Source organism: Prenolepis imparis, unplaced genomic scaffold, assembly GCF_030444845.1.
Source record: "Prenolepis imparis isolate NDT839.2.m4 unplaced genomic scaffold, iyPreImpa1.0 SCAF_15, whole genome shotgun sequence".
NCBI lineage: Eukaryota > Metazoa > Arthropoda > Insecta > Hymenoptera > Formicidae > Prenolepis > Prenolepis imparis.
In genome coordinates this window covers 7059341-7131429 of record NW_028141173.1, presented here as the reverse complement: position 1 = coordinate 7131429, position 72089 = coordinate 7059341, and the positions used below count along the sequence as shown (strand labels likewise).

Below are 72089 nucleotides of genomic sequence, written 5' to 3'. Positions count from 1 at the left end.
CTTGACTACCGTCATTCAACCAGTAATATTTCACTTATCGTTTAGCATCTAGTATCATCGTACATAGTGATTGTCTATCGTTAAAGGCGATTCGGAGTATTCGCCATTTTCTTGTTGCCGAAGAGACGAAGAGATCTCGTTGTTGGATGATAACTTCTCTCGTAATTATATTCGTCGACTGGAAAAGGTCTTAGTTTTTTTTTATCGCGAAGATTAAATTCGTAAAGGGAAGATGAGTTACGGCAGACCACCGCCCCGCATCGACGGGATGGTCTCTCTGAAAGTCGACAATCTTACATACAGGACAACGCCGGAAGATCTCAGACGCGTGTTCGAACGTTGTGGCGAAGTCGGCGATATTTACATCCCCCGGGATCGCTTTACCCGCGAAAGTCGCGGTTTCGCCTTCGTCAGGTAAGCACGGATAGCGATTAACGCTGATTAAACATGTGTCTGTCACGTATCGATTTAGCCGAATATATTTTACGCGACCGTTAAGATCTCAAGTACACACCGACGCCAATAATGCTGCTGACGTCACAAGCGCACCATACTTCATCAAACTGTGTGATTTCGGAAATACCGTTGCGATTTATTCTTTACGTAGACTGTAATAACGGCTAAAAATCAAAGTTCTCTATTATTGTATTATGTAAAATTTTATATAATCTATATATAATATAATTATTTAATATACATATATTATAATTTATTAAAATTTATTTGTTAATATTTTAGGCTTTGCGCACAATAGAAAAAATATTAGGAATAGGAATAAATATTAAGCATTATAATATATTTATAATATATTATATATATATATAATATATATATATATTATATATATATATCATATATTATATTATGTATTATTATATTATATTATGTATTATTATATTAAATAAAAGTTCTCTAAAAGAAAATTGTCATAAACAACTGTCAACAAAATGTTAAAACAAAAATTAAATGCTTTAAATATATCCTTTGATAGATTTTATGATAAGCGTGATGCGGAGGATGCATTAGATGCCATGGATGGTAGACTGCTGGATGGCAGGGAACTACGGGTTCAAATGGCGCGATATGGACGCCCAACATCTCCTCATCGAAGCCGCGGAAGTCGTCGTCGTGGAAGGTAAATTTATTGTTATTTTTATTTTGTAACGTTGAGGCACATTAATGGTGATATATGATATAATAAGAATGGGGACGGAAGAAAAAATTATAAAATTTCCAATATACATGTTCTTTTTAATATAAGATAGCCTATTTTAAAGTCCCCACATGTTTGTATAATATTAATATTTCAAAAAATTATCAGTTTTTAAAAATAAGACTGGCATTACCAATATAATCAATAATACAACAATAATATAAGCTATTAAGTTTGTTGAATCTTGTTATTCTATCACATTAATCAAATACATCGATTTAAACTAAATAAACATCTAAAATTATTTAGAATTTTTTCACTTGTGTCTTTACGAACCTTCTTAATAGCCTATTTTATTGTTTATATAAAAAAATTGTTGAAATCACGTGAAATCATAAAAAAATTTTTTTAATCCTAATTAATACATATGGTTAGACATTTGGTGAGACCCACTTTTATTTAAAAAAAAAAAAAAAAAGTTTTTTATTTAAGAAAAATGATTAATGAATTTCTCTTAAATGACGTCATCTGTAAACAAATTGACCCTCACTCGTGTCGCTCTTAAAATCGAACAACTTTTGTGCGAAACATTTTTTTATAAAAGGGGTAAGAAAGAAGATATTTAGATGGAATATTAAATTTGCCCATCCTATATGTATATGGACAAGGTCTAATATTTGAACGTATTTGCAGATCACGCAGTAGAAGCAGAGATCGTAGACGTTCTCGATCTCGATCTCGCAGCAGATCGCGCAGTCGTGACAGAGATCGCAGGCGCTCTTACAGCCGCAGTCGCAGTCGCTCTCGCTCTGATAGTAAAAGCTCGCGCGGAAAATCACGCTCGCGCAGCAAGTCCCAGGACAGGCAAAAGGACAGTCGTTCCAAATCAAGGTAGGCACTACCATGATATAAATACAAGGGTATGCTCTTGCGCATGGTAACGCCAGCTAACCAATGAGAATTGCAGCCTGACTACGTCATCATTAGGCGTCAAATTCGAAGCGCTTATGCTTAGCTTGCCAAGTACACGTAGAGAAAGATGAAAAATAATTTTATTTCAATTTTATTAACAAAATTTTGCACAGTTTTAATAATGAGTAATCTTCTCTCTCTTCTTATCGATATTTAATAATTGGCAGCTCATTACCTGCATACATACGAGGGGTAAGATCCATCGCCACTTGGGACAATCAGTAAAATAAAATATATAATAAATAATTAAATGAACAATAAACAATGTAATTACGCGTTTGTATGCCTGCAACAGCCATATTTTATCGGGCCGAAGTGATCCGAACGTAGCCGAGGCTGTACGAATGTGACGTAGGCAGGCTGCTGCGCAAGAATGTCCTAAATTCGTCCATCGGAAGAGCATACCCTTGTATTTATATCATGGGCACTACTATACTCGATTGATAAAATAAAAAAGAAATAATCAAAGTTTCGAACAGCGATGAATTATTATTGGATTACACTAGTTTACAAAAGAAAAAATTTTTTTTTTTTTCATTATTTTAAACCAGACAAAGTGTTTCTTATAGATTTTTGGATGCTGAAAACGATGCCGCAAGCCAATTTTTACCAGCACGTCAAGTTTCCGAAATAATTGAGGTTTAATATGCAAAAATGGCTTTTTTAAAACGATATTTGGGATTCTTTTTTTGTGAAAAAGATTAACGTTATCTGGAAATTCTGATCAGATGTCATGAATGTGCAGTTCATTCCCTATAAAATGAATTTTTTTCATTTTGATGTCTTCTTAGTTATGCTAGGAAAAATTTAAATACAGAGTTTTGCTGAGATAGCAAATATTCCGCCTATGATGATGAAGTCGTATAATTATACTCATAATTTGTAGTTCAAGGCTATCGATACACATACACAGTGTAACTTATCGTGATAGATTCTACTAAATGTATATTTATATATAGAGTGTCTCATTTTAGTTGCCCATCTGGAATTTTTCGAAACAAATGCATTTTCGAAAAAAACGTTCCAGACAAAAGTTGTATGCTCTAAAGGGGGACAAATAATGATAAAATCAATTTAGTAAAAAATATTTTTTTCCAAAAAACCTTTTTTCCTTAGGAGCATCTCCATATGAGAAATAGTTCTCAACTTTAAGACTCTTGGGTCCTCGCCGTGGCCATGTTAGATTGTGACGTCAGAGACCAGAAAGCACACACTGAAAATTCTTAGACGCCATTTTTAAATGAAAGATATTTCGATGAAACACTATTTCAGATGGCTTTAACACACTTTTAAAATATCTCGAAAACTATTCTTTTCCCTTGACAGTCAATCAACAAAACGTAAAATGATTATGAGATCAGACTTTGTCATGCGGAATGATTGCGCATGTGCAAAGACCAGACGGACTGGGCCTCATATAACATTATACAGCTGTTGATTGATATAAAGAGAAAAGGGATAGTTTTCGAGGTTTTTTAAGAGTGTGCTAAAGCTATTTGAAGTGCTTTTTTCATCGAAATATCTTTTTATTTCGAAATAACATCTAAGAATTTTTAGCGTGTGTTTTCTCGCCTCTTACAATTCTAACATGGTCGGCGAGGAGTCAGGAGCCTTAATCTTTTATAACATGGCTAAAAAGTAAGGTATTGGAATAAAAAACAATGCATTTTATAGGGGATGTACAATACATTTATGATATTTGATTAAACTTTCCAGATAATGTTAAAATCACACACAACTTTTTTACAAAAAATTCCAAATATCGCAAAAAAGCCATTTTTTATATATTAAACCTCTATTATTTTGGAAATCTGACGTGCTAGTGAAATTTGGTTTGTGGCATCGTTTTCAGCACTCAAAAAATCTATAAGAAACACTTTGGTTTAAAATAATTTTTGACTGTATAGTACTTATTTATGAATTCGATTTTTATATTTTTCAGGGACTGAGCTGGTGGAATCAAGGATGTGCAAGAGGATAACAACAAATGAGCGCGCGCATCCAACGAGTGCCGATAAATCTATGAGTTGAGAATGCAAAAGGTATTCCATCACCTTCTATAGCAACACTCGCACGCTTCTTCATATTCTTCTATCATTTAAAAAACATATGTTATATACATATATATATCTATATTTCAATTAAATACTGCATATTTCCTTGATTTGTGGAGACGCGATTAGTTTGTACCCTATAACACGTATGTATTTTTTTTCTCACACGCTTTCCTTTTTTTCATTCGCGTTGTAACGTCTTTTCGTTATACAACATCTATCGCTCTCGTTTGTTTCATACGATTAATCAATTAATTGATTCTACTCACATGATGATTTAATTATTTCGTTCAAGAAATTTTAATTAATATAATATTAGATTTGTGTGCATTATACATTTGTCATTTGAAATCCACAAAGCTACAGATATAGCATTCATGATATTTTTCATCGACAAAGATTAATATGAAAACAGGAACACCTTACTATGATTTATTTCTTCTAAATATAAAATTCTAAATAATAACTTTCTAAATATAAAATATTCTTTATCGTGTAGTGTTATGCTGGTAAAGCTTAGTACACACTTTTAAACAATGTTGACAAACATTGCAAATAGAGTTTACAAAAACTCTTCAAATATACACTGTAAGTAACTATCTAGCATCTCGATCGTAAACAAATCTCTTTTTTTAGTGAGATTTTAAATTTAGAAAATGATGATTAGAGTTGTATTATATAAATATCAGTTTTTGATCAAATTGATGATTTTATTTTAGAGATATGTTAATTTATGTCGACTAAATTATCATCTTGTTCCGATCAATTAATTTCAACATATGATAACAATCAATGTTATAATTTATGAAACCTTTACTGCTTTTATTTCCTTAAATTGATAAAGAAAAATAATATTATAGATAAATAATAAGGGGAGATAAGAAGATATGTAAAATAGATAAATAAAACAAACAGCACGTAACACAATTTTTTGAAAGCTTGCAACAATTTATAAAGATTTTAAAAATATGCTTTATAATAGTATTCTTACTTGTAGTTCTTCTACTTGAGAATGTTTTTGTCAACAATGTCTTTAGGTGTGCACATTAAATTCAAGGGAAATCTTTTAATACTTGAGAATGATTTCAAAGTTTTAGGTTTATTCTCGCACGACAATATATTTCTAGAAGTAAGTTTTTGCGTCGATGTAAATCTGAATATCGTAGATTCATTTGTAATAAAGCAAAGTGAATTGCATAAAAACGGATATGTCTACGTATTCCTTGTTTTTCCTTTATGAATTTTAATATGCAATATTTGATGTATCTAGGAAATATCATTCATTAAAAAAACTCTTAATATATAATTGCTAAATCAATGTGTATTACAAAATATAATATTTTGCTAGTAAATCTTTTCCAAATATTTTCAAAGCATAGTTCTTATTTATTCAGTTGTATTAGTGAGGGAAAAAAGATAATCAAGAAAAGTTCTCATCAGGTTTGCATCAGATGTGTTTAGCTAAAATAAAAAATATTTTTTTGTATTTTTTTATTAAATCTATATCCCTTTATTTATATATAAGCAAAAAATATTCTTCCTTTTATTAATTTTATATTTTTTTGTACAAAAAATATGTAAGCAAAAAATAATTTAAATCTGCTTAAAGAGATTATCAATATCTTTGGCTCAATATATATACACATACACATATGTATATGTGTGTGAACATATGTGTGTGCATACATACATATATAGAGAGATTAAATATGTATGGATTGGTATATATTATAAATTATTATACATTATTATGTTAAAATTATCTATTTGCTAGTGATTGACTAGCTTTTGGAATTGTTGCATTTTTTGGGGGAAATCTAGGAAACAGGAAGCTTATAGATCCTTCGATTCAAGGATGGTTTGCTGTAAGGTACTGAATTAGTGTTTCGCGATGGACTTGTGTGTACGATTAATTATTTTATGATGTACAATTTCGTAAAAAAGCAATATATTAGACATCTAACAATTAAGTCAAAATGTTTTTAAATAAAAAAAAATGTATACAGGGGAATTTATATAATTTAAAAATACAACTCGTATAGATTTTTTGAGCGATAAGTATTGTGGATTAAAAATTTTATATAGAAGGAGATCATACATACACACAGGCGTTTAAAAATTAATATTTTGTATCATCGCCGATATATTCCGTGCTACGATCTCGATACATAGAATCTTGACAGGAAAAATCTAAAGGTTCAATTGTCTCCTTACACTACAATCTAAAATCTAAACATGTAACTTTGCTTATTGATTCGATATTTTATTGAAATATGTCCCTCCCTGATTCCCTATCTGTTTATTTTCAATTATTGTTTCCTTTATAAAAAAAAGAAAACCACTACTCTCATACACGGATGCGACACATGTATTTCAATGATAACTAAGTTGTTATTTTATGGTGCCACAGGCGGTGGAAAGGAGTGGCGTGGCGCGGGTGTAGCCGATGATGGGGTAGCTGAGAGTAAGCAGTAAGCCGAGTAGCAGGGGGCTGTAAGCAGATTGCAGTAGCGAGAAAGAGAGAGCGGTGTTGGTGCGGTGCGGTGCGGTGCGATGCGGTTGCGGTGCGATCCGGTCCGGTGCGGTGCGGTACGATACGATACGATGGTGGTTCGTCCAAGGGGGGTTTGCGAAACTCAGGGCAAAAGAGAGGGCAACATACATGCACGCACGCATTCACGCATACACGCATTCACGCATACACGCATACACACACACACATACATGCATACGTACACACACACACACACACACACACACGCACACACACACACACACACATACATACGTACATACATACATATACATACATAATATACGCATATGATACATACAGGGTGTTGATAAAGTCCCGGACCCTTGAAATATCTCGGAAGGATATAGACAGCTATTATCTAAATAAAATTATATAGATGATCATCTAGATGAAATTTTGGCGTCATCATATCTTTATATAGATAATAAAAATATGTATTATCTATATCTGTATCTTAGATGAAAAATAGTATTATCTTTACTAAATTATTTAGAATAATGTTCAGATAATTTGGTTTTGGATCATAGCACATAAAAATATTTAAGGCTCCTGGTTCCTTGCTGACTATGTCGAAATCGTGACGTCAGAGGCGAGAAAACACACGCTAAAGTTTCTTAGATGCCATTTCGAAATAAAAAAATATTTCGATGAAGCAGCACTTCAGATAGCTTTAGCACACTCTTAAAAAACCCCGAAAACTATCCTTTTCCCTTTATAATCAATGAACAGCTGTAAAATGTAATATTATGAAGCCCAGTCCGTCTGGTCTTTGCACATGCGCAGTCATTCCGCATGTCAAAGTCTGATATCTCGATCATTTTACAGATGTTGATTGATTATAAAGAGAAAAGGATAGTTTTCGGGGTTTTTTAAGAGTGTGCTAAAGCCATCTGAAGTGCTGTTTAATCGAAATATCTTTTCATTAAAAAATGGCATCTAAGAATTTTCAGCGTGTGCTTTCTCGCCTCTGACGTCACAATCCAATATGGCCGCGGTGAGCACCCAGGAGCCTTAAGTAGTAGAACTAAAGCAGTAAGCAGTAAGCGATAAAAACTTATAAATAAAAGTATGAATATATTTTTAAATACTTTTTATAATTTACATTTTTTTTATAACTGTGTTTACATAACCGGTCTTAAAAATAATATTAACTAGAAGTTATCTAAATGAATCGCCATATAATTTTATCTTTTATCTGGATATATTTAAAACAAAATTATTTTTATCTTATCTAAGATTTTATATATTTTCATCTTATCTTTATCTAGCTAATTTTAAAATCATCTAAACACAACACTAGATATAGAAGAAAATGTTAAATACAAAAGTAGTCAACTTGAAATGAGAAAGTAGTAGAGGAGTAGCAGTAGTAGGATTCAAAGTGGGGCTCTCGATGGTGACTTTGACCTTGACCTAGGAGTCAAATTTAGGAGTCGTTTCAAGGTCAACTTGAAATTTTTAAATGAGAACCTTTATTTTTTAAGATTTAACCCTATAACAGAACTACATACTTGAACCTATTTACCTAAAATTTTCCGTTCTTTTCATTTCTGGAGTCAAAAATAACGGTTCCCATTTAAAAATTTTAAGTTAATCTTGTAACTCTTTTGACCCCTAGATCAAGGTCACCATCAAGTGATTTGAACCCACTTTGAATCCTACTACTTTTGTATTTAATATTTTTGTTTTCTATATCCCACTCTTCGAGATATTTCAGGGGTCCGGGATTTTTCCCCACCCTGTATACATATGTATGTATGCATGTATGTATGTATGTACGTATGTATGTATGTTTGGATGTATGCATGTATGTATGTATGTATGCATATGCGAGAAAGGTAGATAGAGGGGATAGAAATGCTAATTCAGATGATAATTCATTTGTAATATTAAGAAATACCTGCTGCTAGCTTCTCTTTGAATATTTGGAACGCGATATCGGATTCTCGCGCGATAAATCATTACCAGGTTCGCGAAAAAAAAAAATCTGACTAATTTATAAAATATCGTCGATCGATCATCAGTAATTATCGAAATATGAGACCTGATTACATGTAAATTATAGTAGAGCACATACTATTTATGTTTGGCAATTCATGAAATAGTACTAGGGAAAGAATTCATTTGATCCATCCTAATATAATTTATATAGACAAGAAATCTTAATTTTTGCGATTTGTTATAAAAAATATCATTTTGCACAACACGTTACTATATTATATTATTGATTAAAATTAAATGCATTAGCATCACAAATAGTAATCATAGTTCAACAAAAAAAAAAAAAAAAAAAAAGAACAATCAATTTATCAACATTGCAATACGATTTTTTTTTCAATATTGCACATACGATTCCCATTTATGTGCAATCTTAAAAAATTTAATAGTTAAAACAAGAAAAAGCTATTTTTTAATGTTTAACTATATTGAATATCATACATACACAGATGTTATGAATAGTAAACATTTCAAGGATAAATTTGCATAGACAAAATAAACAAGCACACATCCTGCTAACACATAATTTACATTGATCAGTGCTCAAGGCTCCAGCAGGTCTATTCTGTAAAGCCCCTTGCACAATGCCAGGCAACAGGCAATAGAAATAGGAAATAAAAAATATCCACCAATAAGAGCAGGGAATAGATATTATTGGCATTGTGCAAGGGGTTTAACTCTTTAACGCTGCGTTATAATTATAACGCATGATTTACTAGAAATCTTATAATTTCATTGGTTCAAACCTAGTAAATCATTCGTTATAATTATAACGCAAGCGTTAAAAAGTTACAGAATAGGGGTGCTGGGTCCTCGCCGCGGCCATGTTAGATTATGACGTCAGAAGCGAGAAAGCACACGTTGAAAATTCTTAGATGCCATTCTGTATTTTTTTTCACTTTAACAAATCGTGAGAAAATGAATCTTTTTTATTTTAAATCATACTGTCGATCAGGAATCAAATTTAAAAAGAGTTTAAAATACATACAAAACAATTTTAAATTAGATTAATTGAAAGACATAGTTAATGGTTGAGATAGTTGATATTTAAGGGTTTAAAATACATACAAAAGCAATTTTAAACTAGATTAAATTGAAAGACAAAGAGTTAATAGTTGAGATAGTTGATATTTCTTCCTGAACAAATAACATACATTCGGTCGATTGTGAAAGATTTAATTTCTATAGCGCCACATCGACTGAAGAGACGAAATGGAGACCTAATTTCTTGGAAATTTTCCTTCCACTTTTTCTTTTGTGTCTTTCTTTTCAGGTATAAATGTTAACTTGTCTACTTACAAGTAAGTGATGAATTAATGTAAGTATTTTTATATGCAAGATATTTTAGAATAGAGTGACATAAAGATTTTAAAAGTAAATGTTAACATTAACTTACATCTCTTACAGATTATTTTTCTTTTAACATATGTTATAAAGAGTCTAATCTCAATAATACATTTTAAACATGTATTAATAAATGTATCCTCTATAATATATGTCAAAAAGATAATGTAAGCCAGAGAGATGTAAATTAATGTCGACATTTATTTTCATTTTATTACATAAGAATAACATATATAACAGTGGATTTTTTTTATAGAGATGCGAGGTATTCAATAAAATCTTCAAAAGGAGAGAAAATAAACTTTATTAATCTTAATTTATATTCTAATGCTAATAATATTAGGTAACCAAAAAAGTTCGTACGAATTTTTTATATTAAAAATTAATTTTTTTTAAACAAGTACAGAAATTTTCATGTTTTATTCATTAAAATAATCACCTTCACAATCAATAACCCTTTCCTAACGAGATACATTTATAAATTCCATTTTTATAAAACGTCTAGAATTAATCTCTGCTTCAATCTCTATTTTATTCCGAAATTGTCTATTTTAAATGTGATTGTCTAATACGTTTTTTTCTCCAAATACTATATATATCTTACGATAGACTTTTGCAGCTATTGAACCAAGTTGAAATTTATAAAGCAAACAAGCCCAAGAATTACGCCAGATTCAACTGGACATTTTAGAAAACTTCAAATTCACACCCCCCAAAAAAAGACACCAAAAGTCAAAGTACACTGATTAATTGATACATATATGTGCTTTATGACGCACATAAAATTGCGCTTTGCAAAACCACTACAACATAAAATAATTTCTTGCAGTGACCTATGCACAAACTTTTTTGGTTACCCAATATATGTATCACGTTTTCTTTGATCCCTCCGTCCTTCAATATAAAAAAATTCTATAATTGAATTCTGAAATATAGAAGATATCAATTAACATGTAGTACTCGAATTTGTACTTGTAATATTCTTTCAACATTCAATATATTTATATCCATCAAAATATATAATAATAATAAATCAATAATTGTTGATCATACTTTATAAAAACTATATGAAAAATAATTTTTTTTATCTTGAAAAAAAATTGTTTGAGAATTTAAAACATAGCTTTCTAAATATTTTATTTATAAATATCCTAATATTTTTTTATATACGAGTATATATATTTATACATATACACTATAATATAAATTTTATATATAATATTTTTTATATATAGTTTTTCTTTTCTTTATCCAACATCTTTATATAATATAGAATTATTTGTATTCTGGAAACTCTTAATACCTAAGAAATGTATATAAAATAAAAAATAAAATTATAGGAAGAATTCACTCCTATATGCTTATGCCTAATAAGACATCATTGAATCATTTGTTCATCATAATTGAAATCATTAATATCATTAAGTTTATAGATTGTACAATGTATTCTCAATTCTTTTCCTTCATCATAAACGTAACAAAAGTAATATATATATATATATATATATATATATATATATATATTTTGTTACGATTTTATATACATATATATATATATACGTGTATATAAAATCTATATATATATATATTACATAAATGAATTCAGAAAAAATACATGATTAATCGGTAATAAAAATTACAATATATAGAAGATTGTATAACAAAAAATAAAATATAGAGATAATAAGAAATAAAAACATAGAGATATTAGACGAAAATTTATCGTCTAATCTCTTATGACACAGCTTTATATTAAACTTATTATCATCGAGAAAATTACTGTTTGCTGCATATAATGTATTCATCATACATAATCCACAAATTATAATAATAATCTATCCATTTTCAATTAAGACTTCTGTTTGCTTATTGCAGCTATATTAAATTATGATATATTGGATCTAAAAAATTATGTAAATCTTTTTATTGCAAAACATGTCGAAATTAGTGCTCAATTATAGAAAAAATATATTTTTGGTATATTTTTTTGACTTACATTATCAAACGCATAAGTAATAGTATACAAAAATACTAATTTATATTTAAAGAGAAAATTTATATGACTTTTCGCGTTTGATATCATAATTCAATATGACAGTAATCAGAGAATGTCTTATATTAAAGTGTTATTTTATATACAAACAAAATGCATATTTAATCTTGCAAAAGATTATTGTTTATAGAGGAAGAATACTAGAAAATCATACAAAAAAGAAAAATAATGTATCTATTGAAAAATTAATAATTGAAAAATATGTCAAATTTAAAAGTTCCATTAAGCGTATCAGTGGTTAAAAATATAAAGTTAAAAATATAATATTTTATCGATAAAAGAAGATCGAGAGTATGGACCATAGTATATGGTAAAGTAAATCTCAAAATATTCTATATTTTATTTTATATTGGTGTATATAAACCTCCGTTTTGAAGTTGATGAACTTTTAAAATAATAAAGAATGAAAAAAATTATTTGTTCTTCTGCTCTTCTGTTTGACGTTGTTTAAGAAGATAAGTCTTCAGAATTCGTACGAACAGGTAAAACCCAAGTCCTAAGATATGTCCGGAGAAATACAGACTCTTGTAAAAGTGTATTATTTCTTGGAAGCGCAGCAGTTGGAAGGGCACGCCAAGATATGCCATGCACGTGAGTTTTGACCACCAAAGGAAGAATCCCCAAGCTTTCTTACCCTATATTTCATTGGGAGAATAGCATCAGTATATTAATTGTATTGTGATCGAAAATATATCGCTTTAGAAAAATTTTTTTTTATTTAGAAATATTTATAAATTTCTTTTCAATATAAAAGATTTATGAAAGTATGCTATTATAACATTGCAATATCTATAAATACTCCTGGCTCCTCACCGACCATGTTGGACTTGTGTGACGTCAGAGGTGAAAAAACACGCTAAAAATAATTCTTAGATGCCATTTCGAAATAAAAAAATATTTCGATGAAACAGCACTTTAGATGGCTTTAGCACACTCTTAAAATACCTCGAAAACTATTCTTTTCCCTTTATAATCAATCAACAGTTATAAAATGACTGTGATATATGAGGCCTGATCCGTATAATCTTGCACATGCGCAGTCATTCCGCATAACACAAAGTCTAATGTTTCAATTATTTTATGGTTGTTGATTGACTGTCAAGGGAAAAAAATAGTTTTCGAAGTATTTTAAAAGTGTGCTAAAGCCATCTGAAGTAGTGTTTTATCGAAATATATTTTCATTTAAAAATGACATCTAAGAATTTTCAGCGTGTACTTTCTCGCCTCTGACGTCACAATCTAACATGGCCGCGGTCAAGTCTTCTATAAAAAAATCTTTAAATCATCTTTAAAAAATTTCTTTTACTATTTTGAAAAATTTTGATAACACAAGTACTATTACAATACTATATAATTATGCAAGATAATAGTAAAAAACTATAATAAATTTAAGATTCTTTTAGATCCTCATTGATGTCATATTGAATTATATGACATTATATAGAAATAAGAAATCACTTGCATTTTTTGTAAAATAAATTGGTTTTTTGTGTTTAAAATACTCTTTTCTTTTAATTCATGAATTAATAATATAATCTATATGTAATCTCTTGATCTTGAAATTATTATGAGATCTATTTTTACTAGAATTATATAACATGCAAACGACTATATATGTATTTATACTAATGCAGAATAATAAAGAGTAAATATCATGAATTTTAATTTCCCAGATTAATAAAGAGACGGATGGCGTTAGTTTCAAAGAAATTTCTTTGTAGTTAATAAATAAGTTTTCGGAACTTCTATAACCATCTATATATTATCAAATATGAGTGACAATATATCGAGAAACTAATTCATTTTAATGTATTTTACAAAAATCATGATCTTATGCCTACACACATGCTTAATTTCTTATTTCTGATATCAAAATGGTTTCAATAAGGAAACAAGAACCTAAACCTAAACTTTTGTTTAAGTTTTTAATAAAATATAAGATGATTTATGTTAATTCAATATCCTAAGTAGCAAATTGACATCATTAAATGTTAAAATGACGTCATTTTGATATAATATAATTAATTCAATATATACAGGGTGTTTTTATTTAAATAAGTGCGAAAAATTTTAGATGATTCTTTGACGAAAATTAAGGAGGGTTTTTCATATAAACATGTATTCCTATATTTCTTCCTAAGGAGTTACACTTCTCCAAAGGAAAAGGTAAAAATTAAAAAGTTATTTTTTTCTTGAAAACTATTGATTTTACGAAAAAAATAAAACAAATAAAAAAGTTTCTAAAGGAATCAAGCTTTCTAACACATATTTTTAAATGTTTATATTCTGGTTCGTTAAAAAGTTCCAATAAAAAATTGAATAGGAATTGTTAGTTTCATTCCCTTATTAATGATACGGAAAGATTAAAAAAAATATTAATAAATATCCTTTTTACTAGTGGAAAATATCCACTAAATTTAATTTTTTTAACTTGTCCAAAATTTGAGGAAAAAATTATAAACCTAATTTTTACCTCCCTTTTTGAAGAAGTGTAACTTCTCAGGGAGGGATATAGATAAGGAGGAGTATATGTTTATATGAAAATCTTTAATTACTTTTCGACAAAAGTATCATTTCCTAAAATTTTTCGTATTTATTTAGCAACACCCTGTATATAGATCATTCCACATCAAATCGACTTTCGAATTTTCGAATTATCTATATCTATATACATATATGTATAATTATATCTAGAATTATATATAATATATACAGGGTGTCCGGTAATAGTCGCATCAACCGTCGTGTGCAGGTAGAGCTAGTTAAACCGAGTAGAAAAGTCCTCTACCATTTTGCGATATTCTCAATAATAAGAGAGAAATAAATTAAAGAAAATCAGCCAATTCGCGCGATGATAAGCGTGCGGCGAGAAGAGACAGCCCACTCTGGGGTCCAGAGTTAGCGCTACTCGTATGGAGTTACTGTCTTTTGTAAAGCGCTCCTCCCCGCTTCATCGCGCGTTTAGCAACCGTGTAACATTATACTGTTTCTTTTCGCCGCATGCTTAGTAACGACATAAAACTGGGCTGTCTCTTCTCGCCGTCGTCACGCGAACTGGCCGATCTTTATTAATTAATATCTCTCTTATTATTGAGAATATCGCAAAATGGTAGAGGACTTTTCTACTCGGTTTAACTAGCTCTACCTGCACACGACGGTTGATGCGACTATTACCGGACACCCTGTATATATATATATGTATATATAATTATATATATATATGTATATATAATTATATCTAGAATTATATATGTATATATACATACAGGATGTTAAAAAATTAGACTGACAAACTTTAAAGGGAGAAAGAAGACTTCAAAATAAACATTTTTTGGTAATACAATTTTTTTCTACGATGATTTTAGTTTTATACTACATAATATGAAATAGGAGTTTGTGACTTAAACAATAAACAAACATGTAAGTCGAAAAAATTTAATTGTATATTTTAACTCTTCTAGTTCCCTTAAAAATTTGTCCATCTAATTTTTTAACATCTTATATATATATGTGTATATATGAATAACTTACAAATTTGTTTTCTTCATATTGATTGTAAAATTTAACACCGATATCTTCAAAAGATAGATAGAGCGGTATTTGACAGATGCAAAAATAATAGCCTGCAGCGTAACCATGCCACAGAGCGGAGAGAATCATTGTAACCATGGTTCTTAAACTTTTATAGGGGAATCTTTTATAAATGCACACAGCCATCCAATATTGTATGCATGTATTCCATGCCTTCATTGTATGTCTAATAAATGGAGAAGTCTCCACTTCCCATACGTTCATGTTATGCACTGTTTCGAAATCCTGTACCTCCATTTTCGCTCTCTCATGATCAAATGACCTAAAATAAATTATTTTTAAATCATATTATTTTTCCTTATTAAATCAATTTTTGTATTTTATAAGATCTAAAAAAGAGACGCAATATTGTAGAGAATGATATAATTTAGATATAATATTATATATTATATAATATAATAATAATAATAAAATAATAAAATAATAATAATAATATAATAATAATAAAATGTTATTTCTATAATCAGATATAATTATTTGGTATATGTCATAGTAAACTCTCTTTTGTTTTCATTTAGATCTTGTATCATACATGATCACGGTAAAAATATAGGCCCATATTCTGAGCTCACATTTATCGGCACATTTAAAGAGCCACATTTAGAGGCGCAGATAAATGTGTTAGTAATATGACTAAAGTCGGTCGTATTCTCATCGCCCATTTATAAAGCGCCTCTAACTTAGAGGTACATTTATGATTAGTTCTGCTAAAAAATTTGTTATATGTAATGATATAGGTATAACAATATAAAGTTATATAAAAATGTATAAAATATAATTTAATAATTTGATAAAACAATTTATATAATAATAATAATTTTATATTATTATATACATTATATGATTATATAATAAAAAAATTTTTATAATTATTTTTTACCGGGACTCGCGGACCACGATCGAAATGCACCCTTCATTACACTTTATACACTTTAAAAAAAAATTTTAGAATTTATCAAATATTATTAATATTTTGTTACTTAAAAAATTTTTATTATTTACAAAAAATTGATCTATAATAATTTTATTCATGAAATCAAGTGTATGCCATGTAGTGATAAAATTAATCAAACTTGCAGAGCATCCGTATAAATGTACGTATAAATATATCCTCGAGCACATTTATTGGCACATTTATTCCTAGCGAGAAATGATTGGTCGAATCGACGTCAATTTGACCAAATCGACGTCGATTCGACCACCATTTCTCACTGGGTCGAGAAGGCATAAATATGCTATAAATGTGGTTCAGAATAGGATTTTTACTATAAAAGTTGCGCATTTAAACTAAAGTGGCGAGGCGCCTCTAAATGTGACATTAACCCCATGTTCCGATATTACTGCTAGTACTGAAAATATATAATATACGTAACGTAAACTATAGCTTTTCAGTACTGGCAGTGGGCATGTTCCGATATACACTGCCAGTACTGAAAAGCTATAGTTTACGTTACGTATATTATATATTTTCAGTACTGGCAGTAATATCGGAACATGGGGAGTGTATATCGGAACATGCCCTAAATGTGCGCTCAGAATACCGCCATATTTATCGTGTCATCTAAAGGCACATTTATTAGAGGCGCAGCGATAAATGTGAGCTCAGAATACGGGCCATAGTGTTTTTAATTTCAATTTTTAAAATAAAATATATATTTACGTATTTATACAAGATTTGATTATCTTTAAGGCTCCTGGCTTCTCGCTAACCATGTTGGAATTGTGACGTTAGAGGCGAGAAAACACACGCTAAAAATTCTTAGATTCAAAATAAAAAGATATTTTGATGAAACAGCACTTCAGATAGCTTTAACACACTCTTAAAATACCTCGAAAATTATCCTTTTCCCTTTATAATCAATCAACAGCTGTAAAATGACTATAATATATGAGGCCCAGTCCGTCTAGTCTTTGCACATGCGCAGTCATTCTGCATGACAAAGTTTGATATTACGATCATTTTACGGTTGTTGATTGACTGTCAAGGAAAAAAAATAATTTTCGAGATATTTTGAAAGTGTGCTAAAGCCATCTGATTGTGAAATGCTGTTTCATCAAAATATTTTTTTATTTTGAAATGGCATCTAAGAATTTTTAACGTGTGTTTTCTGGCCTCTGACGTCACAATCTAACATATGGCTGCGGCGAGAATCCAGAAGCCTCTGCATATAAATATAATAAAATTAAATTAATTAGTTAATAAAAGCATAACTTCCTTAATATTTTTTGTTAATAAAATAATATAAAAACAAAAAAAAGAAAAATAAGAAAGAAATAAAAGAGAGAAAAAAGGGGGGAGGCCCAGTGAGAAATGGTGGTCGAATCGATGTCGATTCGACGTCGAATCAACGTCGATTTGATCGAATTGACGTCGATTCGACCAATCATTTCTCGCTTGGGGGGGGGGGGGGGAGAGATAAAAAAAAGTTATCTTACAATTTCTCAACTGTTTTGTAATCGCGCGGACCCAGACCAGGAGCAGGTTGGCAGCACACCGGATAAGCTCCTAGTCCTGACATTTGACAGACGCATTCGGCCAGACCCATACCAATAAACATTCTCAATCGGAAACAAGCAAAAGTGGGATACATATAAAAAAATTTGTAGAAGAAATTAAGTTCTTCAAATTCTGCCATTTGCGTATACTGAAATGAAAAGAGAGATACATTTATTAATTATTATTATTATTATTGTATCATATATTATCATCATTCGCATTTTAGAAATAAAAAAAGGAGTGTCCATTTCGACGAGTTTCTGGACCCAATTTTGTAAAGATAAAACATAGCTAATATTAATATTATTAATTAATATTAATAATTAATAATTTTATTTGGACACTCTTTTTTAATTATTTTTGATTTATAGTAGGATACGCAAAGTTAAAAATTTGTATTATTAGTAAAACGTAATCACTAACCAGTTTCTATATAAAATTATGTATATAATTATAATATCATATATTTTTGGACTTTTTATATTGTAATGTGAATATATAATAAACGTAATGAATATTACATCACTAGGAAACAGATGATTCATTATTAGAAACAGCACAATAAACGCTGCAAGCTGTTTTAGTTTGTAATAAGTGAGTGGCCAAGGGTCAGCATAATTAGAGAATGGTCTATGTAAAGAGTCCCAGTATGTTCTATAACGGTAGTATGGACCTATAAAGAAAAATTAAAGTATAATTTATCTTGTTATTGGAAATACATTTTTCTAAACAAAATATACAGAGTGTCCAATTTTAATTTATCACCCCTCGTAACTACAGGGAGCAGTCGTAGAGAAAAATGTTTCATACAAAAGTTTTTCGACTTTGAGGGGGACATAAGATGATGTCATTGCTTTGATCTTGGATAGTATGAAGATCACATGAAGGTCACTTTCAATTTCTTAAATGGAAACCCCTAATTTTCAATGCATATTCTTGTAGCTTATTTTGAGAGCTTTTCAAAACACTAATAAAGTATATTTTTTCATTCAGTGCTTTTCAAATTATAATGCTTGAAGTTTATAGTATTTTTTTGACATAAAATACAAAATATTTTGTTAAATATTTAGTTTTCGTTAATCTTACCTTAATACTTTTATGCATACAATAATTAGACAAATCAATTAATATCAATTAGTAAAAAAACGCATAGTTATTTTTTGTAACATATTTTTTCTTAAAAACAATTATGCGTTTTCTTTACACCAATTGATTATATAGTCTCATTATTCTGTAATATATTCTGTACAGGACACCCTGTATAGTTCATCTACGTCTATTTCTCTCAGATTTTACCTGTTAAAACGCCCATATAACTAAAACTGTAATGTATCACGTCCATGAAATTAATTTTCTTGAACGCGTCTGAATTTGCTCCTTGAGTATCATCAGCTGGCGCTGTAGCCGCCGAATTGATTTCGAATGCTAATCCAGGTAGCTTTAATGTGAGAATCATTACAACGAGATTCGTGTGGGTTGATGGATTCGGTAATCCAAAATAATCACTGAATCGGAAGGTCACCAGCAAGTAAAAAAAGGAGAAATATAAGCTGACTAGATGGCATTTTCTGTAAAATCAAGATTTATCTCAATGGATATTTATTCAATGGACTCAAAATCTAAATAATTTTGTTTTTATATTCTGTTATTTTAAAAAATGATCAGTCTTTCCTTAACATATAATTTGATAATTAAAATGTAAATGTTTTTTTGTATTGTAAAAGTATATTGGAGCTTCTTTATATTCTAGATTACTGCTTAACTAAGTTACATGTATTAATTGTTCGATTTTGAGTATTGTACTCACCGATTTTTGAAATATTTTACTTAAATATGTATCTTAGAATTCTTCATCATACACTACGCAAAATAATTAGGGGAGTGCTTTAAAACTTACAAATATTTTACCGATTTTGAAGAAGTCATATCTCAGCTTAGGGAGATCGTAGGACAATGTTTCTAGGCGCATTTGAACGGGTGAAGCCTCGACTTTAAGATGGATAAGATTGCATTGTCCGCCTCATCGAACTATATTTCTTGTGAGATCCAAAATCAAATCGTGAAAAAAGTCTAGAAATTTCATGATTTTGTAGCTGTCTATGGAAAAAGGAGGGATGGAACCAAAAATGCCACCACATTGACTTTGAATAAACTTCCTCTTTAAAATGGCGCAAGAAACATTGCTCTAGAAGCTGAGCTATCGGATCTCATAATCACCTCTGTATCAGTTAGTGTGTCAGACAATGTAACCTTATCCACCTTAAAATCGAGGCTTCACCCGTTCAAATGCGCCTAAAAACATTGTTCTACGATCTCCCTAAGCTGAGATATGGCTTCTTAAAAATTGGTAAAATTTGTAAGTTTTAAAGCGCTCCATTAATTGTTTTGCGTAGTGTATATATAATTATTATATGTTACAATTGAACGCGTTTTAACTCATTCATTACAAAAATATGCTTTGAATGAATATAAATTTCGAAGTAAACCGAGAATTTGTCGTTTGTATCAAGAACAAAAATCAGGATATATGTAGTTGGAAAACTGAAGGTTCCCCAGTGAGCATTATTGAGAGGAAGAGCTCTTTAAGAGAACTTTTTGAAAACTTCATTAATTTTTCTCAAAAATGATATTAGTAAGTTATCTTTTTGTAAGATATTTTTCAGAAGAGCTCTTTAAGAGAACTTTTAAAGACCTTATTAATTTCTCTTAAAAATGATATCAGTAAGTTATCTTTTTGTAAGATATCTTTCAGAAGAGCTCTTTATGTTGTCTATTCATAGATGTCTGTAGAGTCTCTAGCAAACGTGCTATTTTACGAACGCCGCACATGGGGAAGCCACATATATACGTGTGTGAACTGCGTGCTCTGAGTTGAATTTCAAGGAGATAGCATTTACGTTCTTCGATATCAACGTTTAATCTTTCTTTCTTAAATTATAAATATTATTAAATATGTATTTGAGCATAAAATAGAGATTATATATTTTCATATATATTTTTGTTATTTGTTCTATGTTGCCTCTATATCCAACCAAAGAAGTTGGGTTATGTCTGCAAAAAGCACGTTGCAATCATAAAGTTTTTTTTATTCAAAGTCTATGGGCATTTTGAAACCTGTTTTAATTTTAATAAAATGTTATAAAAGAAATGTATACTAAGATTTATATTTTTTTTAAATATAAAAATATGTAAAAATATAATACTACAAATAGCAATTCTTAACGGTAACCTTTTTTTGATATTTAAAAGAAGTCAGATTGTGGAATTCTTTTAGATGTCGTTTATGTGATGTCTTTCTTTCCTCTAAAATCGACGCATTGGAGGATTTATTGATATCATAATATTATAATTTTGATGGAGTTATCGGAAGTCCGACTCTTAAACTTGAGTACTTTATGAATTTCTTTTGATAACATATTGCTCACTGGGTCGATAAATAATATGCTTTATAAAGAAAATCTTTTTTTTTATTTAATTTATTTTATTTTTTATTTCATAATTTTACAACGTATTAAGAATACAATTGACTATCAAGATTAGTCTAGTCTATATTTTAATATAATTGTAAAACTTACAAGATATTTTCTGTAAAATAAATAATGTTTTAAAGCATAATATATATCGATAAAGATGATAGAATAAATACAAAATTAGGCATGAAAAGGACTAATAATAAAAGCCGAGCGCAAAAAATTGTTTTTAAAGTGCTTTCTAATTATTTTGGACATTTTTTGTCTTTATTGAAATGCATGACATCAAGGATATACAGAATTGTAACTAATTTTTTGTATTCATTACCTTGCTTTTTTTCGAAATTCGAAAGAATATCAAACATTTTGTGTGAAAAAGTATTTAGACTCAAAAGAATCAATACTTATACTAATAAGATATTCTTAAATAAACTTTTAATGTAATAAATACAAAATAATGCTCGAATTATTCAATTTATTTCTCATTATGCTGAATGTAAGTGTGTATAATAAGTTAATGAATGAAATTATGGTGGTAAAATAAGAAAAAAGTTTATTATAACACCTTGTTTTCAAAAGAATTAAGATAGCTGTAAGATTAAAAAGAGATGCTTAAAATGATCACCTACCATTAAACGTTAAAATGACGTCACTTCTCACTTATTAAGAAACACTTGTATATTTTAATACTTTTTTATTCAGTGTTCTAAATTTTAAAAATTTCGGAGCAAAACATTCAATCCATTTAAAAAACTCAAGATGATTTTCATTATCTGATAAAAAAGCAAGATAATACATATAACTTTTTCTCTTGATAAATAATTTTTGTTTAACACATTTTTTTTCATACAAATAAAAATAGTTTAAGAGTAATTTAAAATGGTATAAAGTTATATGTGACACCCGCCTGTATACACGCAAGATATTAAATGTTTTGAAAATGAAATACGAAGAAATTCGCGGGAAATTAAAATAAGACCAAATTAATACTATAATAAAATACAAATGAAATATTATTTAGACTAACGAATATTAATTATACATGGTTTTTGCTTTTTGAAATACATACTTACGTAAAAATTTCGTGGAATCAGTGAACAATACTCTAAAATTTAGCAATCATCGAACAATTTTACAGATATTGATTTTGAAAACATATTCGTACTTCCACGAGATGTTGGTTATGATAATGGCGTTGATAAGAGTAGTAACGATTGGATGTAAGACTGACGATCCTGAAACACAGATCACTAAGGCGAAGCCAAGGACAGTCGCGAACCATTGTTTCACACGAGGTTCTTTTATCGTACGATAAAAACATCCGATTGCCATAGAGAGTAAAAGTAACAACACATACACGACATCGTTCCACATCATTGTTATTTAAATGTGTATAAGCGAGAGAGAAGATGAAAAGTAAATATCAATGGAATATGGAGTGACGGGCAGATTATGGATAGAGTCCCTAGAAGTAACTCTCTAGTTACTTTTAGGGACTTCAATTTTGGGGTGCCTTTTCATATGCAGCGTGCTGCAACAGCAAATTAAGGCCCTTGCACAATGCTAGGCGATAGCGATAGGAATAGCGATAGCGATAGAATAGTATCTAAAGCCCCTTGCACAATGTTAAGCGATAGCGATAGGAATAGCGATAACGATAGAAAAATATCTATTCTCTGTTCTTATTGGTGGAATAAAAAATATTTACCAATAGGAACAGAGGTTAGATATTATTCTATCGCTATCGCTATTCCTATCGCTATCGCTTAGCATTGTGCAAGGGGCTTAACCTCTGTTCCTATTGGTAAATATTTTTTATTCCACCAATAAGAACAGAGAATAGATATTTTTCTATCGTTATCGCTATTCCTATTGCTATCGCTTAGCATTGTGCAAGGGGCTTTAGTCAAAATTTACTGGAGCATATTTCTTTGTTCTTTTATCATTTCAATATTACAGTTTTTGGTTTTATATTCTCATAATCATCTATATCTATTGTATTCTTAAAATCTATTATTAATAATAACGGGAATAATAATCAAGCGACGCGGCAGCGGCGCGCTGCCAAGTATATAAAGAAATTCGATTAACGTCAGAGGTATCGCGCCGTTACCAAGCAAAAGTAGCTTATTCGAAATTTTCCTGTCAAATGATCTTTTTGTCAAAATATTTCCAGAACTACAGCCATAATCAAAAATCTAACGACATTTTGCTTATATAAAATGTGAATATAAGCTTTTGATTGGGTGCGTTCAGAACACACAACAGTTGAGCAACGTTACTAGATTAATCTATATTGGCCGCGTTCAGCGGACTCAACTGCTAAGTAGCAATCGAACGTGATTGGTTCCTACTTTAAGATCCAGCCAATCAGCATGGAATGACATCGGAAAATTGCTCAACTGTTGAGTCCGCTGAACGCACCCATTATATATCGCCATATAATATATAAAATCTAGTAACATTGCTCAACTGTTGTGTGTTCTGAACACACCCATTGCGACCTGTTTAAAAATGATTGGGTGCAGTCAATCCTGATGAAAACTCGAAAATTCGTACCCGAAAAAATAATATTTTCGTGGTTAGGGTGCCGTCACCCTGACGTCCCATGGCGCGTATTGCGATACGCGCGTATCGAGCGTATCGAACTCCGACCAATGGCAGACGATCCGCCATTTTCGATACGCCGCCGTTCCGCCGAGTCCATTATTGTAGCGTAATACGCGGAATACGCCGCATGTAAAGTAATCGGGTGCCACAGTGCCTACTAGTGCCATAATCGAAAAGAAGACGCCGAATTTGTTTTGAAAATAGTTTTCGTGTTTTCTTTTATAAAATTGATTATCATGAACAAAGAAAATACAAATCCTGTGAGTATCTATGGCATTTTGAAATATTATTTTTGTAATGTTTGTAATTGTTTGTATTTACATTGTGCTTCATAATAATATTTTGAGATTAGTTTAGAATTTGATGAATCATATTTTTGTTTAGTTTGCACTGATTATTTCGGCTTAATATAAATACGGATATATTTCATTATGAATTACAAATTATTGTGTTTATATTGTTCTTTTTTTCTTCTTACAGCCAATTAAATGTGGATATTGTAGTTGGCTGATCGATGGCCCACTGCATCTTACCTTACCACAACATTCGTGTTTTCAAAACTATGATAATGAAACACAACTTCTAAACATTGACGAGAATAATGTTGCATCTATTAGTAAGTATTTTAAGAACAATAATTATTTGTATTAGTCAATTCTGTAATAAATACACATATTTCACACTGGTTTAAAGTTTAACTGTTTATTTTATTGGCAACTTAACACAAGTCAGTTGTAGTACACATAATTATTTATGTATATATATTCATACATATTTCATATTTACAGTTGAAAAGGATCAATCGATAGACGTCCAAGCAAGCAATATTGGCGATTATAATGAAGCGCTTATTAATGCTGTGTACGCTAGACCTGCATTATACGATCATCGTATACCAATAAAGGAAAGGACAGGCTTGAAAAAAAAATTGCCACTAATTTTTTATGCTCGACAGGTTCGTCTTTATCGGGACGCCCAAGAGTACGCAATACCGAAGTATTATAGAAATATTGCCATTGATGCATAAGAATACTGAAAATTAATATTTTTATGAAGACTTCTAAAATAGAAATAAAAATATATGTTACTAATATATATTACCTATGGAAGAGTTTCAATAAAACTAATGTTGTATCTCGATGAGCATTTTTAAGTTGCCTCCCCAACAACAGGCACAACAACAGCAATTTTTTTTATACTTTCACTTTTACTTTATTATTATTTATAAACTGGCTTCTGAAAACTTCTGATTTCTTCACTTTTTAGATGCATGCGTGCTTGTGTGCGCGCGTATAATACGCCGGAGTTCTGTTCCCAGTGTCCCATGGAGCGGATTATGCGGAAGCGCAACTAGTGGATCGCCAATCACGAGATTATTCTGATAGAACCCTTTCAAAGATTCCGTTGAAGCAGTCCTGCGGTTAGCGATCCGCTAGTTGCGCTTCCGCGTAATCCGCTCCATGGGACACTGGGAACAGAACTCTGGCGTATTGAAAACAGCGGAACATCTCTGATTGGTCACAGAGTTCGATACGCCCGATACGCGATACGCTCCATAGGACGTCACCCTCAGGGTGCCGTCACATGGGGCGTAACTTGCGTAAGCGTAACCAGCGGATCGCCAATCACCGAGTTATTCCGATAGAGCCCTTCGTCAAGCTCTATCGGAATAACTCGGTGATTGGCGATCCGCTGGTTACGCTTACGCAAGTTACGCCCCATGTGACGGCACCCTCAGGGCTTCTGCACACAGGACGCAGGACACGTCGACACGTTATGGGCTTCTGCACACAGGACGCGTTGACGCGTTTTGCGTGGTGAGAACATAGACATATTAAATATAGACTGCGCGTTCCCTATCTTTCCTTTGTTTGGGCACCGTGAAACTTAATTTAGAAAGAGTGAGCCTGCTTATCGTAGAATAAAAAAGTAATGGGAATGAAAAGGTATTGATAGGTTTTGATAGACAGAGAAAGATGCATTACGAAAGCATGTTGTCTCTTTCTAAAGTTTTAACAGCTTTTTAACCAAACGCGCAGTCTATATTTAATATGTCTATGGGTGAGAAGGCGACGCGATAGGATCTGAGCAGAATAATTGATTTATCGTTATTCTTATCGCTATCGCCTAGCATTGTGCAAGGGGCTTTAATCCAACTTTTGTTGACTATGGGTCTGAGCAGAATGACTGATTTATACTTTTAAGACAACGTTTTATGTTTTAAATCTTTGTCTTTAGTAACGCACAATACTGTTTTTTGTCTCAAATCTTAAACGTGTGTACAAACATAAAACGTTGTCTTAAAAGTATAAATCAGTCATTCTGCTCAGACCCATAGTCAACAAAAGTTGGATTAAAGCCCCTTGCACAATGCTAGGCGATAGCGATAAGAATAACGATAGCTATAGCTATAGCACAGCGATATGGAAAAATATATAAATAATATTTATAAATATGATATATATATATATATATCATATTTATAAATATTATTTATAAATTTTTCCTTTTTCTGTGTGTGCTTTCATCACTATTTCAAATGTCGCGCTTCGATAAGCCACACCAATATGGCGCTTAGTGTTTCCCCCTTACGTCTGCTTGCCAGGCAAGGGGGGTATATCCTCCCTCCTGTTATTTCTTACCTCCATGCTGCATTATAATTATAACGTATGATTTACTAGAAATCTTATAATTTCATTGGTCCAAATCTAGTAAATCATGCGTTATAATTATAAAGGCTTGTGTCCACGATGCTAGAATTTGATCCAAGTTCTCGGATCGAGAAAAAGTTACTAAAACTCGAATCGTGGACACAGGCAACTCGGATGAATATCTCGAATAAAAAGCTCGGATGAAAAAATGCGTCGCGTCCCATTTTTTCATACTAGTTATAGGTTTATATCAATTTAATGTCTTGTTGTCAACATTATTACTTTATAAATAGCTAATAAATGTTGGTGAACGTGACATATTGGATACTAGAAATGTAATTTTCATAACTTAATTTTTTCTTTATTTTTTTACATATTCAACTATAAGCCATCTAGAGTCGTCAAAGTACAACTATTTCTATTCGAGAACTTGAATCGAGAACTTGGACCAAATTCTAGCATCGTGGACACAAGCCTTTACGCAAGCGTTAAAAAGTTACAGAATAGGGGTGCGGGTCTACATTGGCTGCGTTCAGCAGCTCAACAGTTAAGCAATTTTCCGATGTCATTCGACGTTAATTGGCTGGATCCAAGAAGACTAGAGACCAGGAGACCGAACTCCAGTGGTGGGGATGAGTCAAAATATAGTCGCATTTCATGGGCGCTGTTCGCGGTAATTGTCGTCGGTCAATTCATGAACTACGCTGGATTTCGGAGCGTCGTGCAACATAACCAAGAACATAAGCTTGGGATATACTATACTTAGGAACGACGAAGTTCACATAGGAAACCTTTTTTTGATAAAACAAGCGATTTTTTTGACACAACGGTTCACAACAAACAACGTAAACATAATTTCGAACTTTGACGAGATTATGGGTGCTTTCCAGCTACGGAACACAGTGTGACACTGTGTTACACAATAGGTTTGTTCTTTATTGCTGAACTTTCTGCACTAGTGTACACTAGTGACACCAAAGCGTTCTTTATTGCAGTGCAAGATAGCACTGGTCCGTTCTTTATTGCAGTGCAACGAAATTTAGTGCAACAGTTCACTGTACTCGTTGCACTGGGTCTTGAGGAAGGACAAGCAGTGCAGGAACTGATAAGTTCAATAATGGTGGCGAATTTAATTTTATAAATAGTAATAGAAAGTAAAGTTCTGCGCAAAATAGGGAAAATATTGGGAATAAATATTAAATATTAAAAATAGAAATTATTTAAAAATAAAAGCTAATTTTGTGTATATAAATTTTTTGAAGAAATATAATTAAGAAATAAAGAAAAATTGAAAATTAATGTATTATATTGACTTTTTAGGAGGGGACAGAATTTCAAGTTCTTTACAAAGAGATTGATTTTAATTGTGATACTGTAAATTGTACTGCAGCAAATAAATCAATATTTATTAAATTACATGAAGATACAAATATGAATAACATTGAAAACAATATAGAAGAAAATATACAAGAAAATATACAAGAAAATGAAAATGATAAAGAAAATACAGAAATATTTGCATGGACGGATGCTAGTACCAAATTATTTATATGTTTATATAAAGAAAAAATTAATTTAGTTATAACTAGAAAAATTAAAAATAAAAAAGTCTTATGGCATAAAATATCAGACATTAGATTTAGGCCCTGCGCACAATAGGAAAAATATTAGGAATAAATATTAAATATTAGGAATAAGAATTATTTTAAAATAATAAAATCAGAAAAACTCTAATATAAAAATACAAATTCGGGTATAAAGGACTCTTAATAGTTTATTAGCCCTTACTAATCCTTTATACTCGAATTTGTATTTTTATATCAGAGTTTTCTCGATTTTATTATTTTAAAATAATTCTTATTCCTAATATTTAATATTTGTTCCTAATATTTTCTCTATTGTGCGCAGGGCCTTAGATCTTCTTCATCTGAAGAATCTAACAATTCATTTATTATTACGTGATGCGTGTTGATCATTGCACTAAATGGCACTGAAACGTTCTTTATACTTGCTTACACCAGCTTGTCCCCGCTTGCACTAGTTCAGTTCAGTGCAGTGCACTGTGAACTCAGTGCAGCAATAAAGAACAAACCTAGTGTTACACAGTGTCGCCTTGTAGCTGGAATGCTATTTAGCTATTTCATTTCACCACCAGAGTACTTTACAATATTTGTCACTAAATTTACCGATGTATATGTACAATTATGTTTAACAATTTGTAATAATTAAATATCGCAGTAGATATTTTCGCTGTAAAAATATTTTGTAACAAAATTTTTTTATGAATAAATTTATTTATCAGGTATATAGAAGAGACTAAAAAAATTGATTAAATTATGTAAATTAAATTGTTATAAAAAATTAATAAAATTAATAAGTTTTTTTCTATAATTATTCAAATTACATAATTAGTTTCGTGTAAAGAGCGATTAAAAGAAAAAAAACGCGCGTAAGCATCCATTCAATTTAAGAATTTTTAACTAATATCTTCTAACTATATGGTCTATTAATTTTCATTAATTATAAATAAAATAATTATTTCTTAAATTATATAACATGAGACTATATTCTTAAACTTGGTTAAACAATTTTTCAACGATTGCAATATTAATTTTTTTTTAAATTATGCCTTCTAACTATGCTTAATTAATTTTTATTAATTATAAATAAAATAATTATTTTTTAAACTATAAGACTATTCCTAAACTTGCCTAAATAAGTTTTTAATGATTGCAATATTAAAAGTTTGTTAATTATGTCTGCTAACTATACGCTTAATTAATTTTCTTAATTATAAATAAAATAATTTCTTAAACTATGAGACTATTACTACGTTTACGTGAGTGTTACTTCTGTAGTAACTTACTCAAATGTACAAGTTACGATAATTTTTGAATAAGTTACTACAGAAGTAACACTCGCGTAAACGTAGTATATATTCCTAAACTTGCCCAAACAATTTTTTAACGATTACATAATAAATAAAAATAAGAAATATTTAATTTGTCTGCTAAGTATATATATAGAGATCACCTACGGATACCAATCCATAGAAAATAAAATAATGATAACAAATGTAAAAATGTTGGTAGCTATGGAGCGACGACACAGGCCCGTTTCTACCAATTTTGCGTTAACCCACAGTTTAACAAAACTTCGATTAAAAGTAAACCTTAGGGTGCTGTCCCATGGCAGTCGGAAAACGGAATCTCGGAAAAGTACTAGAATAAGGATCATCCAATCAGAATTATTTGGCCGGGATTGAATTTTTATTTCTATATAAGAAATTTTATTGTTAATAAATAACTGTTCGGTAAGTATTTATTAATATATAAACATTCAATCAAAATATTCAATGAAATATTCATGCAAAATATTTTATCGCATAAATAGTTATTGTATTGTCAAGATTAAAAGTTGCGTGCTTCTCGGTCCGGATTTTTTGTGGCTGGGTTCCCCATGGATTAATATTTCCGCAATTAGTAAAAATTGAAAAATATATTTTAATAATTTTCCGACAAAAAAAACAATTAGTACAATAGAAGAATATATAAAACAGAGAAATTTGGATGTATTGTTTATTATAACAAAAGATAATAAAGAAATTTTCTAAATTGAAAGACGATTTGAGGTTAGAATAGCATTCCGTTTTCCGTAAAAATCACTCCATGGGGAACCCAGCCACAAAAAATTCGAACCGACAAGCACGCAACTTTTAATCTTGACAATACAATAACTATTTATGAGATATAATATTTTGATTAAATATTTTATTGAATATTTATATATTAATAAATACTTACCGAACAATTATTTATTAACAAAAAAATTTTTTTTATATAGAGATAAAAATTCAATTTCGGCCAAATAATTCTGATTGGATGATCCTTATTCTAGTACTTTTCCGAGATTCCGTTTTCCGAAATTCCGACTGCCATGGGACAGCACCGTAAGGAAAATATCAGTCCATGGGACTCCAGCCTTAGGGGTGGGGAGATTCTAGGGAATTCTTTGCGCGCATTAGCTGAAACGGAACGGACCCTCTCGGTCCTTTTGTTGCCGTCCTTGGACGAGTGCGGACATGTTTTCTACATGCTTTTGAGCGTAAGTTATTTTTTTGGAATACGTATTTACATTTACACTTACATTCATACACAAACTTACACAAGATTCGAAATTTACTCGTACTGCTTTAATTCTCTCATCATTATTTTAACCTAATCTGGCCGTATAATAAGCGGCGTCTACAATAAGAATTTAAGACGTAAAATGTAAGAAATTAACGAATTATATTCGATAATTTTTTTCAAATTCAACTGTGATTGGTTAATTTCTTACGTCTTAAATTTTTATTGTAGACGCCGCGCTGTAGGCAAATGTCTGGCTAAGGCCTAAAATCAGAAGAAGAAGATTTTCGGCTATCAACCGGTAAATTATGTCGCCTTTGCCACGCGGTAAGCGGTTCCGTATCCTGTATATATACAGGAGCAAAAAGAAGAAGAGTCATTTTGTCGTCTTCACTATACATGTGATCGGATGTGCGATTGGTTAGGTAAGCCTATATCTTCTATTTGCATAAGGCCGGGTCTACAATAGATGTAGTAAGCTCTAACCCTTAAGGGTCGGCAGGCGACACGGTGGAGACGCCTGTCGGCCGGCCGGGAATTACGGATTCGTATAATCCAGATTTTAGCCAAAATACTGAATGAATCTCATTAAATTTACGATATTCTTAATCAGTAAGCTCGACTGTAATCAGCTAAAGAGCTATTTTATTAAAAAAAGGTGAAAATAAAATTTTTTAATAAACTTGGGGAAATGTGCAGTTAGCAACGGGTAAGGTTGGGTTAGCCGCGAGTCCGTATTTAATTTATTATAAATTTTTAAGAGCAAAAATGCAAAATCAGGCTCTTTAGCTGATTGTATTATTATATAAAGAATATATTAAAAAAAAAATCACGAAGCTATGTCACTTATTTGATGAGAAATCTGGACGATACGATTCTCACTAGATCTAAGGAACTGGGGAAATTTTCGTGGTAACATACTGACAGCTTGACAAGGAGAGAGATAATCGTTCTGTCTTTGTCTCTCTTGCATCGCGTATGTAGTAGCGTCCATGTAGGCACCAATACTAATATGTTGAGCACACGGATGCGATTATTGAAAGATAATGTCAACAAGAACCGGCTATCGTATTACCTTTGTTTCTCTGTATATGTAAAACGAGGATAACGATATCTTAGATCTTGCTCCTAACAATATCTTCCAATAATTGTATCTTATTGTATGCCGTATCTCGCATATGTTATGTATCTCAAATTATAGAATAATGATTTATTAAATATTAAAATATATATTTTTTTTAAGGATTATTATATGTATAATTTAGAAAGAATATTTAAAATATTTATAAGTTTATATATATATGTATATATATATGTATATATATATGTATATATATATGTATATATATATATGTATATATATATATATATATATATATATATATGTGATTGACAAGTATGTGTTATCTTGATTTCTTATTGATGTTACTGTATAAAAATATCAGCTGCATAAAGAATAATATAAAGAACTTATAAATAACATATAAATAGCTCAATGCAAGGTGTTCGGTCTATCACCCTGAAAACTCGAGTTCAAGTCTATCGGTATATATATATATTTTTTTATATTTATTACTATTGGAATATATAGAAATTATTAAAAATATATATTTTTAAAGGCGATACTTAAGAATTTTTAAATATTGAAAATATTTCAATAATTTTACAACTACAAACACATTGTATATATAAATGCAAAAAATTCGGTAAATAAATTAATCCAGTAATAAATCTATCTCTCTAAATCAGTAATCAATATATATATATATATATATATATATATATATATATATCAGGGATCCGGACCGAAACAAAATTAGGGTTCGGTTTCGGTTACGGTTTAATAAAATATTGAATAACTGTTCCGGTTCCAGTTTCGGTTTTTTGATAAATAAAAAAACCAAAACCGTTTAAATTATGATTTTTTCGGTTACGGTTCCGGTTTTTAAAAATTTTTACTTTTTGTTTTTCTAATTAAATTAATTTCTAAATTATATTACTTTAAAAAATTATTATTAATTTTTATGACATAAATAAACAACACTTCATATTATACATAAAAATATATTTAGATATAGGTATATATAATATAGATACATATATAAATATATTTTCATATGTCATAAAAATTAATAATAATTTTTTAAAGTAATATAATTTATATATACTTTATATATATACCTATATATATATATATATATATATATATATAAAACAGAAAATATAATATCTTCACAGCTATCATTATTGCGATAATACATACACGTTTCAGAACATTTAAAAAATAATTATAATTAAGCAATTATTGTAAACGACCCAACTGGCTTAATTGATCTTTCTTAATTCGATATCATATATAAATATACAGACTACGTTTCGACCTTTGGTTCAGGTCCTTATCACGTCTAAAATTAAAGGATAATATTATATAGAAGAAATCATTTTATAAAAGCATAGCGCAAACCAAGTTGAAAACAACAATTATTATAAAGTAAATGATTAAAACATACCTTACTTAAAATTTTTTTCTTTTTTCAATATGTTACAATTCTCTCATCTGTACTAAACGTTTCGTATAGATGGTAAAAAACGAACTAAGTTAGACTTCCTTTATTATTCTATCATAAATAGGGTTTAAATTCTCTGTGTCTTTATGTAGGTTAATCGTGTTGTTAAATTTTTTTATATAAAACATTTCAGCTATCTCTCTTTTCCTAGTATGTGTTTCACGATGTAAAATATTAAAGGTTGTCCATTTAAAGTCATGTAAATATTCATTTCTATGTTTGCTTTAGCAATTATTAGACAAGATTCCCTTAACAATATGTAAGTTCCTATTATGGAAATGTTCATCAGATAACAAAATAGCGTGATCGACTAATTGTAAGTTGTTAATGATGTAACCAAAGCGTTATAAGCATTATTATATATTATATTTTGATGCCAACTTTTATGTTTCGGAAAATAATAATAGTTTTTTATGCTTAGGCTGCATGTGTGCTATACCAAGATTAAAACAGCTAAAGAAAAAAAAAACGCTGATTCAGTATTTTACATGTGTTGTCTTTCTTTGTGTATATGAAGCACCTCAACTCTTGGCGAAAACTCCATGAATATCCTACTCGGACTCTGTTTACGCGAAATGCCTGGAACGATTTGCATCGCTTCGGGACATCCCGCATTCAGTGCAACATTCTTGAATAGAATTGCAAAGGTTCGAGTTGATAAAGGTAGCAGATACACATTTTAAATCACAATTTGTCGTTAAGAAACCGACTTTTTTTTCAAATTGAGATAACTCAGCGAAAAATTATCGTATCGAGTTCCGCCAAAACGCATTTTAAAGAGAAAAGTTTGAATTTTCACGTGCTTTTTATCTCATTAAGCTACGTCAACTGATTCACGTCGTGCAATTCAGGAAAGTGGACCTTCCATTTATCAATTTTGCAGGTTCTCACTGTGTCATTTGTCATTGCAAAACTGATCATTCCACGTAATCGGCATTAAAATTTTCTCAAACTACAGACTTCAAGCTTCATTTTCGTTTTTTAAACACTTCGGTATCATAATTATTAGCTGAGATATAAATTCTTGAATTTTCACAATTTGTTACTACTTTTCAAGTGTACCGCTTTTTTGGCCGAGTGTATTAAAAAATTGTTAAAAAATGCTTGGAGACCGAAACTATTGTTAAAACCTATAAAAATGATTGGAACTATTCGAGAACTGTCGGGAACTGTAAAAAAAAATGCAAAAATAGCTCGCACCTCAGAATTTACTCTTGGATAAGGTGCCAGCGCTAGGAGTAAAAAATTATTTAAAAATAATTAGAAACTAGAACTTTTAAAAAACCTATCAGGAACTATAGAACTCTTCGAGAACTATATAATTTCATTGTTGGAACGCCTTTTTTCTGATGTTGAGGTGCCATGGAAAGTTAGCACCTCATATATTTAAATGTCATTTTTTTCTATCGAAATGAACGGAACTATTGCTAATAATCAGCTATCAGAAACTCTAAAATGATTATGGGTGCAAATAGAACTTGCATAAAAACTTGCCAAGAGTTGAGATGCTAACTTCACACAAACCCTTTTTTTATGCTATCATTTTGTGTAACTTTATTGATATATTTTTTTAAACTAAATATTATTTATTTAAATCTTACACTGGAAATCTTACACTTATAATTAATATTATAATTAATATTATACTATAATTAAATTATTATAATAATTATATTTGAGACATTAATGCCAAATCTGTTCGAACAGATTTTGTCAAACGTCTGCTATGTGTTTTTGCCAGCAAAAAAACTGCAGATTATATACAAAATCTGTTATATCAGATAATGATAGCAGAATGTTGGCAGAAATATGTTACAAAACCTGCTGACATAATTGGCAGCAGGTCAGTAGCAGAAGTCAAGCAGGATTTGTATAGATCATTATAGCAGATTGACGGCAGAAACCGAGCAGGATCTGTGCAACGCAATTTGATGTTAGAATTGACGGTAGAAATCGAGCAAGGTTTGCGCGCGCACAATCTGATGGCAAATTGACAACAGGATCTGCATTTTGCAGTTAGTCCCTTCGCTTACCGCTACGCGATGTATTTTCTCGCAATCAAATTTCTGTTAGAAATAGATATAAAGTCTGCAAGTCATAGCTATTAATAAAAGACCAAAAGTATATTTCTATCAGTTTAATTTCTAATATCTGACAAAAGCCTAACATGTTAACAATTAATTTTATTATTAATTTAATTAAGTTGAACATTTGCTATGTAAGATATAACTACGATATAACATATGTTATACATTAAATGTTATATTTATGAAAAGAAAATTATAATTAACCGATAACACTTATGCACCTCTTACATTTACTTTATTTAAAAATATTCAATTTTATACTTTATTATGTTCTTTATTATGTTCAAATGGCAAGGAGTTGCAGGTCCTATTCGATTTTTGTCGCCAATCTGCTGTCAGATTGTGTTTGACAGATCTGCCTGGTTTCTGCCGCTAATCTACTGACAAAACACAAGCTTAATGCGGACGCAGTTGATGTCAATCTACCGCAATACTCTGAATTGAATTTGCTGCCAATCTGTCGACATACTGCGCTAGCATTTTGTATATTGGGCTTATGCAAGCAAAATGTCATCAATTGTAGACACAGTGGATAAGAATCTGCTGTAAAGTCATGATTAGATCTGCTGTCATATTGCCGGCATGCTGCTAACATTTTGCTATGTGAATTAACACATGTATATATAATATTGTAGAAATCATTATTGCTGAATATAAATTGTTTGATCAGCTAAATATATTTTTTTAAAGGAATTAAAGTTGCATATATATTACTGATATAGCTTAATTCAATCTCAACATTTATTAAACAATTACTCAAGTCATGAAATAGAAAAAAATTTTAATTATATTATTTTGCGTATGTTATAGATTAAATTTTTGCAATGGAAAAAAAGAGAATCAGATTTTCAAAAAATTGCAAACACATGGCATAAAATGCAGAACAAATAATATGCACACAAATAATAATATGATGATGATGATGATAATGTTGGAGAAGATGATTCACATTAGCTAACAGAATATAAAATTCTATTAATCAACAAACATTATTCAACTAACAAAAGAGATTTGCTTCACCGAAAAGAAGAAAACAGCATTTATCTCAGGTAAAACAAGAGAAAAAGAGAAAATTAAAAGTCTTAACAAACACAAAAATGCAGAATTATTAATAAAAGTTGCATTTTTTTTATATTTAATTCATCGAATTAAAGGAGAAAAAGTTGACCAAATAAATCAATAAAAAGTTGATCAGTTGCATAGTCAAAGTGTAAATGTGTATATTATGTTTCTTCTTCTTCATATTTGTTAACCAATAATGGTCTTTTTGCCGGCTAGAAGTACTTCTTGTTGTCAAGTACTAAAGATCGATTTGACTTGGTTTCAAGAAGAAGATTCGCGTAAAAATACACCCAGATACGTCCGCACCTATTCAAAGACGGCAATGGACTCTGTATTATATTTATTTGTACAGGAGGTATGTAAATGTGTGTATTATATAAAAGAGCAATGCCATAACGCGAAAAAGTTCAAAGTTGTTCAAAAAGTTTTTTTTTATAACATTTTTAAAAACTAATATTTGATATTTATTTTTATGCTATAAAAGAAAAAAATTAATACTTTTTTGTTAATTTAGTTATAAATCAATTTTAAATCAACTAATTTTTTCTTATAAGATAAGAAATTAGTTTTATGATTTTTTTATATGATCTTTAAATAATTATTATAAAAATATTATTTAATTTTTTTATTATAAATATAAAATATTTTGTGTAGAAATCCTTGAAAGTCGAAGTCTACAAGAAATCTACAAAATAGTCCAAGAAGCATCATATGTACGCAAGCGAGATTGAACTGGTTCAGCACTCTGGTTGTTGAAGTCTACTCCAGTGAAAGGCATCTTGTGTCGTAATCCGAGACAAATTTTTTCATCATTGGCCGAAAATACTGCTCGTGATTGCATACAAGGAAAATGGAGCAATGGATATATTGTTCAACGGATATTCTTTCTAGTGAAGTTGAAGCATCTCAGCAGAATAATGGTATGTCGCTTGTTTTTGTTTTGTTAATTATAAGATGCGAATACTTCTTGAACAATTCACCAATTGTCAAGTGTAATGTCCATATTATCATTTAAAATTAATTTTTTTAACATACATATCAATCAATAAACATTCGACCAGTCCGAGCTAACGGGTTAACTTGATACAAATCAATATATTGATTATTTATTGTGTTTCACTATGGATAAAAATTAAGAATCTCCTCACATTTTAAAAATTCCTTACTCAAAATGATGGGAAGTTTGCACAGGAGAATTTCTCTCCTTTTAGTATAAATATTAAAAGAATCAGCGCAATTAATGTTTTGTTAATCAGTTATTATTTCACAATTAGTTACTTTGCAATTATTTTGAAATTGAGCTGCAAAATAAAGTTGCAGAATTAAGTAACTCTCTAATTATATAAATTGCGAACTTATTTATTACAAAATAATTTAAAAATTTAAAATAATAGGTTTTAATTCTGAAATTTGTTGAATTATCATTCAATTTAATAAGATTCTATTATCGCTATTGTTTAAATAACAGTTTGAATTTTAAATTATAATTTTCACTATTAAATAATGTGGCAATAATTTCTATACAATAGTACTATATTTCTATACAATAGTACTAAGTAGACTAATGCAAATATGATGGATTGTGGCGGGATGTACGAAATACAGACGGCACAATTAATGTATATATCTTTACTTAACATTATGTTTAGTACACATTTACTATTTAATAATCATAAATTGAACTATTTAATAATCATAAATTGAACACGCATCGTGGCTTGCGTAGCGTGTGCGACAAGAGCCTAAAAAGGACTAAAAGAAAAAAGAGACCGTACTCTCTACGACACAAAGGAAGGTTCTAAAGTGAAATCTGACCGCATGTGTAACGCACCACAGGGAACACTCTTCGATCTATCTCCAACAAAATATGAAATAGTCATTAAAATAGAAATTTAAACAGACAGATTTGAGAGTTAAAATCATCTTCGCAAATATCCATATTCACTTTCTAGACAGCACATAGATATTCAGAAAATATTCTACAAATATCCTTCAAGGATATTGATGAATATCCATAAAATGTCCGTTTTATGTTCTTCAAATATACAATGGATGTCCATGGCATGTCTAAATATGAAATTGATGGACATTTAATCCGTGACGTGTCCAAAAGATATCCGATGGATATCTAATGGACATAAATTAGCAATAACAGATATACGGAACGGACTTTATATGGACATGAAACGAACGTGATAAGGGGATGGAAAAGGCAGGAAACCCAAAATTTTAATTTACATTAAAAAGATGAAATATATATACACTCGTCAAAAAAATTATCGCAACACGTAATTAATATCAAAATTTAGCATAAATTCAAATAAGCGTATCTCCGCAAAAAATTGTCGTATTTCAAAAATTTTTTTTTTGTTTTAAAGGGTAAAAACACACACACACACACACACACACACACACATATATACACACACACACACGATGGGCAAAATCCGACCAGCAACCTCCCCGTAGTGCCCATCGGGTAATGCTAATGTTGGCGGTAATTGAATATATAGGCAAAAATGCATAGGTAACTTTGATACGCCGTAACTTCGCGAAAAAAAATCGTACGGTATTCAATTTTTTTTTAAATTTGTAGAGAAAAGTCCATATTTTACGATACTAATGATGATATTTGCGGAAAAAATTTAGTACACTCCGTAGAGTTCGTCAAACTATGCAATTTTTTGAAAAAAAAACACGTCCCTCCTTTTAAAGGGATGGAGAAAGGGGGACAGAATAAAATCAAAATCGAACGAAAGTTCCTTAAAGTAGAGACTTTACCCTTTAAAACAAAAAAAAAATTTTTGAAATACGACAATTTTTCGCGGAGATACGCTTATTTGAATTTATGCTAAATTTTGATATTGATTACGTGTTGCGATAATTTTTTTGACGAGTATATATTTAAACAATAAATTTATTAAAGAAAATTTATATCACATACATTGTGAATATAATATCACTCATCATATTATTCAATATTACTTTTATTGCACACAAAACGATTAAAAAAACAGATAATTAAAAAAAATGTATTTGCATTATATTGTGTGAAAGAAAAACAACTTTATAAAGATGATTTAAACATGCTACAATTTTTAAACATACTCATATATATATATATGTATATATATGTAATTAAAAATTAATTTTCGCGCTTGGCTCTATTGGCCGACTTCTAAAACATCATATTTATTTATTTATTAATATTGAGAGCCGATTAAAAAAATATTTCTTAAGTTATATATATGTATATAGTTTTATTTTTTATTAAAAAAAACAATGTTGAAACTTTAAACTTTAAATTAAACATTATTCTTAAATTAAGCATTATCCTTTTTTTTTGCGTTATTCTTAAATTAAACTCTTGAATTGGACGCAGAGTTATGCAATATGAGGAACCAATTACCAATTTTTTCGGTTTCGAGATTTTTATTGCAAATTGTGCCTGAATGTATCAGGTATCAAAGAAATGATTAATTATACTTGATGGAGATGGTAACATCGTTGATTCAATGTCTGATTCCAAGCTAGAATCGCTATCATAAATACGGTTTTTTCAAATTTTCTTTTGTTATTATCTGAATTTAAATCCGATGTATCTTCTACCTTTTTGGCTTTTACCTACCCTTTTTGGCCTACAAGCTTGATAACTTTCTAAAACAATAAATTATAATATATAAATGTTTAGTTTATTAAAAAAGTTATTAAATATTTTGTGTAGATGTGTGTTTGTGTGTGTAATACAATGGAGGTATAATACATTTTGTTCCTTATCAAAAGTACTGATTTTAAAAACATACATTTCATAACTCGTCCACGAAGAATCAAAATCAACATGATCTTTTATAGCTTTTAAGATCTTTTCTATTGTATATGGTGGCCAATAACATCTGTTATTAATTATCCAAGTTGTTGGCACTACTTCCACTACATTTTCATCTTCAAATCGCACAACTGTCTACGTTTTCTTCATTTCTTCTCATCAGTTATAAGTACATTTATTACTCATAAATATAAAATATATATATTTGTATCATCAACACATTGTATAAAAGAATAAAAATAAAATTAACTAATTAACTAATTAACAATTAACTAAGGAAACGCAATTGATAATAGACATGATGATTTACATTTTTTCAGTTTCAATAGGCCTAATCCAAGGCTTTAATTTATCGGGAGATAAGATCAAATTGTAAGATTTTTAAGTGATGTTAAAGCCTGGAATGTCCTTAACGACGCATTTGTTTTTGCTCAATGTTTTCGTGATCATATAGGAGTTTTTGTAGTTGGGTTTGAATTTATTGCTTGTCCCTATTTTTGCCTGAAGATCACGTATTAATTATTAAGTCATCTTCCTTGTATTGTGTGGGTTTCTTATAACGATTATCATAATACTCTCTATTGTATTCTCTTAATCGCTTATTTGCCTGAAGGGCAGTTTCACAAGCTTGTTTCCTTTGTTCATCGACATCTATATTGACTTGGAGCAAACAATCTATATGGTTTTTCAAGTTTCTATCATTATGCCAACACTGATCGTAGATCGAGAAGAATTTCTAACTAACAAATCTGGCGACTAAGCGCGTCGACGTGTGCCATATGTTTACCCGGCCTATGTTCTACTTTGAAATCATAATTCTGTAACAGAAACGTCCACCGGGTGATTCGGGGGTTAAGGTTTGCTTTATTTATCGCGTAAACCAAGGCGTTGCAATCAGTTACGACTGTAAATTTTATTCCGTATAAGTAAATGTGGAATCGCTCGATTGCCCTAACAAATGGCAAGCATCACATCGTTTCGGCCTTATTGGTCACTTGACTGTAAAACGCAATTTTGAATCCGACTGATTTTGCAAAAGAATTGCTCCTAGTCTTGGAACCTCGCATCTATATGAAGTTCTGTTGACGTGGCGGGGTTGTACAAATGAAGCACCGGGTGCGCCGTCAACGCTTTTTTTAAAGTTTTGAACGCATTAATATAATCTTCATCGAACCGGAATTCTACTTTTTTTAAAGGAGATTATGTAGTGGTCTGGCTTTTTGTGCGTAATTTTGTATAAATTTGCGGAAGTAATTCCGAAAAACCGTTGTAATTGATGTACATTTTTAGGAATAGGGAAATTCTTTATTGCCTCGGTATATCGATCGCTCATTGTGAAGCAATTATGCAAGATAATATATCCCCAAAAATTCAATTTTTTTTCTTAAGAAACAACACTTTGAGAAGTTCAACTCGAACCCGCATTTTCGGAGTGTTAACAAGACTTCTTTTAAAATGCTTAAATTTTCGTCTACCGAGCGTGATGCAATAAGAATATCATCAACGTACACTAGAATTTTGTCTTCTCTTATAAACGGTTGTAATATTTGAACGATTCTCTTTTGAAATTCGGCCGGAGATTTCGAGAAACCAAACGGTAAGCGCAAATATTCGAACTGACCATCGGATGTAGTAAACGCGAAATATTTTTGTGTGATCCGGGTGGACTTTTATCTAGTGGAAACCGTCTTTTAAATCTAAGAACGTGAAAATTAATTTATCGCTTAATCGTGCAAGATAATCCTCTATTAGAGGGAAAGGATATTTTTGCTTTATACACGCTCGTTTATAACCGCTCGTTTAGGCCGCACAAAACGGCCGCAGATCCACGCACAAACGTAAATTACCATTTTTCTTCCTTACTGAGACAATCTGTGGCATTGTCTCGAGAAATTGATCCAGCGAGTGAGTCGGAAGAGTCAGGGCTGTGGCTCACAGCGCTGTATGCCGCCGATGATTAGGTTGATCGCATCCGCCATCGGAAGATTTAGGCGATGGATAAACGCTAATTTATCAATGGAGTACTGATCAAACGATTCCTTTGATGGACTTCATTTCCTCGCTTCAATCGTCTGCCTCGCTGCCGTAAACGAGATGCGTCTGTCGAACATCTGTACTAACACTTGCTTCAAAGCGGCCCAGGATTCCAAAACGTTACCGGCCTGCATTTCGTACCGTGCTTCGCCAGTTTTGTTAACTTACTGGAAGCAGCCAACAGAATTACGTCGTCGGGTGCTCTATGAACTTGAGCTACCCTGTCGACCCTCTGTATCTAGATCTGCACGTTTTTATTATCCGTTCCTTCGAACTCTGGAATCTGTGGTGTAAGTAGAATCACCGCTTGCGCTGGGAATGACATGCTGATCGCCGGTGATCGGATCAGCTCTTTGCTCTCCCTCTGTTACGGAGTTTCATCCAGTATGGGGGTGTCCCGTCATGTGAAGGCTCTTATTTCTTCCATCATTTGTCGTTCGAGGAATATTCCAAGCGTTATCGCGATGCGGTCTAACGCCTCACGTGGTTCGCTGGCCGGTGCAGGCAGTTGCGATAAACTGGGCAGCTCCGTTTGACTGCTACCTTTCCTCGGTCTTACACTCTGCGCCCGAGAACGTTGTACCAGTGGCAACATTTCCACCAACGGGCTGTTTTGTTCAAGATGCGACATAATCGCATCGATTAACAGTTCTTTGAACGAAGCCGTTATTGGTAGTTGGTAGTGAATGGCTTCCTGGCGAAGCTCTTTCAGCGTAGACGCCTCCAGACGAACTCGCTCGGAATTAATTTTAAATCCGATTAAAGTGGTACTTAATTTACAGCAATGCCTTTACAACACGAGAACCAACGCTCTTTGAACTTATTGTACTAAAAAGATATACAAGATATTCCATAGTATCAAGATATTTATATAAAATTATGTTAAAGAGTATAAAAAAGAAAAGATATTTGGGGTGGGACATTAAAACGGACCTGTATATAATATATAAAAATGCGGACATATTAATTATTATTAATTATTAATAAAAAATTCTGATTGTGGTCAAGACTGCACTACGAATGTTTTGAAATATCATTCTATCTTTGTTCTACATTCCATGAGAATAATAAAGATGCACAGCCTTTATCTTATGTTAATGTTATCATAATAATATATAGCTCAAATGTATATTTACCTTAACTTCAATTTGAGCTGATTGGCGTATTAATTGGCGTTATTTCTACTATTCTGTTTTTTTCTAAGATTGCTTCTGATTGCTTTTGATGAGTGCCCAAAAACTATTAATTAAAGTTCGGAGTATGAAACAAGATGCACATATGCTATATAAATCTTAACGCAGCGAAAAGAAGGTTAAACCATATGCCACGGATGCCTAACTAGTTTCTTCGAGGGGTCAGATTTCAAATTTTGACCATTGCCCGCGGGCCAGATTAATACAAGTTATTGCCCTCTGCATTATCCAGGAATTACCATGTGGAAATGGGGCAAGAACAATACCCATTTTTGTTTTTTTTTGTTTAAAAAAAATTTTTTTTTCGGTTTAAAAAAATTTTTTTGTTTTTGCTTTTTAAAAAAAAATATTAACTCTTAAATGTTAAGTCTTCTACTATTTTTCTACCTTTAAAAACTCTTCTTTGAACTGGTAACTTTCAAGTAATCATGGCCAATTCAATTACAACACTTACTTAGAATACGCTCGCGGGCCGAATCTGATAGGCTGTGCGGGCCGCATCCGCCATATGCTAATCCTCGGTAATCTAAAGAATCGCAGATATGATGCTGCAAATAATAACAGCAATCTATAATATTGAACATAAGGTCAATATATCTCTAATAGGTCTCGCGGTTGGCTATTGTCCGGGAATGAATCGTCCGTAGCCCGAGCCACTTCTCGCCTTAGGTGTCGATTTCGACGATTTCGAGCGCGCCTCGCTCCAGCTCGCAAAGTCCGTTTTTTGAAATCGTCCACTAATTAATGGTGAACGATAAGAAAAGTCGATCGTGGGGAAAGAAAGTGCAATTTCAAAATAATTCTTGGAGTAATTTTCTTTTTCTATTTGTTACTATTAATTCTATTCGCTATCTTTTGCGCATGTATAATTTTAGAGAGAGAAAGAGGGGGGGAAGAGAGAGAGAGTAACGGAATAATATTGAGGAGGGGAGAAGTATGAAAAAGCGGTATCACGAATCTTGCTGTTAATTCCCGAGATCCTGAGTGATCTTGGAAGGAAATAAATATATATTAAATATATAATTAATATAGTTCGATCGACTTCGATCTTGCATTGGAGTCCGATGATGTGATCGAACTCGCTCAGTTGTAATAACTGTATGTATACTTCTTCTTTGTCGGGTTCGATGCTGTCCATTCGGCATTCTCCAATATCTAGGAGAGAGAGCGATGTAATGTTTAATCCATGGCCTCCGCAGTCGTAACCTACTAGCCCATGGGCCGGTAGAGCTGTCAGCGCTATTAGGATCAGTGCGATGCTATTCATTTCGTCGTCTGCCTGGAACTGACCGGTCCTCCGTCTGGTCGTTGAAGTTATAGTTGTCGGTTTCATGATGGGGGAGTTCTTCGGTGGGGGTCCGGTGCGGTGAGGCCTTTAGTTTGGCCTCGTGCACTATTCTAGTCTTATTACTACTTATGGCTAGTTTAACATTATGGTTTCCTAGAATTTTAATTATTTTATAAGGCCCAACGTATTGATCGTTCAATTTTCCTTTTGTTGGCTCCTTTAATAGGTATACATAATCTCTTATTCTAATTCGCAGGCGTTAGCTTTGCGATCGTAATAATTTTTCGATCTACGCTTGGCGGTGATCAAGTTTTCGCGGGCGATAGCCTGGACTTCCGCTAATTTATTGAAAAGATTTGTGAGGTAGTTAAAATAACTTTCATCTGCGACGTCAGCGACGTCGGGATCGTTAGTAGGCGTCCTGGCTATCCTCCCGAAAACTAGCTCGTGAGGGGTATAACGCGTTCCCTCGTGTACGCTTGTATTGTAAGAAAATGATGCTAGTTTTAATTTATCCCATTCATTGTTTTTGTCGACGTATTGCTTCAAATATTCCCACAAGACATGGTGGGAGCGCTCTATCAAGCCGTTAGACTGGGGCCTATAAGCAGTGGTTTTAAGGTGTTTATATAACATTTTTTTGTAGTATATTATTATTTATATTTTAAATAAATAATATAGCCCGCTTTTATTTCTCAGGTAATTTTACATTTTTTCAACACAATTGTTCAACAAATCAAGTTATAGGTAAATGCATGTGTTATTGCGTTATACAAATTATTTTGCATACTCAATAATTATTTAAAAACATATGTATTAATAATTTATTTATTAAATTAGATTAATAATTTTGAACCCTATTTGTATTAGTACATATGTATGTTCTTACTGTATTATTTATTATTTATATATATAATACGAGCTTAATTTAATATTTTTATTTTAAATAAAAAATTTATAAAGTAAAAAAGCATAGCGCCAGATACTACTCCCTCACAGCACATCAACATTTTAATAAGATTGCAATAATCTTAAATTGTAAGATTGTAAGATTCCACAGAGATTAATAAATGTGCCATTAACCTTCCAATAACATGTGCATGTTCGTCCAATCTTATTCCCTTAACATCCCAGAAACCTTATAGGACATGTTGTATTAACATTCATATAACATACTAAGAACCTTTTAATATTACAAATTAAAAGATTCTTAGCATGTATTATGAATATTAATACAACATGTCCTATAAGGTTTCTGGGATGTTAAGGGAATGAGATTGGACGAACATGCACATGTTATTGGGAGGTTAATGGCATATTTATTAATCTTTGTGGAATCTTACAATTTAAGATTATTGTAACCTTATTAGGATATATGAAAGATTCATTTAAAATTATAAAATTGTATATATATGTTTTATATTATTTATTATGTAATATATATAAATATATATATATATATATAATTATTACATTATTAATATATATATTATATATATATATATATATCATTATATAATTATATATTATATATTATTTTAATATAACATTATATATATATATATATATATATATATATATATATATTCGACTGGCAAATCACATCTTACATATTATTATATATATATGTTATTATAAATGATTTTTATATAATAATAACGCAGTAGCGTAACAATTTATTTGACTGGGATGCTTCCGCAAAAATTTTTTGAGTCCCCTTGCACAAACATATAAAAAATTGCATTATATTTTTAAATAAATTTAAAGAAAAATTAAAACTAAAAAATTAAATAAAAATTTAAATAAAAATTAGAACGAAATAAAATAATACTTATTGGCCGCGTTCAACAGACTCAACAGCTCAAGTAGCAATCGAACGTGATTCTTACTTTTAGAACCAGCCAATTAGAAAATTGAAAATTGAAAAAAATGCACCCGGAAATAACGCTACTGCGGATAATAAACTTAATAGTATAATATAAACTATATATAACTTTTACAATATATATAAAATAAACTAAATATGAGTTTTAATATGACTTAATATGAATTATATATTGCATCTTTCCATCATCAGTTCGCATTCTCTGCTTCGTCGATTGCTTCACGCTCCTGTTGCTTTTTCGCTTTTGCTCTATAAAAATTTCTCCAATTAATGTGTGTATTTTTCAAACAAATTTATCTGTGATATATTTTTTTAGAGTAATTATAAAAAGCGTTATATGTGTATTGTATTTTTTCTTTTTTATTAATTATAATTCTTAATATACTATTTTTATTTTTAATTATTATAATTATTATATTTTTAATTATTATAATTTTTAATATTTGTATATATATGATTAACTATAATATTGTAATATTAATATAACAAATAAAATTCTTATTATTATTAATGAATATACATATACATGTATCTACACATATATATATATTATATATATATATATATATATAATATATATATATATACATACTCTGCTCTTTGCACTCGCCACTTAGCGTGTATTAACCAACTCGATATTGACTCAGCAATCTGTGTATCACTTGATTCCGGTTTATGAATTCGTATCACTCCTATAAATAGGAAAAAAATCGATATTACTATAATGATACTAAAATATATGTATGAAAAATAAATATTTGCTTACATAAATATTTTCCTACAATAATTCTTAAATAAAACGTTATATTTATATAAAAACGAAAATATCAAGATATATATTATCAGTAGTTTGCAAGAAAAAAAGCGAGTGAAAAAAAAACTTTTTGCAAACTAAGTTTCAACGAAATGGATAATAAAATTATTTTTTCGATTAATTTCAAGCAGGCTTTAATAGAATTCTAATTTGGAGTTTATATGTATACAGTTATATAAAGATATGTTAAATATTAAAAAGTCACCATATATAAGGATTTTATCCAACAAATTGTCATATATTAATATATAATAATGTCAAATGTTATATGTATACATATTTCCTGAACAAATATATTGAGATTTTTCATCCATTAATTATATATGTATATTTATAAAGTGTTTCATATAAGTAAATTTTTTTATACTACTATGTATTACTATCTAAACTTATTTTTGAGATTTTTATTTAACTTTTTTGTGTAAACTATGCATTGTGTGTGTGTGAATTAGTAACTCTATATAAATATGTACTAACATATATATTTCCTGAATAATTTTATATTGATATAATATTTTTACAAATATTTTTATGGAAAATTTTTATTATGTTAATATGAAAATAAATATAACTTCATTATTGAAAGCATCAAATCTGGTACTAGAAATACTCTATTCTATAAACTCAAATATTTTAAGAACAATTTGTGAATAAGGATAGTCTCGTCTATGTTTTGTTGTTTTGAATATGGCAGAATCGATTGTTTGAGTTTCATGTAATACTCACTCTTCACAATTGAGCATAATTTTAGAGCACTAAAATTTTTCTTGTTTCGTTGTCCTAAATAACTGAAAGTCTGTGCAAAATGGTCGCTTAGTAACTTTTTTAACATATTTGGGATTATATTGGACAAATTCACTCCACCCACTTGTTTCAGCGTGTTTACCTAGAGACAAGACAGAGAAAAGAAGAAATTCGTTATTAATTTAAAATATGAAATATTATCAACTAAAATTATATATATATATATTGTTAATTAAACCTATATATATACAGGGTGTCCGGTAATAGTCGCATCAACCGTCGTGTGCAGATAGAGCTAGTTAAACCGAGTAGAAAAGTCCTCTACCATTTTGCGATATTCTCAATAATAAGAGAGATATTAATTAATAAAGATCGGCCAATTCGCGTAACGACGGCGAGAAGAGACAGCCCAGTTTTATGTCGTTACTAAGCATGCGGCGAAAAGAAACAGTATAATGTTACACGGTTGCTAAGCGCGCGATGAAGCGGGGAGGAGCGCTTTACAAAAGACAGTAACTCCATACGAGTAGCGCTAACTCTGGACCCCCGAGTGGGCTGTCTCTTCTCGCCGCACGCTTATCATCGCGCGAATTGGCTGATTTTCTTTAATTTATTTCTCTCTTATTATTGAGAATATCGCAAAATGGTAGAGGACTTTTCTACTCGGTTTAACTAGCTCTACCTGCACACGACGGTTGATGCGACTATTACCGGACACCCTGTATATATATATATGATTTTAGGTTTGTGTACGTATTATGTATGTACACGTATTTTTGTGTGAGTATGTACATATATATATATATATATATATATATATATATATATATATGAATATGTTATATATAAAACTACATATTAACCATTTTATCTGCAAATGAGCTAGTTTTTAATAGCTGTTCTAATCGTTCTAATGCTTGCATATTTTGTAATGGAAGATCATACTCCTCATATAATATAGTATTGTCGACTGTTTCTTCCTCCCTATGCCGCATAATGTTTGATGTTTCTAGCAATATCATTCTATTTTCTAGAGCAGTCATTTTGTTAAGCAACAATTATTACCTTTTCGAGTTGCCATTTTCATCTGATAGATTGTCACAATATCTCCGTTCTGTTGTGTATCTATTATTTATTGTCGCTTCTTTATCTAAACTTTTATTATGTTTAGCAGAACTCATTTGGCACTCAGATTTTGAGCGTTCTATATGTGTTGATGGCGGTGAAGCTAATTGACTTGCAGAAATCTTTTTATTGTTCGTGACACAAGATTTTTTTGTAAGTTTAGGAAAGGGTGATAATTTGGTTGTTTTCTCACTAACGTCAGAATCAAATTCACACTCCTCTGACGAAGAATAAATTTTTTTAGCTCGCATATGTCTTGATTTTTTTTCTTTGACGCATCTTCTGTTTTCATCATTTTCTGTGCTTTCGTCAGCCGTCAAATCTGACATATTTTCAGCAATAAGTAGCTTCTCTTTTGCTTTTTCATATAAATCTGAAAATATAGATAGACATAAAAAGGATATTTAAAATCGACATATTTATAAATAATGTACATAATCGAATTTTTGAAAAATAAATCTAACTTGTTCTATAGAAGATTTTTAAAACATCATATTTTTTCCAGTTTGAGTTATCTTCAGGAGATAATTGTGATGCAACAGCCTTTTTTATTTTTGTTGGATCCCGAAAAGTGGGATAAGCACATTTCATTTCACTCTCGTTTAACCAACATGAAGGTACTATTGCCAGGCCATCATTAAATTCTACGACAATGTAGATTTTCGAGGTGGCCATTTCTGCTTAAAGTAGATAAGTTTTGTGAAGATAGAATCACACGTTAATATAGAAGATCAGAATAAACTAAAAATTTCATTTTTTAGAAATAAACAAACGGGACTATATAAATAATAATTATAACTATTCTTCGAACTCTATACTCGTATATATACATACTTAAACTATGCTGATTTTATAATTCATTTATATTTATAACTTATATATATTTATAAAATATATTTATAATTTTTATATTTACAAGTAAAGCGCGGATAAGAGCGTTATCGGAAATGCGAGCAAGACTATCCAATCGAAAACCTTCTCCGTATGGCGAGGATTCTCGATTTGAAAATTTCGCTCGTGTTTCCGGTAGCACTCTTATTTATACTATAACTATTATAGTTATATTATCTATTATTATTAGATAAATTATTTTTAAATGTATGTATTAAGGGGCATATAACAAACTGATCGCCATACGGAATTTTCCAAGCTTTTGCTGGTACATAATTTATGTCCCATGCAGTTAAAGTTTGATTTTCATAATTTTCATTTACAATATTTATTTGTAAAAGTGAAGACTGAATAGGTACATCATATAAAACTTTTACATTTAATAGTTTTTTCCCAATCACAAATATAGTTTTATCTTCACACTGAATGATATTTTCTATTTCTATGTACTCTCCATTTTCTAATATGCAGCAATTATTTCTTTTATCACAGCGGATTGTATATAATAAATTACACAACATTTTATATTGACTTTTAATATTCTTAATATTGTTTTCTAAAAGGCCATCAAAATGTTTATTATCTAAATATAATTCAAAACTTCTTATTTCATAATTCAGAGTCTTTTCTTTAAATGTTTCATTTATATTTTCAATTTCACCAAATCTTTTTGAAATTTGTTGTAATGGTTTGTCTCCTTTTCTCAATAGTTTTTTAATTGTTGACATATAATTTTCAAACCTAAAGCAACTAAAGTTATCTAATATTCCAAATTTTCTTACATCTGCAACAAGATGTAGTAAATTATGTATATTGTGAGATACATGTGCTTTATCATATAATTTTGCAAAAGAATCAACAAAGTGTTTCAATAAATTTTCAGCATAATCTAAATAATAATTTTCCTTACAAAAAGTTTGATTACATAATATTGAAATAGCAATATGAAGCGTTAAAAAATTGTTATACATGTCTCTGTCTAATATATCTTTTAAAACAATAGGCCCTAAATATAAAAGAAAAGTTCTAAATTCTGTAGCTTTCCACTGTTTATAATCTTTCAGAGATCTAGGTCTTCTATTAAATTCTAATGGAACTGTTGATCTTATATTTTTGAGTAATCGAGAAACTCGTTCACAGAAGGTATTAGCTATTCTTTTTGGAACTACATGTTTCAACCATAAACTTATTAATTTTCGCATCACCCCTAAACATACTAAATGCATATAATCAAGTGGCACACAAGAAACTAATCCAAAATTGTTTATTTCCTTTAATATACATTCTCCTTGCTGATATTCTCCCATGTATTTATTATCTGCCAGTTCTGAATCAGTATGTAAGCTATTTTTATTTATTCCAGGAAAACATACACGTCCATGCCATTCACCTCTTATGATACATTTTGTACAGCTAGAGAACCCTGTATGACTTTTTACTGAAAAAACAAATGATTTTGCTGGTGTATCGCAAATCAATGCACTTAAATTTACTTTGACTGTTATTTCATTGACACTAATTCCTGTTATTATTAATGGCTTTATATCTGATACAAATCTTTTTAAAAATTCATTGGGATCTTTTGGTTTTGCATATCCATAATACAGTCCTGCAATATATACTTTACCACACAGATTTTCCGATACAAGAATAGGCCAAAAACAACCGTTTGAAGACCGAGATATAGTCATGCCATCAATATTTATTAATAAATCCAGTACAGAAATTTTTTTACCACTTTTTCTTATATCCATTATCATTTTTTCCACAATACTTTTAATATCAAAGTGACAATATTGACCATTGCCCATTTCAATAACCTCAGTAATATTTCTAGGAGTTTGTAAAAGAGTTCTAGAGTCCTTTGGAAATTTTGTATTTGTATAAGAATTTAAAATTTCTAACAGTGGTGTCAGCGCAGAGTGTGTGATTCCAAATTTTATTGCCCATGCAGCTACAGATTGTTTGAAATTTTTATTTTTATTTAAAGACTCATCACTCATAGTTTCAGAATAAAAATTATTATCTGTGCTTATTGCTTCTAAGGACTCATGTAAATGTTCAATTAAACTTGATTGCGATATGTTGTCATTTACATTGTCTTCATTTGGTGATATAAAAGTAACTTCATTATCTATATTTCTCATATTTGCAGTATTTTCTTTATTACATTCTATATCTGTATTCATTGAACTATTGCAAGGCAAAGTTTGTGCCTGTAATAATAAACTTCTACTAAAAGAATACGAATCTGCCTCAATTTTAGCTAAACGCCTAAGATGACCCTTAGAATATATTTTATATTTATGTATTCTATTCATTATAAATATTTATAATAAAATAAACTATTTATAATAAATATTATATTGCTATTATAGATACCGAAAGCACGATAATCTAACTTAACTTAACCTCTTAATATACATAAATCTATATAGTTAAATATTTATACAATTTTTATTTATTACCCAGTTTTTAGTATGATGATTGAAGAGATGCACAGATGAGTTGAACCGATGCACACACTCAAAATAATGCACAAAATACGAAGTATTCTTTTCCTCAAAACGTGGCTTTGTCCGATTATAACAAAATCGTCACATTAGGTTGCGTTCGGAAACGTCATTGAGTGCATTCCCTCTCTTTCTATATCATTTCTCTCTCAGTGATATAGAAAGAGAGGGAATGCACTCGGGTGACGTTTCCGAACGCAGCCTAGAAAGAAAGGAAAGTAGTTCAGTGGCTATAATTGGCGCGCTCAATAAATTAATTGGCGCGCAATTTGAATAACAAAGTTAAAACAAAATAAATATTTTTGCAAATAAATATAAAATAATTATAAATATGACACTTATAAAATATTGAAAATTTATCAAACATAAATAATACGAAGAAATACTTATTTTATAATATATTATAATAAAATATTTTATAATATATTATTTTTATAATTAAATTTAATTAAATTTTTAATAAATAAATAATTTTGAAAATATGAAAATGTGCAAACATCAAATTTAATTAATATTTTAAAAGATATTTTATAGTTTTATATTACGTATTTTTAGTATACCCGAAAAATGAGATAATTGCGTGAAGATTACTGAAATATTGAAATAAAGTTCCATTAATCTTCCGACAACATTATAATGTAAGATTATATTGTAAGGTTAGTAGTATATACCAACAACCTTACATTATAATATTGTCAGAAGATTAATGAAATCTTGTTTCAATATTTCAATAATCTTACGTGCAATCATCTCATTTCTATAATTGCGTGTAAGATTACTGAAATATTGTAATAAGGTTCCATTAATCTTCCGATAATATTATAACGTAAGATTATATTGTAAGGTTGTTGGTATATACTACTAACCTTACAATATAATCTTACATTATAATATTGTCAAAAGATTAATGAAATCTTGTTTCAATATTTCAGTAATCTTCACGCAATTATCTCATTTTCATAATTGCGTGTAAGATTACTGAAATATTGAAATAAAGTTCCATTAATCTTCCGATAATATTATAACGTAAGATTATATTGTAAGGTTAGTGGTATATACCAGTAACATTGATTATTAAATATGTAAGGTTGTAACCTCCCTATAATCTTACTGCAATGTTCGGTGCTGTGAGGGCTGTAAGGAGTGTCGAGGGGGTTAGGCAGGATTTAGGCGGGTCAGCCAAGGAAAACCAAGTCCAGTCGAGTTCAATATATATTTAGACTTTGTATATTTAACACGAAACGTTTCACTGACGCAACAGGCGCTTATACTTATTTCTTATGCGTACGACCGTAATGTCGTCTTAACGCTGGGTCCACAATAGGTGATTTAAGTCCTAAGCCTTAAGAAATCCACAGAAGACCAATCACAGTCGAGTTTTCTCCTCATACTTGACTGCGATTGATCAATTTCTTAAGGCTTAGGGCTTAAATCAGCTATTGTGGACCCAGCGTAACTGCTTCGTTACCGGAACACGAGTGAGTCTCCATGGCTTTCCGGGTCACGTGACTCTCGAGCTCCAATGAGGAGCGCTTGCTTGTCGCTAAGCCAATAGTTAGCTAAAGGGAAATGCGCGCGCAGACGCTGGATGCGCACGCAACGATGACGCGAGCCGCAACCGCGGCAGCGGACAGGTTATGTCTAGGTTATGCCTTAGACACTACCATGTCTCTTGATTTATAAGATGGTTAATTTTTATCAAAATTTCTAACGAACCATTCGTTAAACGTGGAGGAATCGGCAATTTAGTCGGCAAATTGTTATTATCATCTGACGATAGATTGTCCTCCTCAAATGAAGAGCCGTACGTTTTTTTTGTCACTTTTCTTTTATTTCCGAGTGATCTGTCAGAATTTATGTCGGACGAATATTCCGCCTTATGACATTTTTCTTGTGCTATGGAATAATTGGCTAGAACAAAATAATATAATAATTAATAATAATTGATACATCAAAACACAGGCTGCGTTTCGATATTTACTGCCAGTATTGAAATTCTATAGTTTACGTCACGTACACTATAGATTTTCAGTACTGGCAGTGAATATTGGAACGCAGCCATAATAAGTAATATATTTACCAAAAGTTCCATTTCGTATAAGTCGGATGGGATATACGGGCCAAGAAACATTAGGTGCATCATGATTTTTTATAGCAGACATCAATTTTTCAGATGTAAGCGACGGCCAATAGCACTTGTTATTCTGTATCTAATTCGATGGAACTACTTCCACAGTATCTTCGTCAGTGAAAATTACAATTGTCCATGTCTTCGCCATTTTGTCCTGCAAATTATTAACAATTTGTGTACGCAACTTCAAATAATTTCAAATATAAATATTCGGAATCAAGTCGTTAACAAACAGAGGAAAACTCGATTTTTTGTCTTATAATAATATATATATATATATATATATATATATTGTCGTATAAAATTTAATTGTCAGATATATATTCTCAGAACAATTATTTTTGAATATTATAATAATATTTTTTGGAACATTATTCATCATTTTTTTAAATACTGAGAAGTCAATAAATTTAAGATTTAAGAAAATGATTTATCTCTATTTTTATTAATTTTAATTGTAAAATATAATCTTAATAAATATAATCTAAAATAATTTTAATTGTAAAATATAAAAATAAATTGTAAAATGACATTTAAATAATCTTATATTAAAATTTTTTAATATACAAAAGTAAAATTATTAAAATTTATAAAATTTGATTAGATGAAATGAAGTAAAGGAAAAATAACAAATTTATCTTTAAAATGTAATCTTATACATTTATGCGATATTTTATTTATATTCACTCTTTGAAGATCGTTAACAACGTTTTCTACTAAATATATACGCAAATCAGAAGACTTACATGGTTCATTATAAAAATCTTTTATTGATTTATATTTATTTCCAATTATTACTGTATTTTTATCGTTACAAGCAATATTTTTAATTAAAACAATGTCACCATTATTTAAACTACAACAATTATCTGGGTCTTTTATTTTTAGAGTAAAATTAGGAAACACTATTTTTTCCCACTGACTAGTATACAAAAATTGATCTAAAGGTCCGTTATCGTGTTTATTTGAAAAGTGGGATTTCATATTACGGTAGGCGAAGCACTTCCTCCTCGATTCCGTTTTCATCATTTACACGTTGAGCCAATTATTGAGCCCGGAGGAGGATAGGCATTGTTGCTGCCGATGCCTTAATGCTCTCGAAGTCTGGCTTTGTGGAAAGGAACAGGGCTTCCCCAATTCGCCTCATTTCCGTGAGGTGGACTTCTTGACCTTTGGCCCATTCCGCCTGCCAGATCCCAGGCCCTTGAACTTGTTCTATTACACCTGCAAAGATGCCAGCCAAGTATATCATTTCTTTAGGGGAGTAGTCGCGGAGATATCCATCATTGATGATTCGAGCCCAATTGTAGCCATACTGAGTGTTTTCTATGGTTAAGTAGGTTGTAAAAAATTCACTTATTGTCCTCCAGGAAGGGGCAGTGATATCTAGATAGGAGAGCCTACAGATATCGAACCATTTTCTTTTTGTTATTAAACAAACTTGTTCCAACATCTGAAGTATTCCTAGTACATTTCTGGCTGTGTGGGTTAGAACGGCAGCACTTAAGTACCCTGATACCTGTCCATGGAGGTAAAGTGGGGCTCTGGATTCCACATATGTTTGGGCTAAAATGGTGAACATGCTGCCCGTCTTGGACAGTCCTTTCTGAAGGCCGTCAACACATGTTTGAATACAGAGTTGACAGGGGGGAACAAAGGGGGAACCAGCAGGCCATTCTGCAAGGGAAATTAGGTTCTGCTTATATTGGACCTTTAAGGCGTTTGATAACTGAAGAACATTTTTGGTTGCTCCTCTCCAGAGTGTAAGGGCAAGGAATCCTGTCAATTTGAAAAGAGATATTTCTGGCTTACTGGCGGCATTTGCGGAATCCGGCAACAATTGGGGCTATGAAGGCCCTGAAGGCCAATAGATGATCGTCAGTGTATGTGACTGCTAATGCCCGGAAGGCTGCCCTTTGTTCGTCACTTACAATTGTCTCAGGGTATAGGAGGTCAGGGAGAACACCTTGGGCAGCTTCAGGAACCTGGTCAATCACACTTGTGTTGGCCGGATAGAATTCCTGTCCACCCCCCTCATCCAGTCCCCATATGACGTGATTTCCAACTTGGGCCAGGAGACAAACATCTGCTACCACGGCCTCCAAGGTTACATCGATACAGTCAATCGAGACAACGAGGGAAAGTGTTTTGTGTTGACTATTCTAAGGTCTCGATTGGCTGATACAATTATTTTTATCTAACATGGATATCTATGTATACATATGCATGTGTGTTTGTGTATATATGTGTTCCACGGGTTTTACGAGAGGAATTCGATAGTGGAGCGGGGATAGGACCTTAATAGGAGCTGAACGGAAACCCCTAGTGGACGTTTGAGCCCAGGAAAATACCAAAGGATTATCCCATCTATAGGTGCGTCGATTAAAGCAAGACGCAGGGCCTCATGTTCTACTGGGCCCGGTCCGATTACGAAAGAATCCTCGGGGACATCTGCTAATTCTGGTAACTGGTCAATTAACCAGTCTCGGAATTCTTCTTCCGTGAGTTCTTTGGTTTCTTCCTGAGCTTCGAAGGAAGTAGGGGAGGGAGGAGGAGAATCCCCGAGGATGATAGTGGAAGGAGCTGGGGAAGGGGACCTCGGTGGTTCGGAGAAACAAGGGGGGAGCGGGGATGAGATCCGCTGAGATTCGTCGGGTGACTCGGGTGAATCGCGAAAGAAGGGAGAGGGACTCCGCTGAAACTCAGCGGGGGACTCAGGTGGATCTTGGAAAAAAGGGGAAGGAATGCGCTGAAATTTAGCGGGTGGTACGGGGGAATAAGAAGGGAACGGAAATCGGGAATCTCCTTCTGTTAGTTCGAGAGGGGAGGGGGAGGGGATTCGTGGAGTTTCTTGGATTTCCGGATTGGAAATGGGGGAGGTGTTAGGTTGATAGGGAGATATGGGTGTGTTTATATTAAATGTGGTATTCGAAAAGTTATTGGATATGTTAGTGTGCTCCTGAGTCCATCTTTCTAGTGTCTCGCGAGTTAGATGGAGATCGTCGCGCAATCCCGCAGTAGCCCGAGCCAATTCTCGCCTCAACCGACGGTTTCGACGGTTTCGCGCTGATTTAGCTGCCGCTCGCGAGGGTCGTTTGCGGAGTTTGTTCACTATGGGAACGAACGAAATAAGGAATAATTGATAAGGGGGATTTATCAAGAATATTTCTCGGAAATTCTTAGATCAAGGGATAATGTAAAATATTTTTATATAAATGTTTCCTCATTTATTTCTCTGTTCTTTAAATTAAATAAAGTTGAAAAGAAGAGAGGTGGGGAAAAGAACTTACGGATTACTTCGCTACGCAAAGAATCCTGAGTGATTTTGAGAAAGAGGAAAAATCACGGATTACTTCGCTAACACAAAGAATCCTGAGTGATTTTGGGAAAGGGGAGAAATCACGGATTACTTCGCTAACACAAAGAATCCTGAGTGATAAGAGGAGAAATCACGAATTACTTCGCTAACACAAAGAATCCTGAGTGATTTTGGGAAAGAAAAAAAAAAAGAGGAGAGTTAATGGGATTCTAAGATAATTTTCAGAGAAGTAAATGATTGCGCTTAAAATTAGATGAATGAATAATTGAAAGATCCGAGAGTTATTCCTTTTAAAATAAAGAAATAAAAATAAAAAAAAAATAAAATTAGGAATTTAAGAGGGTCACTTACTACTTATTGAGTGCGTAGGTAGGTGTTAGCTATTCTGATTATCCCAGGTGTGAATCTGGCTAAGGACTCCTCCGTGAGGATGGTGTTCCACTCACGGTTATTCACTCGCGAAAATTGTCGTAATCGGTGAGCACTGAGCACACAATAATCTCACAAGTGTCACTGCGAATGCTCACGAGTTCGAGATTCGAACAATTTACGGACTCGAAGGATGGTGGTATAACTTTTCGTGAATGATCCGCGTGTGTAGGTTTGAGAAAAAGATTGAGATTCTCTGAGAGATGTCGCGGGTATATATACCTTCTTGCTCCTCCTTCCCGTTAGTTTGTTAATATTGGATGTCTTTCGACATGCTGGCGGCCAGACGCGTAGGTGCATTGATAGTTTTCGGTAGCATCCTACGGGGTTTCGTCTTTGGTTTGGCGCCTTGTGCCTGCTCCTGCAGCTGATTGCCTCGTTGACGTTGAGGTACAACCGCCTGTGGATCCTTTTGGTTCTCTGGCCTACCGAGATATGGCCGTTTCTGAGCAAGAACTGGTTCCATTTCAGATGGCTTGGGTGTATACACGGTGGTTCTAGGCTGAAAACGCATAAGGAGAATCTTTGTAAAGATTGGTGAGAAATAATCTCTGGTGTGTTTGCGAACTTCGCTCCACTAGAAAATTGGGCAAGTAACTGGTTTTGTCGCACTCGAAATGTTTGGCTCACTCTGAGTATCTGATTTCGCTTGAAAGTTTGAGATGAAGTACGCTGTACGCACTAGCACACTGAGCAATTGAGCGAAATAAAGGAAGTGTCGTTCCGCAGCAAAGTTCGCGTTTATATCCCGGTTTTTGGTTCACGCCCTCCGTTCCGACCTCTTAACAAAATCCTGTGAATAGGAATTCGTAATCGCATATTTCATTATTTTTACTTCCCCTTCTGGGGTGCGTTGCAAAGATCGACGAAAAGTTTAGTGCAGGCATCAGCAAATCGGAGCTCGCTTTCCAAAAACGGGGGTGTCTCGAGATTTTCGGTATCGGCGGCGATGTTTGTTGTTAGTTTTCTCAGCGTATATCGCGATATTCGGTGTTTGTTAGTGCCATCTTTTATCGGTGTATTACTGTTTTATTGCCCTCACGTGTGGCTTAGATCTTGTTTGCCGAGGGGGCGATGTGTGTAGCATCTTTTAAATCTTTATTTGTCGTCGCTTCCTTCGCGAGGATATGCGCAGGTGTGCTATCTTAGTTCGCACATTTTCGCTTTATTATTTGTTTTTCTTATTTCCTCCTAAGGGAAATTTTACTTTCGGCGTTTTCTCGCCGTCGTTGTTTCTTGGCAATAGGTGATTTTAATTTATTATTTTTTCGAGGGTGTCGGCGATAAATCCTCTTTCGGCATCTTTCCGGTTAGGTCTTTTTAATTCACCGATTTTATAATATTTATCGATCGCTCGCGATATCTGCAGCTGTTCATTTCGTTGGGCACATTTTGTTTTATTATATACATGCCGCTGAGATTATCTCCTTTTTATTTTGCTAACAACAAACTTTGTTTGGGTCGTGGGAAAGAAAAGAATTGTGGGGTCCGTAGGACGTAACAATATAAAGGCGAATCTTATTTTTTACATTTGATATAAGATTGTCGCATATTATACAGCGTGATTCGTATACAGTGACCAATTAAATTATTAACGAAATTTGAAGACATATGAAAAAATAGTTAATACCGACGTGTTCAGTACAAAAGGGGACATCATATAATAAAAACAATTATTTTATGAGTGGAGGCATTGAGGACATTTCAAAGTCAACTTCGTTTTTTTAAATGGAATGCTAATTTTTTATTTTATAGGATAATAAGCTTTTTAAATATAAGTTTATTGATATATTACAGAAATACATTTAAGGTCAATCAAGGCTATAAATACATAATAAAATAGTAAGAAACCAATCTCTGCAATGGGAACTATCCTCGTAGAAGAAGCTTCGAAACACTTGCATTCGCGTTACTTTTTTTCGTACACAACGCGCGGCGACGCCCGGGTTTTAGCTATCACATTTTCAACGCGTTTCGGTAAAATGCAAGAATCGCGAGAGCTTATTCGCACGCAAATAAAACCGATGCTTCGTTTTCGCGTCGCCTATTCTCGTCCCGCCTTTCTCAAGGTCCATTTATCGGAGGGCCTTATATCGAACAACGATGGTGACTTCCCCCGCGACGCACTCAGGAGTCGCCGATATTCCAGAATTGGCCACTACACTTCACTATATTTTATATTTCACTGAATATTTGACGACGAAGAAATCGTGGAAATCGCGCAAGAGCTTTGCCGATTATTTATTTATTGTCGAGCATGTATTTCGGAGACGCCGCGATGAAAGTATATTGTCACTTATTCGGAGAAAAAATTGTCCAGCGGCGCTCGATGCGATTCCGAGAATCAGCTCCTCGAGCGAGTTTCGAGATCCAGCGCTTCGCGAACAAAGATCGTTTTTCAAACACCATATACACTCGCGATAATCGCATATTTCGATAACATACGATTAGTATATTATTTACTTCTCGCTCTTTGCTAAATATTTCTAATTGGTCTTCGATTTGCGAGAAAGTTTTAGAAAGCAAATGTATTGAAATATCATTGGCAATATGGCGGCACCACCGTTATTGTCGACCTGCGATTTTTACGAAAATTACGAGCCTAGTTAGAATACATCGCATAATGATACTTCGACAACGCCGAAAAACTCGGAAAATTATAGAAAAAGATCATATAGATTAATATAAGGATCTAAGATTTTTGTCTGATTTTGAAAGAGCATCCTTTCAAAAGATATTTTTCGCATTATATTTTATAGAAAAAAATTTTTTGAATTTAGTAATATATAAAAGGACACCGCACTTTTTGTACGTACAATAGGTTCCGACCAATTTTCTTCAAACTCCGTATATTAGACATATTATTAGATAGATCAACCACAAAAAAGATTTTTCAAAAAAGTCACTTTTTCGAGCTGTTGAAGCACTATACCTGATAATGATGTAGAGTCCGTATTATACAATATTTTGAGATTTGCATTGGAAATTATTCTTGTAAAAAAGGAGAGATGTAATAATATCTAGAATTATATATATTCTCGATTTTGGAAAATTTGGAAAATTTGGAAAATCGAGAAACTTTAAAGCGTTAAATAATGGATCTTCTTCTTTATTGAAATAAAAATCGTTCATTTGGATAGCAGATTCGAATTTTAACGAGATTTAAATTATTTACTTAATTTTCGTGGGTTTTTGTTAATTCGACAACCTGTAGAAAGTTAAAGATTATCCAAACAGACGACGAACTAGTCAATGTCTATAATTCCGTTTTGGACGTCGTTTAACAGCCCGATAATTATGTCGACTATAACAGAGAAGTCGTCGCACGCAAGTCCCGGAATGTCTTCGCTTAGATGTTCGGGTAGCATTTAGACTGAATCATTTAATATACTGATAATGCTTGTTTTATTTAACATACCTATATATAAAATTTTAGACATTATCCACAAGGGGGAATTATATGGAGAAATTGATGGTTGAATAACATCATTTTTTATTAGGTTTTGCACTTGTTTATTAATTTCCTCCTTGTGCATAGATAGGAATCTGTTTTGTATGTATCGGGAGATTGTCTGTAATTGGTAATTGGTATATGTGTGATTGTATTGGTGGAGAATAGAATTGATCTGTCGAGAAACGGAATCGGCAGTTGTAGACATCTATCAAGTTATGGACGTGTTCCGTTTCCTCTTTGTTTAAGTATTCTAGGCTCAATAAATTTTTAATCTCTTCGGTACGCGTTCTTGCGCTGGAATATTGTTTTATTAAAATTGCAACGTGTTGCGTTTATTTAGAAACGATCGTCTCGTGTCCTAGGGATTGCTGGCTGAAGTTTTATGATCTTTGAACAGGGGATGAAGGTCTGGAAAGGTGCTTTTATGACCCTTGAGACGGGAAAAAAAGATTTAGATTTTCGAAAAATTAATATAATATTAATATTCGAGAAATATTGAGATTATTATGCTTATTTGTTATGATAGATTTCAAATATCGTTCTCTTTTTTTAAATTAATTTCTGTTTTGTTGTGACAATGTTAGTATGTTTTGATAATTTCTTGCCTCTATTTTGTCTTTATAATTAAAAATATACAAAGCGTAAAATGTTTTTAATATTTTTGTTGAGCTTTTCAATAAACAGATATCTTTTGTTTAAATGCGCTCTATTGGTACGTATATAACAGCAAAGAATTTTTTAATTTATTTGCATAATCATAGATATCATAACATCCATTGAATGTTTTTACTGCTGCATGAAGAAGCGCGAAAGAGTAGTCTTTAAAAATCAATTACGTATGTCAAGGTCACTGTCCTAAATAACATCCAAAAGGTTTTAACCGTTGCTCTTTGTTTATTAGAAAGTTATTACAAAAAAACAACAAAAAAATTTCCATTAATTATATGCAATTTTTAGACATCATGTATGTTTTATAAAATGAATTTCTATCAGATTCATTTATTTATGTGTGGTAAATCAAGCAGAAATAGTATATTTGCCGAAAGTAGATTTAACTATTATTTAATAAGGGCCGAGTTAGTTTTCACCTGTAGACGAATGTTTAAACGCATTTTTGCGCGTGTCGTAAATCAAACAGAAATAATATGTTTGTCAAAAGTAGGTTTAATTATTATTTAATAAGGACCTAGTTGATTGGTTCATAAACGTATGCATAAGAGAATAAACCAATCGAATTTGTTATGTATATGCTTATGCGTCTATGCAAGTTTGTGTGGATGTATCTTAACATACTACGCTTTGCTCACTTTGCCAATTTAGATTTTGCGCAAATTATCAAATAATAATGGATATTAATTTTTTACTAATTGTCTTTTGCTTATTTATACTATAAGTAGTGAGATTCCCCCTACTTCAAGCTTCCTATCGCTCGACTATCTTGGAATTCCAAGGAAGGAGGCTTTTGAAAATACAATATATACTTAAGACTCCTGGATCCTCGCCGCGACCATGTTGGATTGTGACGTCAGAGGCGAGAAAGCACACGCTGAAAATTCTTAGATGCCATTTTTTAATGAAAAGATATTTCAATTAAACACTATTTCAGATGGCTTTAGCACACTTTTAAAATACCCCGAAAACTATTCTGTTTCCTTGACAGTCAATCAACAACCATAAAATGATCGAGATATATCAGACTTTGACATGCGGAATGACTGCGCATGTGCAAAGACCAGACGGACTGGGCCTCATATTACGGTCATTTTACAGCTATTGATTGATTATAAAGGAAAAAGAAAGTTTTCGGGGTATTTTAAGAGTGTGCTAAAGCCATCTGAAGTGCTGTTTTATCGAAATATTTTTTTATTTCGAAATGACATCTAACAAGGAAACGGTCGGAAGTGTCCCTCACCGATTTTAATGAGCTTTAAATATGTTGTAGAACATTGAAAAATATTAGACCCCTATTTTTTTTAGCAGCGTATCTCGACGTTTAGGGGGTAAAACACCCCCTTGAAAAAAATCGGTTTTTTAAATTTCTGAGCTAATACCGTCGAAACGATAAAAGATATAAAAAAATGTTTCAAATAAAAGTTTTATGGTTTTTGATGTTCTTTAAAACAGTGCAATCAAATTTTTCAAAAATGTTTCAAAAGTTTTTTAAAATTCCTCCACCCCCTCCATATTTTTTCACTTCTGACCGTTCTCTTGTAAGAATTTTTAGTGTGTGTTTTCTCGCCTCTGACGTCTCACGATTTCGATATGGTCGGTGAGGAGCCAGGAGCCTTAATATATTTATTATTAATATTATTATTTATCATTTGATTAAGAGATGATTTTTCCCGACGAAATGGAATAAATAATCAATATATTGATGCGCATTCTGAGTTAAATATTAGCCCTCTGTAAAACTCCTTAGATTAATGATTTGTGGACCCGAGTTATTGATTGACATAATATTTTTAATTTTAAAAGATTTAAATCTTGAAAAATATCTGCTATGTGAACATTACACACTGTATATATCTAATATTTCTACCGCTTCGGTTTATCACTACAAACTACTAATTTTATGATACGAAAAGACAATAATACTTGTTTTGTTTTTTTATCTATTAAAACTTTATGAAAAAATAACTTTCTTTATGTTAGAAATACATACAAAGAAAATCGTTATTTAGTCTTATTGTCTTCCCAGATAGTACAGATGATCATTATTATGAGTTCAAAAAGAATTCACTTTTCCTAATTCTTTAAGAATTCACGTAATCTGTTCGGAATGAGTTCAAAAAGGATTCAATAAATTGCGAATTCTTATGGAGCATAAAATAAATTTTATATGCATTTAAAAAAGAACTCAGAATTGTGGGTGACATACAAAAAAATTTCTTTCGAACTCTTAAGAGTTCTTTTGGCACAGAAATGAGTTAGAAAAAGACTTCATTTCAGAATTCGAGTATTCAAAAAGAATTCTTCTCGAATTCGCTGTGCTATCTGGGTTATTACTAATCCTATACACTATACATAATATACGTTTGTCGATTACACGATTATATTACATGTATAAGATAAAAGAACTAAATGTGGATCAGACATTATCTTTAAATTATTTATTGTATATGTAATTTTTATTTTCTTTTATTAAATAAATTATATTATAAAATGTTTGACCTTTTTTTAACCCAACCTAACCTAACCTAACCTAACCTAACTCTAACCCAATCTTTAGACAATTTTATTTCTGTTTATTATGTGTACAGAAAGAAGACTATATGTATAACGATATACACCTTATATTGTAAAGTAATAAAATATGTAAGATGTAAAATTTTTCAAAAATTTATTATATTTAAAAATGCAACATAAAGATTATATTCTCAAAATATTACAATATAAAAGCGTGAGTAATAAACAATATTATTGAATAATAAACAATATTACTTTACTTATGTAAGTATAAAATATATAGTATAAAATTTGATAAAAAAAACTTTATGCTGATTGTTAGATGAGTTCAAAGTAAATCAATCGAGAACAGTTTAATATTGACATACATTTTCTTACGCTAATTGATTCAATGGAGGGAAAAAATCTAAATATTAAACCAGATATAGTAAAACGTTATAAAGATTATTTTTTTAAAATTATTTTTAATAACATTTTATTTGTTAAAAAATTTTATATTTTAGTCATTTTATTTTTCGATCAACAATTATATTTTAACGTGTGATGAAGCATTGCGATTTGATGAAAATGCAGTGTAGGGGATGAACTTTGATGCGGATTACAAAATTAATAGAACAATTTATTTCTTTGACACACTCGTTACAACGTGAACGTGAAAAAAAGGGAAGAGAGAGAAGAGACCAAAAAAAAGTTTTTGCTATATGCATACATATCGACATTATCGGTCGGACACAGTTTGACAATAATTAAGTTGGCGGGAATTAAAATAAACTTTAACTATAATTTTTTTGATTTTTAACTATAATAACTAAATGAGTAAAACTTTAAATTTAAGTATTTCCTTCTTTTTTAACATTATTGCAACACTCCCACTAAAGAAAAACTAAAATTTAAATAACTCTCTCCCTTTTGATAGTATTGCAACATAAAAGTTTATCTTTTAAGTACTTCAGCACTTTTACAAAAAGTCTAAAAAAAAATTTAAGGTTTTGGGTTGATTTCTCCTCTATTCAAGATATTTAACATCTTCTTCTGTATCTCAAACGTCATCCTTGGCAAAGGTTTTATTAATAAATCAGCTTGATGGTCCTTCGACGCGAACGTGTTCCAAAAGGAACTCCTTTTCTTTATATTTGTCGCGTATGAAATGATAACGCACCAATGTGCTTACTTCTTTGATGAAATTCGGGATTCTTAATGAGTTTTATTGCACTCATGTTATCTATATGGAGAGTTGTTTTCAGATCGTTGAATAGAGCTAGGTCAGAGAGTAAATTCTTCATCTATATGATTTCTTTAATTGTCTGACTCACTGCTACATATTTAGCTTCGGTAGTGGATAATGTCACAACCTTCTGTTTCAATGAATTCCAGGCGACTGTTGCTTCACCTAGTTTGATTAGAAGATCCGTTGTTGATTTTCTTGTCTTTACATCTCCGGCATAGTCTGCATCGCTAAAGGCTTGGAGATAGTGTTTCTGTCTTGCAGGAAAATAGAGTCCGTGATTTATAGTTCCTTTTAGATATTTGAGAATTCTTTTGCAGGCACTCCAGTGTATTTTCTTTGGTTCTTCAAGATATTGGCTGGCGCTGTTCACGGAAAATATAATGTCTGAGCGTGTACCTATCGATAAGTACGTGAGGTTACCTATGACCTGGCGATATGGACAATTTGAACCGTCTTGGTGTCCATTTTGGTGTACATCTGGACACATCTGATGGTGCGGATCAGCTGGAACTGCAACTGCATTGACATCCTCCATTTTAAAGCGATGTAAGATCTTCCTGGCATAATTTTCTTGATGCATAAATATACGAGGGTTGTCTGAAAAGTTTCCGACCTAACAAAGATACAAGACATTTTTTCTTCAAATTAATTTTTATTTTTCTACATAGTCTCCTTGTAAGTCTATATACTTCTCCCAGCGATGCTCCCATCTCTTCAACCCGTCCAAATAGTACTCCAAATAGTAGTCCAAATAGTAGTTTTTGGTCCAAAGTGAGCAAACGCGGCACCCAACGCGCGGACAGCTTTCTCATGCCTAAATCTTGATTCAATATGTGACAAACACGTTCTTTGGACATGTTCATAGCCTCTGCTATCTCTCTAACTTTAATTCGACGGTTGTCTAGCACCATTTGGTGAACTTGAGCGATATTATCGTCAGTGGTTGCAGTTTTTGGACGTCCCGAACGTTCATCGTCACCCAAGCTGGTACGGCCACGTTTAAATTCAGCAGCCCAAAATTTCACGGTGGTAAATGATGGTGCAGAGTCCCCGTACACAGCGTCCAACTCGTCTTTGATTTGCATAGGCGTATTGCCTTTCAAAAACAAATATTTAATGACAGCTCGATACTCGATTTTTTCCATTTTCACAAAAACACTCACATCGACTTACTCAAATGATTGTCAAACAACAACTGCGCGTCCAAAATGGCTGAAATTTTGGTGAGTACCTTTCAAAGCATGCGCAAACACATTCCCCAACTTTTGTTTACGAGTGCTGCCATTTTCATGTTGAGGTCGGAAACTTTTCAGACAATCCTCGTAGATCTATCAGGTAGTCGTTCTATCTGCAAACTCAAGTACGTACTTATTTCACTTGATGTACTGTCAAATTCCTTTTTCAGTTCATTTAACAGTTGAGTTATTGTGTCTTGCTTCACAGCAGCAATCATTCCATCGTCGATATGTATTGTCAGGATCAGCTGATATCCACATCTCGGTTGGTGAACGCACACAGGTCTGCGTTTGTCGGATACAGTCCAAATTTACCCAGTACGGTTGTAAAACAATGATTCCAACATCTAGATGCTTGTTTCAAACCATATAAGCTCCGATTCAGTCTGCAGATTCGTTTAGTTCCGTCTTTATACCCCTTCGATTGCTGCATGTAGATTGTCTCGTCGATTTCTCCGTAAAGAAAGGCGGTTTTTACGTCAAACTGTTGAAGATACATGTTTTTAGAGGGTGCAACAGATAAAATGATTCGGATTGAATCGAATCTTGTTACTGGATTAAATGTCTCATGGTAATCAACGCCGGCTATTTGCTTGAAACTGCGAGCCACAAGTCTTGCTTTAAATCGTTTCACGCTACCGTCACAATTTTGCTTGATCTTGTATATCCAACGATTGTCGATAACTTGTTGATCATCAGGTGGATTTACCAACGTCCAGGTTTGATTCTTCTTCAGGGAGTTAATCTCATCGCTCATCCTTCCATTTATCCGCATCGCTGCCAGTGATTGCCTCCTCATATGACTCAGGCTTTTTATTATCTACAATAGATACACATGCATCACGGTACCTGCTTGGTGGTTTTATTGATTTGCGATTTCTCAGCTGGTACTCTTGATTCTGCCTGTCCTTTTTAGTTTCCTCTTGCTCGGGTGCATTTTGCAGATTATTCTCCGTATCGCTGTCATCACTACTATCTTGTGGAAGGTCTTGCATTTGAACAGGCCTCGGCTCCTCCTCATTCGGTGTTGTTGCATTTTCGATACTGCAATCAAAATTTATTTCGAGTTCAGTTGACTTCTTTTCTGCCAGATGATGTTTATATTGTTGACCGGTAAACACAACATCTCTGTATATTCTAACTTGATCACGTTCTGGAAGCCAGACACGATAGCCCTTTGTTTTTTTATCATATCCTACAAAAAAGCCTTTTCAGCTTTGACGTCCCATTACGTCTTCTTTCCTTTGGAATGTGGAAGTAGATTTCTTCTCCGAAAATCTTGTAAGTTTTTGTTTTCTTTTAAGCCATAATTCACTAGGGGATATCTCCTTTTTACTGTTTGTGCCTGTTTGATTGAGCGTATATGTAACGTAATCGCTTCCACCCACATCTTGATTGGTAATCCGCTTGCATGAAGTGATGTTCTTGCTAGTTCGACGACAGTTCGATTTTCACGCTCGATAGCTCCATTCTGTTCGGGATTGTATGGTACAGTCTTTTGGTGTGTGATACCATAGCGATATGTCATATCGTTGATTTCTTGATTCGCAAACTCAAGTCCATTATCTGTTCGCAGATATTTAATTCCCTTTTCCAGATGCTTATCCATTTTCTTAAAAAAGTCTTCCAGGGGTGTGTTCCAAAACCTTACTCAATCAACCGTACAGAACCCGGAGAAGTGGGGAACAGAGTAAGTCAAAGTAAGCTATTACGTAGGATTAATTTGGAACGAGTTAGAATAAACAATTTTTTGTAACATTATTTTTAAAAATAAATTATTTATATATATATATTTCAACAAAAATAATTTCTATAATGTTTTAATTACATTAATATATAAAATTAAATATTACCTTTCATATTCAGTACCAAAAAAGATTTATTTTCTAAAATTGGAGATCCATCCGTCTTAGATATGAGCTTGTGCACTCTTTCAATTAGAGTAATTAGACTCATTTTTATAAAATTGTCTTACAATAACTTACTGAGGTTTACTTCTGCTGGATTTCTCAAATTAGCGCGCTTTTCCTAGATTTACTCTTTCAACTCTACTCGGAAGCAGGGTTGGGAGAGTTAACTCTGTGTACATTTACTATGAGTTTTTGGAACGAACAAACTCCGCCCATTTAATAGGTTACTTCGCGTTTTAGAACGATCATAGGTTAACCCTCTTACTCAGAGTAAGGTTTTGGAACGCACCCCAGGTAGTAAGTCGTCTCAGTTTTCTGATTAATAAAATATGACTTTCTCCAATGACACTGTAGTCATCCTTTAATAACAGAAAATATCGTGCACCTCCTAGAGAATTTTCTTGCATCGGACCGCATAGATCTGCGTGTACGAGTTCGCCTATTCGTACAGATTTGGTGTCGCTCCTCGGAAATGGCAGTCTGTGCATTTTGCCCAAAATGCAGTCCTCACAGCGAAAATTTTGATCCTGAAAACGAGTTTTTGCTTGATTTAATATTTTCTTTACCTGATTCATATTTTGATGCGCCATTCGTTTATGCCAAGTCATAAGAGAGCTGTGTGTGGCAACATTTGCTTCATGTTCACTCTTATTTGTGATGACCTTGAATTTCATCCGAAACAGCTTATTTTGTCTTTCTCCCACTGCAACGATACTTTTATTTTTCATTAGTTTGCATGTTTGCTTGTCAGACTGATACGTCATGCCTTTGTCAAGAGCTGCTCCTAGTGAAAAAAGATTATATGTTAGTTCAGGGACATACAGAACATTGCTGAGGTGTTTACGTATCCATTCTTTTCCATCGAAGGCCAGAACATTGATTTCTCCAGAACCAATCGCAGGAATAAGTTTTCCATCTCTGATGCGCACTAATATTTTCTCTTGAAATTTACTGTACGTAGCAAACCATGTTCGCTGATTCGACATATGGTCAGTTGCGCCTGAATCCATGTACCATTCACCGTTGACTGTCTCATCATTCTGTATTGTGGACAAAGCTTCTCCGATGAGGGATTCTCCTTTATCTGTCGTTTGTTTTGAATTCGCTGCTTTTCGTTTTCTACAATCTCGGATCCAATGACCAGGTTTGTGACAGTAATGACACGTACCTGTCTTTTCAGATTTCTTGCCAGCCCTTTTGTTAGATTGTTTGCTTGCTGCTGTGAACGCTGTGCTCTCTGACTTCTCGCTCTGTTCCATCCTTGCCTCTTCAATCATAAGTCTGGCTACTAGATTTGTAAGCGTCTTTTCATCAGCTTGCGTGGACTCCCATGCACTAATAAAATGTTTATACGATGAAGGTAGAGTCATTAAGATTTTTGTACTAATTATTTGATCTGGAATTCTCTCACCGAGATTTTGTAAACGATGTGCGAGATCCTCTAGTCGAGCTACGTGAGTAACGATGTCATCTGAAGAGCTCTTCTGGAGATTATACCATTGTTGTAGCAGTATGTGCACACTGGTTTCTGACTTCTGTTCATAGACTGATACTAGCTTGTCCCACATGGCTTTCGACGACTCACAGTTGATTATATGCAGTAGAGATTTTTCTTCCACGGAAGTGGCAATGATTCTTTGCACTGTGATGTCTTTCCTTCTCCATGCTGCAACTGCTTGAGTGTGCGTGGCCTCGTTCATACCTGGATCTGGTTCAGGAATTGTGGACATAATTGCGTCCCAGGAGCCGTTAGATTGTAGCGTGACGCGTACTTGAAATTTCCAGGCGGCCCAATTCTCGATTCCTTTTAATTTTGTTATTCGGGCGATCTCAGTTTCCATTTTGGTTGAGGTTATATTTCACTCTGCACGCGGCCGAAATTTTTCCTTCAATATTTGATCGCGACGGACACTGATTTTCTAAAAATATTTGTTGCCCCACGAGCTTGGGCCCATAACTTGATGAAAATGCAGTGTAGGGGATGAACTTTGATGCGGATTACAAAATTAATAGAACGATTTATTTCTTTGGCACACTCGTTACAACGTGAACGTGAACGTGAAAAAAAGGGAAGAGAGAAGAGACCAAAAAAAAATTTTTGCTATGCATACA

General features: G+C 31.8%; 4 protein-coding genes and 1 long non-coding RNA gene across 9 annotated transcripts; 3 read left to right on the top strand and 2 right to left on the bottom strand.

Moving 5' to 3' along the window:
* The first annotated feature begins 80 nt into the window (after window positions 1–80).
* Sc35 (SR family splicing factor SC35) lies at window positions 81–9636 on the top strand. 2 transcript variants are annotated; one of them, XR_014426948.1, is made up of 5 exons: window positions 81–414; window positions 992–1135; window positions 1847–2044; window positions 4068–4167; window positions 6590–9636. XR_014426948.1 is itself a non-coding variant. In XM_083055284.1 (4 exons), the coding sequence occupies exons 1-4, from the start codon at window positions 233–235 to the stop codon at window positions 4072–4074; spliced, it is 531 nt and encodes a 176-aa protein (XP_082911410.1). In that variant the 5' UTR covers window positions 81–232; the 3' UTR covers window positions 4075–6583. The 2 variants fall into 2 exon arrangements, 1 of the variants encoding a protein (XP_082911410.1); XM_083055284.1 differs by lacking the exon at window positions 6590–9636 and having other exon boundaries at window positions 4068–6583.
* Window positions 9637–11666: 2030 nt separating this feature from the next.
* Frj (membrane bound O-acyltransferase domain containing farjavit) lies at window positions 11667–23121 on the bottom strand. Its single transcript, XM_083055486.1, has 6 exons — window positions 22834–23121; window positions 19495–19766; window positions 18720–18871; window positions 18138–18346; window positions 15642–15963; window positions 11667–12745 (listed from the first exon to the last, which is right to left on the bottom strand). Exons 1-6 carry the CDS (start codon window positions 23043–23045, stop codon window positions 12524–12526), a joined length of 1389 nt encoding a protein of 462 aa, XP_082911612.1. The 5' UTR covers window positions 23046–23121; the 3' UTR covers window positions 11667–12523.
* Window positions 23122–24370: 1249 nt separating this feature from the next.
* On the top strand, window positions 24371–25327 carry LOC145946290 (uncharacterized). Its single transcript, XM_083055830.1, has 3 exons — window positions 24371–24538; window positions 24759–24894; window positions 25067–25327. Exons 1-3 carry the CDS (start codon window positions 24515–24517, stop codon window positions 25303–25305), a joined length of 399 nt encoding a protein of 132 aa, XP_082911956.1. The 5' UTR covers window positions 24371–24514; the 3' UTR covers window positions 25306–25327.
* A 5653-nt stretch (window positions 25328–30980) lies between these two features.
* On the top strand, window positions 30981–38000 carry LOC145946131 (uncharacterized). 2 transcript variants are annotated; one of them, XR_014426990.1, is made up of 5 exons: window positions 30981–31033; window positions 31288–31481; window positions 36521–36759; window positions 36992–37127; window positions 37427–38000. It is a non-coding gene; the product is annotated as an uncharacterized LOC145946131 (long non-coding RNA). The 2 variants fall into 2 exon arrangements; XR_014426989.1 differs by having other exon boundaries at window positions 36989–37127.
* An 8685-nt stretch (window positions 38001–46685) lies between these two features.
* Window positions 46686–53298, bottom strand: LOC145946059 (uncharacterized). Of its 3 annotated transcripts, none has more exons than XM_083055445.1 (7): window positions 53041–53298; window positions 50146–50361; window positions 49622–50054; window positions 49420–49540; window positions 48539–48698; window positions 47591–47690; window positions 46686–47247 (listed from the first exon to the last, which is right to left on the bottom strand). In XM_083055445.1, the coding sequence occupies exons 2-7, from the start codon at window positions 50354–50356 to the stop codon at window positions 47187–47189; spliced, it is 1086 nt and encodes a 361-aa protein (XP_082911571.1). In that variant the 5' UTR covers window positions 50357–50361; window positions 53041–53298; the 3' UTR covers window positions 46686–47186. The 3 variants fall into 3 exon arrangements, with proteins under 3 accessions (XP_082911571.1, XP_082911570.1, XP_082911569.1); XM_083055444.1 differs by having other exon boundaries at window positions 50146–50358; XM_083055443.1 differs by lacking the exon at window positions 53041–53298 and having other exon boundaries at window positions 50146–50992.
* Between the last annotated feature and the right edge of the window lie 18791 nt (window positions 53299–72089).

Bases quoted from the DNA above. Each gene is read 5' to 3' on its own strand.
- Sc35 (XM_083055284.1), top strand. From the start codon at position 233: ATGAGTTACGGCAGACCACCGCCCCGCATCGACGGGATGGTCTCTCTG. The intron at 415-991 runs GTAAGCACGGAT...ATCCTTTGATAG, and splicing joins CGCGGTTTCGCCTTCGTCAG to ATTTTATGATAAGCGTGATG. The intron at 1,136-1,846 runs GTAAATTTATTG...ACGTATTTGCAG, and splicing joins GGAAGTCGTCGTCGTGGAAG to ATCACGCAGTAGAAGCAGAG.
- Frj (XM_083055486.1), bottom strand. From the start codon at position 23,045: ATGATGTGGAACGATGTCGTGTATGTGTTGTTACTTTTACTCTCTATG. The intron at 19,767-22,833 runs GTACGAATATGT...TTGATTTTACAG, and splicing joins ATAACCAACATCTCGTGGAA to AAAATGCCATCTAGTCAGCT. The intron at 15,964-18,137 runs GTAAGATAACTT...AATTTATTTTAG, and splicing joins TACAAAACAGTTGAGAAATT to GTCATTTGATCATGAGAGAG.
- LOC145946290 (XM_083055830.1), top strand. From the start codon at position 24,515: ATGAACAAAGAAAATACAAATCCT. The intron at 24,539-24,758 runs GTGAGTATCTAT...TTCTTCTTACAG, and splicing joins ACAAAGAAAATACAAATCCT to CCAATTAAATGTGGATATTG. The intron at 24,895-25,066 runs GTAAGTATTTTA...TCATATTTACAG, and splicing joins GAATAATGTTGCATCTATTA to TTGAAAAGGATCAATCGATA.
- LOC145946059 (XM_083055445.1), bottom strand. From the start codon at position 50,356: ATGGCCACCTCGAAAATCTACATTGTCGTAGAATTTAATGATGGCCTG. The intron at 50,055-50,145 runs GTTAGATTTATT...CTATATTTTCAG, and splicing joins AAAAATCTTCTATAGAACAA to ATTTATATGAAAAAGCAAAA. The intron at 48,699-49,419 runs GTTAATATGTAG...TCTTGTCTCTAG, and splicing joins GCTCATTTGCAGATAAAATG to GTAAACACGCTGAAACAAGT.